The sequence below is a fragment of the Beta vulgaris genome, chromosome 8 (genome assembly GCF_026745355.1).
Source record: "Beta vulgaris subsp. vulgaris cultivar EL10 chromosome 8, EL10.2, whole genome shotgun sequence".
Taxonomy (NCBI): Eukaryota; Viridiplantae; Streptophyta; class Magnoliopsida; order Caryophyllales; family Amaranthaceae; genus Beta; species Beta vulgaris.
In genome coordinates, this window is record NC_079209.1 from 61,553,396 (window position 1) to 61,625,338 (window position 71,943).

The 71,943-nt window shown below is 36.2% G+C and overlaps 6 protein-coding genes across 8 annotated transcripts; 1 reads left to right on the forward strand and 5 right to left on the reverse strand.

Annotated features, from left to right (window-relative positions):
* Positions 1-4,991: 4,991 nt before the first annotated feature.
* LOC104902412 (NADPH--cytochrome P450 reductase) lies at positions 4,992-12,899 on the reverse strand. The gene is made up of 18 exons (XM_010690187.4): positions 12,258-12,899; positions 12,010-12,069; positions 11,768-11,844; positions 11,621-11,678; positions 11,197-11,280; positions 11,069-11,105; positions 9,848-9,917; positions 9,572-9,763; positions 9,391-9,483; positions 8,851-9,073; positions 8,681-8,764; positions 8,440-8,591; positions 7,688-7,784; positions 7,227-7,376; positions 7,061-7,138; positions 6,850-6,972; positions 6,619-6,732; positions 4,992-5,443 (listed from the first exon to the last, which is right to left on the reverse strand). The coding sequence occupies exons 1-18, from the start codon at positions 12,600-12,602 to the stop codon at positions 5,363-5,365; spliced, it is 2,118 nt and encodes a 705-aa protein (XP_010688489.1). The 5' UTR covers positions 12,603-12,899; the 3' UTR covers positions 4,992-5,362.
* Positions 12,900-16,883: 3,984 nt separating this feature from the next.
* Positions 16,884-23,451, forward strand: LOC104902413 (uncharacterized). 3 transcript variants are annotated; one of them, XM_048634930.1, is made up of 13 exons: positions 16,884-17,039; positions 17,674-17,769; positions 18,024-18,089; positions 18,243-18,368; positions 18,621-18,915; positions 19,042-19,160; positions 19,358-19,490; positions 19,741-19,817; positions 20,918-21,115; positions 21,766-21,955; positions 22,103-22,281; positions 22,831-22,931; positions 23,014-23,451. In XM_048634930.1, the coding sequence occupies exons 1-13, from the start codon at positions 17,013-17,015 to the stop codon at positions 23,162-23,164; spliced, it is 1,758 nt and encodes a 585-aa protein (XP_048490887.1). In that variant the 5' UTR covers positions 16,884-17,012; the 3' UTR covers positions 23,165-23,451. The 3 variants fall into 3 exon arrangements, with proteins under 3 accessions (XP_048490887.1, XP_010688490.1, XP_048490888.1); XM_010690188.3 differs by lacking the exon at positions 18,024-18,089; XM_048634931.2 differs by lacking the exons at positions 17,674-17,769; positions 18,024-18,089 and having other exon boundaries at positions 16,893-17,039.
* An 11,775-nt stretch (positions 23,452-35,226) lies between these two features.
* LOC104902414 (hypothetical protein) lies at positions 35,227-37,841 on the reverse strand. The gene has a single exon (XM_010690189.4). It carries the CDS (start codon positions 37,278-37,280, stop codon positions 35,718-35,720), a length of 1,563 nt encoding a protein of 520 aa, XP_010688491.1. The 5' UTR covers positions 37,281-37,841; the 3' UTR covers positions 35,227-35,717.
* Positions 37,842-48,338: 10,497 nt separating this feature from the next.
* On the reverse strand, positions 48,339-56,709 carry LOC104902416 (mitochondrial outer membrane protein porin 4). The gene is made up of 7 exons (XM_010690190.4): positions 56,531-56,709; positions 56,164-56,242; positions 55,095-55,162; positions 53,685-53,795; positions 53,392-53,478; positions 50,320-50,528; positions 48,339-48,993 (listed from the first exon to the last, which is right to left on the reverse strand). The coding sequence occupies exons 2-7, from the start codon at positions 56,204-56,206 to the stop codon at positions 48,693-48,695; spliced, it is 819 nt and encodes a 272-aa protein (XP_010688492.1). The 5' UTR covers positions 56,207-56,242; positions 56,531-56,709; the 3' UTR covers positions 48,339-48,692.
* A 1,281-nt stretch (positions 56,710-57,990) lies between these two features.
* Positions 57,991-61,677, reverse strand: LOC104902417 (probable cysteine protease RD19D). Its single transcript, XM_010690191.4, has 4 exons — positions 61,039-61,677; positions 59,118-59,237; positions 58,770-59,013; positions 57,991-58,643 (listed from the first exon to the last, which is right to left on the reverse strand). The coding sequence occupies exons 1-4, from the start codon at positions 61,534-61,536 to the stop codon at positions 58,372-58,374; spliced, it is 1,134 nt and encodes a 377-aa protein (XP_010688493.1). The 5' UTR covers positions 61,537-61,677; the 3' UTR covers positions 57,991-58,371.
* A 1,576-nt stretch (positions 61,678-63,253) lies between these two features.
* Positions 63,254-64,683, reverse strand: LOC104902418 (uncharacterized). Its single transcript, XM_010690192.4, has one exon. The coding sequence runs from the start codon at positions 64,428-64,430 to the stop codon at positions 63,399-63,401; it is 1,032 nt and encodes a 343-aa protein (XP_010688494.1). The 5' UTR covers positions 64,431-64,683; the 3' UTR covers positions 63,254-63,398.
* Between the last annotated feature and the right edge of the window lie 7,260 nt (positions 64,684-71,943).

The window sequence follows — 71,943 nt, forward strand, 5'->3', positions numbered from 1 at the left end:
AATCTTAGAGTTCAATTTCTAGATGGAAAAAATATTATCAAAGGTTTGAAAATCATTATTTTGGATTCCAGTATATCCGAAGATTAGCTATATATTTGAAAGGAAATAGATTGTTCAGTGACACAGTGCCACAGTGAAGAAAGTCTTATGATGTTTATTTGCGAAAGTTGAAAATATGAAAAAGGGTTTAAGCACTTGTTGAGCCAATTGCCATTTCAAATCTTTAAGCTTGTATTACCTATCTCCATCTTACATTCTTAGCTATTAACAATGATCCTTCATTATTGTTTCTTGCTTCATAAATTCGGATTGTGAGTTGGATTATATTTTTGCTTAATGACTTCGGATTGTGAGTTGGATTATGACATAGCACCAGCATCCTTAGTATTTATTGCTTGAGCTACTTGAATTATTTTACTGACTATATCTCACTTTGACTTGCTAAACATGTTGATGATCTCCTTTTTGATAATGTCAAAAGGGGGAAGATGGGTATAATACTTAGACTATTGAATGAAATGATCTTGGTTACCAAGTTACTTGTATGTGAATGATATTATGTTACTTTCCCTAATGTGATTAATGATGCATACTTTGAGGGGGACAGTGATTATGATGCATACTTGAGGAACAAGTATTATCTAACAATATTATATTATGGTTTGTCATCATCAAAAAGGGGGAATTTGTTGTGCATGTAACATGTTATGTTTTGATGATGAAAATTAATATAATATGTTATAGTATGAAAGTTTGAAACAGATGCATGAAGAAAGGAATTAATAAATGAAGACTTTGAAGAAAAGAAGAATCAAGATTGAAGTCAAGTTTATATGTTCCTTAGAATAGTTACTTTGTGTAAAAATGTAATAGGCTTGAATTAGGTGATATACTATGTGCTAAATATAGAAATATAAAATTAGTATAATTATTATTTCTTAGAGTTAAGAAATAAATAATTATATTAATATTATATGTCTATATAAAAAGGAAATTAGTTTATAAAATGAGATAAAAGATTTTCATAAAAAATGTTTTAGAAAAAGAATTTTATAAAAAAGTGGTTTTAGAAAAATATTTTTACAAACGTGTTTTATGAAAATAATTTTATGAAAACGAGTTTTAGAAAAGAATTTAGTAAACAACGTAATTTGGTTTTCAAAAAGGATTTGGAAAATATTTTTGATAAAAACAGAATTTTAGTTGAAAAGAAAATCTAATAGAAAAAAACTTATCTTTTTGAGATTAAAAGATAAGGATAGAAAAAGATAAAGTTTGTTTTTCTAAAAAGAGAGTTTATCCCTTAAATTAAGGATTAAAAGATAAAGATATTTTTGAAGGATTTTCGTCCAAACCAAGTCTTATAAAAGGGATTTATAATTCACTTTTAGATCTCACGTTTCAGAGAGAAAAATCGGAGATATTAAGAGCTGAAAAACTATTTCCTTTCGCACAGAGTATAGCACTGTTTGAGTCAGATTCAAGTAACGAATATACGAGTGTATTGTCCTCTAATTGCTTGACTAAGAAGCACACGTTTGAGGATTCTTTCTTTCTGTAATTTCACTATTATAGAGAGTGTAATTCTTAGAGTTAAGAGTTGGTTAGCACTACTAGGGTTAGTAGTGAGGGAGTCTTATTGTATCAGAGGTTGGTATCTTAAGATTCAAAGAAATAAAGAGTTTGTTTTCGTGTGGACGTAGATCTCAGAGGTGAGATTGAACCACGTTATATTCTGTGTTTGTGCATCAAATTCTACGTAATTTAAGTTTTAGTTTTCGCAAAAACTCAAATCAGACATTTACGATTATTTCGCACAGTGGCTGGCACTATGCAATAACGAAGGTTTTGCGAAAATCGATCAAATTTCGTCACTCAATTCAACCCCCCCTTCTTGAGTGTCACCTTGGGTTCTAACAATTATCGTGTTGGGTCAACTTTTGCCAGCCCTATATAACGCAACCCTGCCCAACCTCGCTCAAGACAAGTTTTATTTGGACTAGACAAGTAATAGTTTGTTTTTTCTTCGTAGTGTAGGTAAGAGCTAATGGAACTCACTTTAGTTTCTATGTGCTCTATGTTTTATGTTTGGTTGTATTAGCATTAGGATGTACTTCCGCTTTTATTTCATTAATGCAAGCTCCAAATAAAGTAAATATAAAAATAATGTTAAAGTTACTGTGAAACAACTACTTTAGTTTCTGTGTGCTCTATGTCGACCACTGGGGAGGCAACAGCAGGTTGGGCCTCCGGGGTTTTTGTTTGTGGATTTGGGCCAAGATACTGAGGGATATCCTCATACTATCATCCGAATTGATGGGTCTTGGGATCAGCATACTAGCCTTGGCGCGAGTGCCTGGGTGACGACGACCACAGATCAGAGGATGGGGTTTCTCACCGCCAAGGCCGGCGGGGGTTTGCTCACTCAGCCCTACAGACCGAAATCACAGCCTGTCATTTAGCCTTGTCATGGGCTAGTACCTGTGGATTAACCCATATTCTGATTATGACTGATTCAGCTCTATTGGTTCAGCTCCTCCGTTCGGGCTCTGATCGAGATATTTCGGTGGTACATCTTCTCCGCGAGATTGGGGTAATGGGTGTTAATTTTCAATGGTGCCGCATTCTAAAGGTTAGTCGGCAAGCGGTTTCTCAGGCTCACGATCTTGCTCAAACCGTTAGGACCTCTCATCATTCGATTGCTTTCATGTAATTGTTTCGCAGGTTAACTTGATGTCAAAAAAAAAAAAAAAAAAAAAAGTTTATTGAGAAACACCACCTTTATATAGATAGATATCATAGATATTAGCTCATGATAGATTATTGACATATATGGAAACACCTTATATATTTCACTTGTGTTTTGTTGCATGCATTTCCAGCTCACTTTCGTGGACTTCTAATAACTTATAATGATTTCATCTGAATTATAGTTCTAGTACTAATTTATAACTCTATAGAGTGTAAGAATGGGTATTGGATTTAAGATTCAAATTATAGCATGAAGAGTACTAGTCGTGATAGTCTAGATTTGTCACCTAAAAATGTTTAAATCATTATTTGCTTGTACGCAACTACTAGTATTTAGCCATTTGAAGGCATAAATCAATAGTCTTTTAGTTCTATAGGTAGTCTAGAGCCTGAATCATCACCGTTTAAAACGACTATTAATTTGCTATTTAACCTAATTATGTTGTTCCTTCAAGGAAATCTTTTGAGGTAAAGTATTTAGAAAGCGTAATTTTTTTTGTCATTATATGAAGAAAAAAAAGATAGTTATGAGTTTTCTTTCGCAAAATGTCTAATATAGAACTTATATATATATCTATTAAAAAAATTTAAATACATTATTCACTGTTTGGGCCCATTTCTTGGACCAGCCCACCTAGGGCAAGGTTACTAAAATTCCCCTATATATAGGGAAGCAAATCCTCCACCAGCTGGAGCTTACTAAAATACCCTCATTTATTGGGGCTCCTCTCCTCTATAAATAGGGGTTGTCTCATCAGACAAAGGTACGCGATTCTAAGCTACAAAAACCAGAGCATCTCTCTCTACATTGATCCCTTTCTCTCTCTACCTCAATCATTGCAGGTTTCCAGCGTACGGACAATGAAGCTCAGACATACCTTCTTGGGGCCTACATCAAGTCTCTCAGCATACATCAACACTTGTGATCACCCTCAATTTCTTAGCAGAAACATTCACAAACTAAAATTACAAAAAAAAGATACTACCCCGTTTCATAATCTTCGATATAGGCCTTCAATCATTTCTTACAATCACAAAAAAAAAATATTTCAACAATAAACATTAATGTAAAGCTCATGAAATATTTTGATGGAGTATAACCTTAAAAAAAAAGGAGATGCAAGTAATAACTTTCAAACAATATTAATTGAAAGACAAGATGTAGCTAAAATGTAAAAGTCAAATGGAGTATCATTCCAATACCAAAAGGCAAGTTTTCATCAATCACCCTTTGAATTTGTCATAACGAACTCTTAGTGGTAATACTCTTCAATATAGTCCGATCAAAGAGCAAAAGCATAATATGGTCATAGTGGCAACTGTCAATTGCTCTTCATTTTAGTCCGACCAAATGAAAAAGCATGATCATAGTGGCAAATACTCTTCTATATCAACTATACGTCTATATTTCAATCAACATGATGGAATATTCTACCAAACAAATGCACAACTAGTGCTTCTTTTCCTTAAGACTTCAAAATAAGAGTAGAGTCATAAGGGTGGTTACTAGCTATGGTACTCAGACACGGATTGAGTGTCTACTCGGATGTGGGTGTCCAAGTGTCCGACTCGGCTATTTTGTAGAAAAAGTCAAGTTTTTAGCTTAAAATGAAGTATCCAAGTAAAGTGTCGTGTCAGACACGACACGACAGGATACCCCATTTTTGAGGTAAATGAAGGTGTCGGAGTAACACTGGTTACTAGTTTTTGGTAGGGGAAATGAAAGGAAGTGAATAAAGATGAAACACATTAGCACCAAGCGCGCACATCATGCTCAGTTTGGCTAAATCAGGCCGAGTCTGGTCTGACCAAGCACGAAGCTCGTTCAACCGGGCTCGAGCATGGCCTGTTGTCATCCTTATACGAGATCTCGAGATTGTGAAGCTAGGTTTATACTTTTCCCTAGTAATAATACTCCCTACTTACACGCAAGTTCTTCTTGAGTCTTGTAACTCCATATTACCAAAGCAAGTTGGAAAAAGCGTGTAAAAATGAGTCTTTTCCTTGTAATAATCCATCAAAGAAACATGTTATCTACAACAAAAAAAAAACATGAACTAAGCTGGCCTTACTTAAGAGCATTTGGCCCAGTCCAAGCCCTATATACCCATTTAATTTGACGTGCAGCTTAAGGTACCAGTTTTTTCTTGCCAAACTTGAACAAAGATTGTGGTTTTGTGATGGAAGACAACAATTTCGTAAGCTACTTTATAAGATTGTACAAATTGTATTTGTCCAAGTTAACTAATTAAATAAATTTCATAGTATGTATAATAAATGTGTCGATCGCGATACAAAACGCTAATATCTCTGTCACAAAAATACTGCTACATTACATTTACTTGCATTCCTGACTAAAGATATACTTGTAATATCAACTTATTATGGTACAAAATACAAGGAATCCCCACCAACAGTTACCCAGATGAAAAGAAAGCAAAAAATTGTTCATCTTACAGAAAAAGAATTAGTACATAAATAATTAGGCTACTATAACACATCCTTTTCAATTTCAAGGATGCAATTCCAACAAAAGTATGTTTCTTTCATTTTTCTTCTTAGTATTCTTGTCTTTCTGCTGCTGCTTCTTTTGAATTGTTAAATTGAGTCCTTACCAAACATCACGCAAGTATCTACCAGTTGTCTGCAAATTCTTCACCATCCCTTCCGCTTGGGAACTACCCATACCGCCCTATAAACCAACAACTTAATTCGTAAGTAAACATTTTGGTTGACAGTACTAATAAACGACAGAGAAAAACGAGTTTAAGTGTCATTTTGTCAGGGGGAACTCATGCAACATTTTAACGTACTGTATAAATTTACTCTAACAGCTCGATTGGTTGATAATAGTAAATAACAAATTTGGTAATGAGTTTATCTGTATATTTGCTAAGGAAATCATATGATGCAAAACTCCATCGAACTATATAAAATTTCACCTTCATGTATTTTTCTTTTTATAGAAAAACATATTTATAAACAAAGTTGCATTACTGTGGATACAGGTACACATTTAATCATTGCCACCACACAATACCACTTAAAGATGGTTATGTTAGTCCTAGAAACTCTTTGAGCATCATAATTTATAACCACGTCAATTCACTTTCTAAGAGCACAAGTTCAATTCAAAAGCAACTTATGTTCATGAGTGAAAATCCTTCGAGTGTTTCATCAAAACAAGAAAAGAAATCCCTTCTATAATATAACTTCTTTCCATTTCCAACTTTGGCAATTTGAATGACACTGTTTTACCTCATACTCAACCAGTTTTCTAATGTTCTTCTGCATTACAATTCATCCAGTCAAAGTTTGATGTCTAAGAAAAAAACACTGTTATGTCGGATCTTGTATTATTCGTGTCAATGTCTATTATATAACTTATATTACTTATACGTACTAAGATATTAATGGTTAAAAACATGCAATGGGAAACCGTAAAAACCGACATAGGGAAGATCATTATGGAATGGAGGAAGTAAATTCCCTGAAAATTTGCTTCCTCCTAAAGCCCTAACACGTGTAACATGGTCAATTCAAGGAGCCAAAAGTGGTACCAAGGAAAATTATTGTAACAGGTGGTCTGCACAAAAAACGTAAGATCTTCTAGATATGCACTTCTTTGTAGGGGACGGAAGGGGGGACCGGCTAATAAAGTCTTCTTTGACAAATAATCTATAAGGACAAGATAAACCCAAAAAACACAAGGGCCAATAGAAGGCATTGGGTGTGGCATTCAAAACCATAAGATACGTAAGGACAGCATTAGTAGGGCCTAGAGAAAGCAACCTATGCTATTAATGTATCATGTATATACATGTCCAAAAAGATCCAGGCCTCAAGTATTTATGCATGTGGACATACCTGCTCCTGTAAAATTGTGTGAAGGACTCGGTGAACATCTCGTGCCATGCCTTTGGCGTCACCACAAACATAGACATACCCTCCTTGATTAATTACATTCCACACATCTGAAGCCTACATTAGCGGGAAAAGATAGAAACAAAAAAAGAGTAAGTTTAAAACCTGTTATCACATCATGTTGCATTTGCAACCCAAAATTTACGAAGACGAAGCTGTAGGCATTAGACATACTCTTTCCATCATTTTGTGTTGTACATATTCTTTCGTGGGCCCCTCTCGTGAGAAAGCAACTACCAGCTCTGAAAGCACACCGGTTTCAACGAAGTTCTGGAGCTCGTCTTCGTAAATAAAATCCTTTACAAGAATGGTTTCTTCCATCAATAACATTGAAAAAAGATGTAAAAGAACAAAAGGGTGAAAAGAACAAGCATATATATCTCACCACTTTACGGTTTCTACAGCCAAAAAACAATATCGCTTGCCCAAGATCTACTCCGTCTTCTTTCAGAGCGGATCTTTCCTGATATTGAGACAGAGAGAAATATGATTATTATAATATAAGAGGAAGAATGCTTGGAGAGGACAAACAACTGGGTTGTATACTGAACCTGCAAGAATCCCCTGAAAGGTGCTAATCCAGTTCCTGGACCGATCATTATAATTGGAACAGATGAATCTGCTGGGAGTTTGAAGTTGGACTGCCTCACAAAAATAGGTGCCCAACTACAATCATGACTCTCCCCTTGAGCTACGGAATTCTGTAAAGACCAAATACAGTCAAATTAGGTTCTTTTGAAGTAAAAGGCTGATTTGATGCAGATGTCTCATGTGGCATTTGTCCATAAAAATATATACAAGTATATACCAAATAATTAATATTGGTTCATCTAGTAGATATCTATGCAAGAATATGGGGGAATTTTATCATCTCCTCATTGAGTTATGAACTTCATTATCACCAACCAGCAAAACCTAAACTTTCTGGACTTGGCAGTGAAAATGCAACCCATCCCCCTCCCTTTGTGTATCAAGAAATGTACGACAAATCTACAATAATATATTAATATACCTTCATCCAAGTTGAACAAACTCCTTTATGAATCCTTCCAGTGGGCATTTTATCAAGAACCAATGCACATGTAACATGAATTCTTGATGGGGCCACTCTGCACACACATACAAAACACCCAAATGTGAAATGATTATTACCATATCATCAGCCAATAGCTTAAAAACAGGAAGGTAATTTGTGATTATGCTTCAGAAGAGAATTAGGAACAATGTATCTGCACAAAATCCGCAGCATACATGTCCAATGTACAATATGAGTTGCTAACATCTGTAGTACATTTTATTCTTTTATTTCCTTAGATCAATTAAGATAACCTAATTTTCAAGTACCTTAATTTAATTAATTTTTAAAAAATATTAGCAGTAAGTGAATCATCTTCAGTTGGCACTGAAGTTATTCCCAACTCATTCACTTTGGAATATCGCAGTAATGCTAATGAAGAAGAAAGTTCACAGGTGAGAATCAAATGGATGCTATAATTTGTGGCATCTGGCATACTCATGAATCATAAGTAATTCTTCTCCAACTTAAAATGATCTTTGGAACCAAAGAAGTAGAAGGTTGAAGTTACTAAAAAAACCTACTTTCATTATTCAGCACTTGAGATATTGCAATCAATATCATTAGCCAATTCAGAAGAAAAGGGAATAAATATAAACATGGAAACCAATTACTCTATGCCTCCTCAATGAGCTGGTTAATGTAGAAAAGAATCATGTTCACCAAAAAAACAAGCGAGACTATACTACCTTGGGGAGGATGAGATGGAGTAGTATCGAGGCTGTAAACGTGGTGCCACTGCAGCAAAGAAAACTCCAAGTGGTGGTTTAGCTGAGGGGAACTCGGCCATGACCTCAAGAAGACTCCTCTGACTTGCAACTACCCACTGAGAATATTCATCCTGCAATATTGAGATTCCTACTATTTAACAACAGCCTTGGAAAAGCTATGGGCATAAGACTATTCAAATAAAATGAAAAGCTTCATCACCTTTCCGGCAGGAGATGCGAGATATTTCAACCGTTTGGCTTCATTTGGATCAGAAGCATGAGCTGCTAAAGCGAGCAAAGCAGACTGAAACCATGCAAATCAGATAATTAGAACAAAGGTGACGCAACCATAAGGAATAAGATAATGGAAATTGATAGAAAATAACAAACCTTTTTGGGGGAGCTTAAAAGATCAGCATATCGAGTGAGAGCCGATCTTAAAGTACAAGGGGGGAAAGGTGGTGGTAGTGAGGTTCCAGCAACAGGAGTGCCGTCTTCGTTATCAGTATGGATAGAAAAGTAAGTATCTTTCAGGCCTAATAATCTTTCAGCTTCTTCCACAGTCTCAACAAGATTTTCACAGTAGACACCAACATGATCCCCTGTCTCATATCTGGATAGGACATAAACACACATTATAACTCAAACAAGGATAATTAGGGTGTAATCTCTTCACCTGAACTTATTTGAGCAGAACTTATTAGACCCAATCAGCCTGATTTCAACTTATGTTCAGACCTGATTGGACCACATCAGCTCTGAGTAGACCTGAGCAGCCGTAGTCTTATTTTTTATAAGATGAAGAGAACACACCCTCAGTGCACCAAGACTTCCCAAACAAAAAATAAGCACAATACATACAAAAGAAGATAGGAAAAATCTCAATCATGTATGAACCACTCATACAGTCATATAAGATGTAAAACTTACTTAAGCCCTGTGCCAGAAACGTCAAATTCCAAATGGGTGCAAGAACGATCTGAAGCAGGAGTATGTAGCTCCCTTCTCACAGCAACATTTGATCTTCACACAGATAACAAGCAACTTAGATGGAAGAGAATAATAAAAAGAAACTATAGCCTTCAGCCATGCAAACAATCTCTATACTAACCTGCATGGATGTTGGGCATCAAACACTGCATGACCATTAGCATTAGCCCAGCTCTTGTCTTGCTGAGCTACTTCAGCAGCCTCGTGAAACACAACCCGGTATTCTGGTATGGTAGCAGTATAAGGAGTAGACACAGCTACATCATCCTCGTCCCGAAGCAGCCGGTCTAATTCTGGCCAGACTAAGTCCTTCCTGAAATTGACCGTATTCTAAGTATATTTTACAGCAAATTACAACTTCATTTATAACAAACAGAAGGGATATTTTGAACAGTACCAAGCTGTAAAATCATCTTCGATGCACTGGTCATCATCACCAAGACCAACTGGAACAAGGCGTTTTGCACCTGCAATTGGCATGAAAGATAAGTTTTAGCAAGCCAACGACCTCTCAAAATGTCACAAGATCAGCAAACTCGAAACAGGTTGCACCAGCACAGGACTGTTCTTGGCTCCCTACACTTTATACAGCTAGTTAATCATCATCCAAAATTAATCATACTATATGGTTCTCATACTTGTTTTAGCATTATTTATGATATTCACAAGTTGCCATCCTCATTCCAAAACAAAGGACACACAAATAAAATACATACAACATGACACACCAAGCAGTTCGCTTGAAAAAAAAAAAGATCTCAAAACAGCTCACCCAATTTATGGACCTATGATAATTTTTCATCCAAAAATACAAGCAACAAAAAAGAAGAATACTGACTGGCAATGTGGATTAAATCAAGTAGGCTAGTACTAAGATTGTTCTACATTAAACAAGAAGAATCTACACCTGTACATTAAAACAAAAAGGTTCAGTGACAAATTCCAAGACTTTTCCACCATCATATTACAAAGTCTTCACTCTTCACCAAGCAGGAAGCACCACAAGTACGAGATTGATACATTTACCCAAAAGATGATTCATCCACTAGAAGTAGACAATAAAAGGCAATAATTTCAAAGTTGAATTCCACTTAGCGTCATTGATGTGTCTTTCTAGTATCTAAATTACCCACTGGGTAGACAGTTTTTCCCACATGATTATGCAAATTTTGGTAACACTCAACTTTTTTTTACCATTACTGTTATCACAATATTAAGTCATTAGCCACCCAAATCCTCACTCAGTCTGGTTTTAAATTTCCAATCAAAACTACTTTCCAAAATTCCTCTTAAAAGTACGTTCAAGAAACAATTTAAGTGATTGAGGTGTTCCTGAAGTCGGAAAAAAACCAAAATGGGACACTCAATTTCAGAAAAAGGGAGGTGTGGAGACATCAATTGCTTAACGGCAAAGAATTGAAACCACTGCAAGAATTCCAATGGACATTCTAACAGGTTTCCATCCAACAAGAAACTTCTTTTCATAGTATGTTTTTTAAGCCTAACATATGCAAAACTCTCAATCATTAGCAATCACATGGAAACCTCTCACTGACAGCTCAACAATCTTAATGATGCAATCACCAGATTAGCAACAGCTAACAGAAGTAAATGCTACCTTGCTCAGCGAGGAGCTCGTCGATCTCCTTGCCAACCTGTTAATCATTCAGATAACAATGATATCATTTACCAAATTATAACATTTTTCCGAGGAAAGCGAAAATATTAGATGAAGGAAAAGAGTACCTTGTTGAAATGTTCATACTGTCTATTTCCAAGCCCAAAGACTCCATACTCAAGGTTTTGAAGCCACTCACCCCTGTCCTTCCCCTACAACACCACAACATAAAACAAGTATTATATTGACTCTTCCTTCCATTGACTAATTTTTAAAATAAAAAAAAATCCTTACATGACATCAACACAACTAATATGAAATCATGTGAGATTTCCATCAGCTATTGGCCTAAGATTCTCAACTTAAATTTGATTCATTCATCATGCAATCAACTCAAAAGATTATTAATTCAAGTCAATAATCAAAGTCACTAAAGAAAGAAGATGATGCTAAAATCAAATTCATAAACTCAGAGTTATGTTCATAACATGACCTACTATAGTATTATGCATAATAATATAATATATAACTTTGCATTCTTAAAGTATATACCTCAAGGAACCATTTATAAAATCTTGCTGCATTGTCTGTTGGCTCCCCATCTCCATACCTAAATCAAGCATTACATTCATTTTTTACTTCAAACATTAAATCAAATTAGGCAAAAACAGAAAGAAAAAAGAGCAATAAGATACATACGTAGCTAAGAAGAAGAAAGCCAAATTTTCCTTCTTCAATTTTCTCTCATATTCATCATCATCTCCAGCATAATCATCCTAATCAAGATTCATAGAATAATAAGAACAAAATCCAACAAAACTCAAATTTCTTAAATTTTTTACAAAAAGGGAAATTCAAGTTATAAACTTTCTTCTACCACAAATTAAGCAAAAATAAACTTTAAACATAACAAAAGCAGAAAAAAAGAGGGTCAAACTTACCAAATCAACAATTTTAAAAGTCGCTTTCTCATATCTTGCTTTAGCCTCCTCTACTAACGCCTACCAACCACCAAAATTATTAATCAATCAAACAATCAAAATCACACATTTCCAAACAAATTTCACTTACAAAAAAAAAACAGAACATGAAAATCTAATATTTAGATACAAAAATTAATAAATTCTTAATTTACTAATTCAGGGAATATTTATTTTCAAAAATAAAAAAAGAGGGAAAAAAATAAAACCTTTGCAAATCCTTCAGCAGTACCAGTTTGAGTACCAAAAAAGACAGTAACTTTCTTTTTTCCATCATCAACTTCAACATCATCATCTTTAAGAATCAACGGTTTAGGAAGTTCAGAAACAACTTTAGATGATTTTCCACCGTTGGATTTCTTCCAAATGAACAAGAAAGCACAACCAATAAGTACAGCAATGGAAGTTGTAACAAACATAAGAACTTCACGATTCTCAACGATGAGTGCAGCAGCAGAAGAGTCTTCAAACGACGCGTTTAGTTGCTCGAAGTTTCCTTTTAGTAGAGCACTCATTAGATCTAAAGGTGATACTTTGATTGAATTGGAATCCATTATTGAATTTGAGCTGAATCCCAGATCAAATTTGATGAAAAAAAAAATACCCAGATCAAAATTTCTTCAAATTTCGATGGAATTTTAGGGAAAATTAGGAGAAATTATTGGTACCCAGAAAGAAAAATGAAGAAATTATAAAAGGAAATAATGGAGTCTCTCACTTTCTCTCTCTATAGTTGTGTGGTTGGATGTGAGGTGAGGGTAGGAGAGACTCCTGAAGAAGAGAGAAGAGAAGAGGGAGGTTGGAGAAGTATTAATAATGTAAGAAATTTCCTGCCTTTTTTTCTTTTTTTTGGTTGATTAATTACTACTTCTACCCAAATAAATATGGAGGAAATTTGACTTTTATATTACTTCTTCGTCATTTATTAGTTTATCCGTTTTGACTTTTGATATTTAATAATGTAAAAGTTTAAGTAATAATATCTCAAATTATTGAAAATTTAATATTCATAAACTAAATATTGAAATTAAACAAACAATATATGACATGATTATATTGTTTCTTATATATAAACCACAAATGATCATCAAAGTAATATAGATGAATAGTATTATAAGTCAAAGTAGGTTAAAATAATAAAGGATGTAGAGAATATTTTCAAATATTTTTTTATCAACATAAGGAAAATATAGGATTTTCTTTATTTTATTTCGATATAAACTTTCAAAATGACAACTTATTATTTCATGTACTTCATCCGTCTTCAAATAAATGAAATATTTCTTTCAAAAAGCTCTCACATAAAAAAAAGCATTAGTATCAAACTTATGTATTGATAAGATTACTAATAAAGCGCGTCAACTATTTAGTGACAAATAAAGTACTTTCTCTAATTTTTAACTGAAATGCTTCTCTCTTATTTATAAAAGTTTTTAAGAAATGTTCCATATATTTTAAAATAGAGGAAGTAATAAAAAATAATACATTCTCCATTTCGTTTTAAATGCAATAAATAAATATTTTATATTTCACACATAATACTCATTTGTTGCATTTAAAACAAAAGGGATGAATTATTAGAGATTAATTTGTGGGGTAGATTATTTTTTAGAGGAAATTTGTGGGGTAGATTTGGTGATGTGAAGAAGGTGAAGAGAAAGAGGGAGGAAATAGAACATTAAAAAAAAAAAAAAAAAAAAGAGGAGAGAGAAAGAAAGAAATAGGCCAACGCCCACCAACCCCCTCACAAAGAAATGCACTTCATAAGTCTTAAGAGAAAGACATGACCAGTCAACCTACCTAACACGATTTTATTAACCATGGTTAAGGAGGGTCCTAGTGGACATATTTGGTCCACGTGGGTTGATTATTTAAAGTTTGAATAAAATAAATTTTCAAGAAAGAAAAAATTATAGTGCTTAGTTCATTTTCATGTCATCATTTTGGGTAGTGACAGAAAAGGTTGTTGTTATGCCTTGGCCTTATTTTTCATTGTGTACATAATGAGGGAGACTATAGGTTAGTTGAGGAGATGGTAAGAAATATATGGTTCAATTAAATTAGCATAAGAAAGTAAGGGAATTGTCTATTCATCTGAATTTTACTAAACTAATTTGAATGATTGTACTTATTGAAATCTATTGTACAAAGATATAGTAATATAATTTATAACAACCTTCTTATTAAAGTTTATAAATAACCTAGTTTTACTACATTATCATGCACTTAATAAGAAATTTATAACCTTGTGAATTTTTTTTTTTTAATGTTAGATTAAGAACTTCTAGTAATGAAAAGCTTAGTCTACCGCACATAGTGTAAAGGGACAGAATACAAGTACCGATTTTGGTTTTATCGCAATTGATATATGAAATTTAGTTGGTAAAATACTGAAAGGTGGTACTTTTTGGAACTTGGATCAATCATGTTTACTTGATTTTTGTTCTCTATACATCAATAACTTTTGTTCTGTAGGTGTAATTTGTTGAAGATGATGCATAATCATCTATGATTTAGTGTTGTAGACTATATATGGTACATTAGAATTAGGTGTTCCTTTTGTGAGGAAGGACTACTAATATGTAATTTTCTTTCCTTTTTAAAAAATATTGTATTCGGCCTATATCCAAAAGACCAAAACTGATTTTTTTAAGCTAAGTTTGGTGTAGAATTAGAGTAATTGTATATGGAATTTGTCTTATAAGAGACCGCCTATTTTTAAAATAAATTTAGGCAATGGTAAGTCCAATATTAAAAAGAGAATTAACCCAATAGTGACTAGGTTAATTTTTTTTGATGACTAGTTTAATCCATTTAGTGACTAGTGGGGATGTTCTTTTCGACATAAAACAACTGAATTGAATTGAACGGAACCGAATTGATCTGGAATAAATTATAACTAATTAATAGTAATGATTATTATTTAGCAACTGAACTGAATAATATATAGAAAACTGAAAATAAATCGGGAAGAACAAACCCTAATTCTACTTTTATATTAAAATTAAACTGTCTCTTTCAATAAATGTTGTTGTGTGTAAGTTGATAGTTTGATACAACTGCCGGTACAAAGGTTGGCATTTCCCACTTTCTTATTAAATCCTTTGATGTGCAAGGCTTTGTTTGTTTGTTAGTACTTTGTTTCATTAATGAATTTTTTTAAAAAAAAAATGGAACTTTGTTTCATTATTTGCAAGGCCTCACATGAATCTTTGTTTCACATCCCAATTTTTTTTGGAATTTTCGGTGATCACAACTTCACAAGTACCATATATATTTTTTTTCACTAATCAGATAAAAAAAAAAAAAAAAAAAAATTGATGCTCTCCGACCACGTGGAGCTCGTGCGAAATGGACCGCGTTTTGCCGCCTTGGAAGTTGGCCATGCGTGCGTTCATGGCTCATGCCAAAAGACTGAGATGGTCTTTTAGTAATTTGCTGGTTTTTATTTTGAATTTTATTTTATTTTTCCATCTTTTGTTGGTGTCATGGTGTAATTTCACATTCTCTCACAAGTTATTATGTATTCTAGCACCAAACTAAAAGAAGTTGTTATGTATCTATTCTAGAGTCTAAACTAAAATTGGGTTTAGGGATAAACATACTTGAATGGATGACTTCCACCATGTCATGTATATTGATACGAGAGTATTTATCGTACATTCGGGTGTGTCATGTGCTGACATGCATGATATACCTAGGTTTTTTTTTTTCTCACTTGTTCTTTTTATGTTCTTCTTATTATGCGAAATTTGATCATTGGAAGGTTGCAAATAAGTAGTAAGTAAAAAATGTGTATCGTATTCACAATACACCCGAGTGTATGATAAAAGTTGTATATTTATACTTACAACTTTAATCATATACCCAAATATACCGTGAGCATGGTATACCCAAAGTTATTGTGTTGCTCATTTGAAAAATTATAAATGCTCAACAATTGTAGAATGGTAAAAGTTCCAAATGAGCAAATAAACTAACAATATATAGTATTGGATGTATTACACAAATGGTACACCCAGTATGAGATCATTTCTATCATGTATACTCCTACCTAGACCCCATCTATTATCAACCATTGAAATCTGACCTTATTATCAAAACACCGTTTTGAATATTGGGATATTGATTACATTTAATGCGAAGGAAAATAAAGTGTATATGATAACTAATATAGGATATTTTGTATATTCTTCTATGTCAATCAACATTTTGTAATAGCTTACAACTCTTTTTGCTTCACATAATAATCAGGTATTATCCTTGATCAAGTTAGCCTCTTAATTGTATAGTATATAATATTTATAAATTATAAAAGCAATATTACTTGTTTATATATATATATATATTTGTATTATACATGGTCAATACCTTATATAAAATCAAAATAGATATCATTACAATATTTCCCACAAATTTTATGTATATAGGAATGTATGAGAATTATTTAAATATTCTCTATCAAAACTTTTTTTTAACCTCCTTTCGAAAACCTTTTGGCAAATTTTTCTTGGGTTGTCTTCGCATAGTTTTTTTTAAGGGTAATGCTATATGCAGCCCTTAGGGTTGCATATAAGATATAAATATATTGCTTAAACTGGAAATTAGTTGTAAATTTATAACAAAAGTTTACATTAATCTATGTAATAAATGATCAGTTAATGCTTTTTTTTTTTTTTTTTAGCTTTTTATATGCAGTCTTTAGGATTGCATTTAGCTTTTTCTTTTTTTAATAATTTTTCCTTTTAAAAACATGTCTTTTTAGTTGAAAAAAAGAAATTGTTTAAAAAGGTGTTATGGGTTAATTCCCCTCAAAAAAAAAAAAAAAAGTTGTTATGGGTTATTTATAATTGGAGTTGTTCTAAAGACCCACAAAAAAGTTACGAACAAAAGAAGGTTGACACTGAACTTGTAGCTCAGACCTCAGTAGTCAAGAATCGTAAGTCGTAACAAATCAAATAACAATGGAGGTTTCTACCAAAGATAACCAGGTAAACTTCATATTTATTTCTTGCACTTTTTTTTTTTCCAGTTTAGTGCATTTTTCTTTTTTCCCCAAATCTTGAATATTTCCTTATTCTTAACAATTGTTTGATGATTTCCATATGATTTTCAGTCCCTTTTACTAATTAACTTGCAATAGGCATATAAATTAATGACCCATATGATTTTCATGTGAGAGAGTTTATAAAGATTGAAGAAAATTTCATGTACTCTGCTTTATAATACTTTTAATTGCTAAAGTGTTCATCATTTGGGAAGTTAATGAAGAATATGGTAAGTTAATTATTAACATTATATACCCTTTTTCTCATTTCAGTAGAGTTCTCATTGTAGTTGTTGCTTTAAGAATGCATGTACTTTCATCAAACAGGTGGTGCGTTGTATGAGTTACAGTTGAATGTGGGTTCTTGCTCCTTTTTTTCTACAATTTTTTTAGGTTTTAGGGTTTTGAAGTTTGAAATATTTCTGGGATTTGCGTGTTGAATGTGGGTTCTTGTTCCTTTTTTTTTTTTTTTTTCTATATGTATCTTTTTTGGGTTTTTGGATGTTGGAAGTTTGAAATATTTCTGGGATTTGCGTAATATGAATCTTTATTCTTGTATGTTTTTTGCTTACTTGCAGCCTTCTACATCGAGTAATGTAGGTGGTGGAACGGATGATGATTGTTTCTTGGTTCTGGAATTGTCTAAAGATGATCCTTTGTATGAAAAGAAGATAGTGAGTACTGTTATAGCTTTATTTTTTTCATTAGGGTTTATGGATTAGTGGATTACTTGCTGACTTGCTGTAGTTAATTTAATCATCCAGCTGTTCAATTTTTTGGTAAGACTGACATGTATGAAGTTATGAACTGTGATGTCTTTTGACGTGCTCGAATAGTTTCATCCATAACCGTTCAATTAATTGTCGATGATTTTAAATCCAATATTTGACGAATGGATTTTTGACATGACATGGAATGGTGTGTTCAGATGAATGCTGAACTTTTCAAGCCAGTGATATGGCTGTTTATGTATCCATCCATTCAAGTAATTATGGTTAGCTCTTATAGTATTTTAGGGTCTTCAAATGAGTGAGATTTGTGATTTTGCAGAAGCAATGAATTCAAAGCACTTGGCTTTATGTATTCCACTAATGTTTGCATTAGCGTAGTTTTCTGCTAAGATTTTTTTTTCTCTCTTTTATTACAGAAATTGCTTACAGACAAGGGCTTTGGTCCAAATGACCGTGTATACTTCCATAACACTTTAGTTTCTGAATCTGCAAATGTTGTGGATGCCTTACTCCAGAGAGCTCGAATAATTAACTTGAACGATGTAAGTGGTTTTGAAGATATGGTACATTTTACATCTATTTTATGCAGTAGGCTGATTTGTAGTTTAGATTAGCTTGGAAAATGGTTGCCTGCATGTTATATCTAGTCTGCATTATGTACCAACATAATTGTCCGGTTGTCCCTTTAATCTATAGTATATTTGCTACTATACAAGATGATTAACTTATCAGAGCACTTGAAATCCGGAACTATCGTACCAACAATTATGATAAGTTGCCTCTTCCTGTTGCAGATTGAGCTTTATTTTGGTCCAATGAATGTGGTTTCCGAAGAAGAATTGTACAGTTTTCGGAATGAGTTAGAGGCTCTCAATTTTACTCTCTCTCTTGTTGATCTCTACAGTGAAAAAAGTAACGGAAATAATGCTTCACTGAAAGTATTACGAGATGCAATTATCAGAAGACTTTACGGTGTTGGTGAAATAGATAAATTTGAAACAAGGATTGTAAAGAAAGCATGTGACAGTGAGAAGCATCTTATGGAGTGGGCTGAAAGCTGTGGTCTAAAATCTAAGCTGCAGATAGCTTGTATGTCAGAAATCGTAATAAAATCTGTTTCTTTTAACTTGTTTGAATCACCACTATGGTTGTCCTTGCAAAAATCTGCTTAAGATGCTTTCTAGTATTGATGTTTACAATTTGTGCAAAATCTAGATGTTGAAGGAGCTGGGAGAGGAGCTCTGGCAGCAGAAGGTCTTGGGGTTGGAGACATTGCACTGGAGATTCCGATTTCTGTTATTATTTCAGAAGATCTTGTATATGACTCAGACATGGTATGCTTCATCTGGTGAAAGGTTATTATATGCACAAATTAAATTTATTAATCTGACCTCAGTGCATCAGCATCTTATGAGTTTTGTTAGGTGTAGAACTGGACACATCTTTCTTCCATATAGCAGGATACATAATGGATTATTGTTGTGTAGACGAGGGGAAGTATTGAATTTCTCTGTACTATTTATTAATTTAGGTTGATGCTCTGGAGAAGATAGATGGCATTTCCGCTGAAACTATGTTGTTGTTGTGGAGCATGAGGGAGAGGCACACTGTGGATTCAAAGTACAAATCCTACTTTGATACGCTGCCTGAAGAATTTAACACGGGTTTGTCCTGCTGACTAATGTCTTTTTAATATTGCAGCTTTCAATAGTTCGGTCCATATATAACTCGTATTGATCATCTAGCAACTCTATATACCTGTATTGTGATTATTATTTAGGGAAATCACCTTTTAACAGCTGGCTTTCTGTGCTCTGGCTATTTTATCTTAATTTATCACCAGACCCTCAATAAACAAGCTTCTGACAATGTTGAACAGGTTCTTGCTAAAATTCTGTAATTTGTTTGAAATAGGATTGAGTTTTGGTCTGGACGCAATAGTGGCTTTGGATGGGAGCTTGGCCCTTGAAGAATTATCCCAAGCTAAGGAGGTAATATAAATGTTTATTCTGTTTATCATATATTAGCAATCATATATTTGATGGTTGTGGTTAAAGAAATTCTTCGTAATGGGATGTATATGGAGTAAAATCCAAGCTCGTATCGCAGTTATGATATATAGCTAGGGCTGTTTAGAGTATGGTCTGGGCCGCTCCAAACCGCAAACGAAATCAATCTATCGCGGTTTGGTTTGGTTTGCAATTTTAAAAATATGGGTTACTTTGGGATTTTGACCAAACTACACTTTGCGGTTTGGGTTTTGTTTGGATTTCTAAGAAATCAAACCAAATCGTACCATAAACTGTTTAATGTGCTGCAGATTATTAAACCCTTGTGGCAAATTGTAAAAATTTGGTTTGGTGTGCATATTTCTGAAAGCAATGGACGTGGCAGGGAGGGAAGTTAAACACAATTTGACAATTTATCAATAAAGTTTGTGACGATCTTACCATATAAAAAAGATAATTTATCACATATTATAAACACTTGTCGCAAGGATAATAATGGTTAAACTACAAACCACAGTACACCAAACCGTTTTACACGGTGCGGTTTAATGCTGTTTGGGCCAAAGTACGCTGCGGTTTCGTACGGAAAAATGCCAAAGCGTTATTTGCGGTTTGGTTTGGGTAATGTCCCAAGTGACGCCGAACCAACCCGCTAACACCCTAGAAAGCTGATAGCAGCATTTATGCTTCATCATACTTGGGATACAAAAGTAACTGGTCGTACAGTTGAATGGTCCTAGAATTCTATTGAAAAATGACCTACATCAATAAAAGCAAAGGATATTCTTAACCTGTCTTTTTCAGACAATAAACCTACCTTAATTAATATAATCCCTTTGTTCCAAAGATAATTGTCGTAGGAAACTTATCACAAATATTACGAGTACATAATGAGTATGAATGTATGACGGAACCAATTGTGTACTAGGATAGTTGGAACGGGGAAAGTTAATTTGGTAATGTCATCTATTAAAATGAGATAAATTAATTTATGAGGATATTGTCTTTGACACTGAAGGGGTTTTTATTAAAATTACATACTTTTACTGGTTACTTATATAGCTGATATATGCATGTTGCAGCACTTACGGTCTGAATATGATGAGTTGTTTCCTGCACTCTCCATCAGTTCTCCTGATATATTCGCACCTGAGTTCTACACATGGGAGCAGTATCGATGGGCATGTGAGTTATGGTACTCAAATTCGATGAAAATAATGTTTCCTGATGGAAAGCTTAGGACATGTTTGATCCCTGTTGCAGGTTTTCTGAACCATTCGGTATGTTCTCTTGTCTTCTTTCACTGGCTTTTCTGTTTTGTTGTAATTTAAGAGGATCACAGAATATTCGCTTGCCAAATTTTACTGCTGAAACTCGAGTCTTAACGCTTAATCTTACATGCGGACGATTGCCAATGCAAGTAGTGCATGGGTCTGTTCTGGGAGCACCTGCCTGCCATCGATCCAGAGGAGCTGGCTGGTAGGCTCGGAACCACCTGTGCGATGCAGGCCTCTCATATTGTAGAAAAAGTCAATTATTCATACATTCTTGCTAAAATATGCATTATTGTTTTGCGCAAGCTCACCCATATTGATTCTTTTTATTTACGGTCAACTTCCCACTTACCTAAGCTGCTAGAGTGTACAACCTGATTGCAATATTCATGTCAACACATTCAATATTCTACCATTTATCTTACAGATTTAGAATGTCAAAATATAAATGCAATAATTTCTCTTTCTTCTAAATGGATAAAAAATATAATTAGTGTATTACTCCCCTTTATAGCCAAAAAAATTGTTAATCTAATGCCTCTTTATCTCTTCCATCATGACGGTGAGAAACAAGCTCACCCGCTATCTCCTTTTAAATATTTGTTGAATACTATTTTTGATATGGTGTTGTCTCTCTACATTTCTACATTCTACAGATTTGCCCACATATTTTGCATTATGGCAGAGTGGATGCTACGACAAACACTCTCAAATTCCCTTTGTCAAGACCTTGCAAGAGGGGTCAGCAATGCTACCTGAGCTATGGAAATCTGTCTAGTTCTCATCTGCTCACCTTCTATGGTTTCATACCAGAACAAACAAACCCTTTTGATGTCATCCCTTTAGGTGGGTTTCATTTACTTTCTTCCATTTGCTACAATGGGGGTCGTCAGAGTTGTTTCTCGATTTTTTTTTAAACATATTGTTCTTTCCCTTTTCGGGGTGATCTCACTTTTTTATGGAAATCATTGATTGATTGTGGTTGTGTTGTAGATATTGAAGCAGCCCCAGACTGCTCTTCTGAGGATGTTCGTTTTGCATCTGACGTTACACACATGGTTCGGGGTGCATGGCTTTCACCCAACCAAGGCATCTTCTACTATGGATTGCCGTCACCACTATTGGAGCATTTACGGAGTGCTCGGAGTCCCGGCTTGCAGACAATGACACTGGTACATCTCGCTCCTGTATGGTTTTGATTATCAATAGCACACCTGATATGGAAACTTCAGACAGATTTTATGGTAGAAGCCTATTGTTTGGATTTGGGTGCAACTCATGCGATATACTCCCTCCGCCTTTTAACTTGCTACATAGTGGAGTAGTATACATAAATGAATGTGTCAAATACTGGTTATATGTACCGTAAGTTCAAATTACTACTTGTTACATTTTTTTGACATGTGGTCCCCATATCATATCTACCATCTATTTATCCTTCTTTTTGCCACTTAACCTTTTATTTCTACCTATTTTGCCCTTCCTTTTTGCCATCTACTAATGAAATAGTGGTCCATACCCTCACTGCGTTACTGCGTACATCTCCTGAAGATTTGTCTAGAAGTGAATAATAGCAAGTAATTGTAGTATGTTATATTGCGAATTGTGCAGATCAGTAAATTGAACTAGTTGAAATCATTATTGGTTTGTATTTTGTGCTGTTCAAATGCTGTTAGGATCACAATTGGACACTGACTTTTGGCTTGTTTATTATATATCAGCTGCAAGAAAACTTGGAAAATGAGATGGAAGTTCTGAAGGACCTTAGAGCGATTTTTGATAACATGATGGAAAACCTTGGTGACGCGGATATGGATGACCGGTAAGTTTTCAGTGAGACTCTTTAATGCACATATTTAAACATTAACACGTGAACCTAAATCTGATATCTTGCCATTTGTAAGGAAAAATGAGAAGTGGGATGTACAATTAGCAATCAAGTACAAGGATCTGCAAAGATATATCGTGTCTTCTGTAACGACTGCCTGTGTTCGTGGCCAAGATATGGTGGAACATGAATTGAGTGCTTGCATGGCTGAGAATGCTGTTGGGTAGCTGTAACTTCATAAAGAACGAGCGCCCTTTCCTGCTGATTTTCGTTAATCATGACTCATGTGTATGAATGCTTTGTTGGAGCTTTATACTTTCTCTGTATGTCTCTTTTGTTTGTAATACTAGCATAAATAGCAAGGTGTAACTTGTAGTTGAAAAGTCATATTAACATGTGGCGTAGATTAGCCGATGCAGCAATTTTGTTCTGGAACTTACTCATTTGAGGTAGAGGAGATTGATGTTACTGATAGCAGATTAGTTCTGAATATCAAGCACTTCCCTTGAAGATATCTATGGAGTATACTAGTCTAAATTTCTAAACTCGAGTGTATTAAAGAAAAAGCCAAATGAAGGAGGAGTAAACAAGGACCCTTTACATTTTTTAGAGTACCCAAAGAGTTCAAATGGTGCAAGGAGTCTGCTAGTTAAATGATTGAATATATACTTCCTATGTTTTGAAATAAATGAAATGCTGCTGTCAAAAAGTCTTACATAAAATAGAAGCGTTTCTTAGAACGAAGGAAGTAAAATGTTTGATAATGCTTAAGTGGTGATGCTACAAATTGCCTAGAAAACGAGAGAATTCATAGGAATAATTGTAATGTCTTTAAGTGAGAATTTTGTTTTAGGTACAAATTAGATGTATGTTCAATATTATTTGCTATATAAATAAGTTATAGATAAGCAATTCTATTTTTCTTGTGATCCTTCTAACCCACTTGATGGAAATGTTTTGTTTTTAAGGGTCCTTTTAATAGGGTGTAAAGCACTTTCAACCGAAGATGTTTTTCAAGAAAAATAGTTTACATGTGGAAAAATCATTAATAAATGGGTCGTTTGCTGGCATTATGGGGCAATTCAGATGACGCGAATTACTTGAGATGCATTATAAGTCGTGTCGCACCCATAGACAGGTTTTGGGTGAAAAATATGACCGAGCTCGGAGAAGCCCTAAAATGGTCAAAATTCAAGGTTATAAGTCACGCTTTAGACGTTTACGGGATTTGTGCACTGAATATCGTGGGATGTCTTGAGGGGGCATGGGATGGTATATTAGGACTCCCATAGCTTTGAACGTGCATAAGAAAAGCTTTTACGACCGTTTCGGGATAATTCTATGGCCGCACGACAAAATAATAAATGGGTTGTTTGGTGGTATTCTGGGCAATTAAGATGGTGCGAAGCACTCGGGATGCATTATAAGTCGTGCCGCATCCCATATGAAGGTTTTGGGTGAAAAATATGACAGTGCCCGTATGAACCCTAAAACGGTCAAAATTGAAGGCTATAAGTCATGCTTTTAGACGTCCACGGGACTCGTGCACCGCATGTCGTGGGATGGCTCGAAGGGACATGAAATGGTATATTAAGGACTCCCACAACTTTGAACTGACATAAGAACAACTTTTACGATCGTTTCGAGGCCATTCCGTGCCTGCACCACAAAATCATAAATGGGTGGTTTGCTGGCATTCAGGGATAATTCAGATGGTGCGAATTACCCGTGATGCATTATAGGTCGGGCTGCACCCCATAGGAAGGTTTTCGACAAAAAATATGACCGGGAGCGGAAGAGCCCTAAAACGGTCAAAATTGAAGGCTATAAGTCACGCTTTTAGATGTCCACGGGACCCGTGCATCGAATGTCGTGGGATGCCTCGATGGGACATGAGATGGTATATTATGGACTCCCACAGATTTGAACATGCATAAGAACAACGTTTACGACCATTTCGAGTCCATTCCGTGGCTGCACCACAAAATCATAACTGCGTGGTTTGATGGCATTCTCGGGCAATTCAGATGGTGCATAGCACCCGAGATGCATTATAAATCGTCCCGCACCACATAGGAAGGTTTCGGCGAAAAATATGATCGGGCTCGGAGGAGTCCTAAAACGGTCAGAATTGAAAGCTATAAGTCACGCTTTTAGACGTCCACGATACCCGTGCACCGATTGTTATAGGATGCCTCCAGGGGACATGGGATTGTATATCAAAGACTCCCACGGCTTTGAACGGGCATAAGAACAACAATTTTTAAGACCGTTTCACGGCTATTCCGTGGCTACACCACAACATCATAAATGAGTGGTTTGATGGCATTATGGGGCAATTCAGATGGTGCGAATCACTCGGGATGCATTATAAGTCATGCCGCACCCCATAGGAAGGTTTTCGGCGAAAAATATGACCGAGCCCATAGGAGCCTTAAAACGGTCAAAATTGAAGGCTATAAGTCACGTTTTTTTGATGTCCACGGGACCCGTGCACCGAATTTCGTGGGATGCCTCAAGGGGACATGGGATGGTATATTAAAGATTTCCACGGTTTTGAATGTGCATAAGAAAAGATTTTACGGCCGTTTCGGGTCTTTTCGTGCTTGCATGACAAAATAATAAATGGGTCGTTTGGCGGCATTCTGGGCAATTCATATGGTGCGAAGCACCCATGATGAATTTTAAGTCGTGCCACACCCCATAGGAAAGTTTTCGGCAAAAAAATAAGACCGGGCCCGGGGATCCCTAAAACAGTTAAAATTGAAGGCTATAATTCACAATTTTAGACGTCCATGAGACCCGTGCACTGAATTTCGTGGGATGCCTCGAGGGGTCATGGGATTGTTTATTAAGGACTTCCACGACTTTGAACGTGCATAAGAACAACTTTTACGGTTGTTTTGGGGTCTTTTCGTGGCTGTACGACAAAATAATAAATGGGTCGTTTGGTGGCATTTTGGGGCAATTCAAATGGTGCGAAGCACCCGGGATGCATTCTAAGCCATGTCGCACTGCATAGGGTTGTTTTCGGCAAAAAGTATCTTCGGGCCCTTAGGAGCCTTAAAACGGTCGAAATTGAAGGATATAAGTCACACTTTTAGACATCCACGGGACCCGTGTGCCGAATGTCGTGGGATGGCTCGATGAGATCGACATGTGATGTTATATTAAGGAATCCTACGATTTTGAACGTGCATAAGAACAACTTTTACGACCGTTTCGGGTCTTTCCGTGGCTACACGACAAATAATAAATGGGTCGTTTGGTGGTATTCTGGGGCAATACCTATAATGCGACGCACTAGGGATGCATTATAAGGCGTGCTGCACCCCATAGGAAGGTTTTCGGCGAAAAATAAGACCGGACTTAGAGGAGCCCTAAAACGGTCAAAATTGAATAAGTCACGCTTTTAAACGTCAACGGGACCCGTGCACGAATTTCGTGGGGTGCCTTGAGGGGATACGGGATGGTATAATTAAAATTTCCACGACTTTGAACGTGCATAAGAACAGCTTTTACGGTCGTTTCGGGGTCTTTTCGTGGCTGCACGATAAAATAAAGGGTCGTTTGGTGGCATTCTAGGTAATTCATATGGTGCGACTCACCCGAGATGAATTATAAGTCGTGCTGCACCCCATAGGAAGGTTTTCGGCGAAAAATAAGACCGGGCCTAGAGGAGCCCTAAAATGGTCAAAATTGAAGGCTATAAGTCACGCTTTTCCACGTCCACCAGACACGTGCACCGAATTTCATGGGATACCTCAAGGGGATATGGGATGGTATATTAAGGATTTCGACGGCTTTGAATGTGCATAAGAACAACTCTTACGACCGTTCCGGGTCCTTTTGTGGCTGCACGGCAAGATAATAAATAGGTCGTTTGGTGGCTTTCTGGGGCAATTCATATGGGGCGAAGCACCCATGAGGAATTTTCAATCGTGCGACACCCCATAGGAAGGTTTTCGACGAAAAATAAGACCGGGCCCGGAGGAGCCCTAAAACAGTCAAAATTAAAGGTTATAAGTCACGATTTTAGACTTCCACAGTACCCGTGCACTGAATTTCGTGGAATGCCTTAAGGGAACAAGGGATGGTTTATTAAGGACTTCCACGACTCTAAACGTGCATAAGAACAACTTTTACGGCCGTTTCGAGGTCTTTTCGTGGCTGCACGACAAAATAATAAATGGGTCGTTTGGTGTCATTCTGGGGTAATTCATATGGTGCGAAGCATCCAGGATGAATTTTAAGTCGTACCGCACCCCATAGGAAGGTTTTCGGTGAAAAATAAGACCGACCCGGAGGAGTTCTAAAACGGTCAAAACTGAAGGCTATAAGTCACGCTTTTAGACGTACATGGACCCGTGCACAGATTGTCGTGAGATGTCTTGATGAGACATGGGATGTTATATTAAAGAATTCCACGGCTTTGAACGTGCATAAGAACAACTTTTACGACCGTTTCGGGGACTTTCCGTGGCTCCACGACAAAATAATAAATGGATCGTTTGGTGGTATTATGGGGAAATACCTATGGTGCGACGCACCATGGATGCATTATAAGTCGTGCTGCACCCATAAGAAGGGTTTTTGGCGAAAAATATTACTGGGTCCGGAGGATCCCTAAAATGGTCAAAATTATAAGTCACGCTTTAAGACGTCCACGTGACCCGTGCACCGAATTTAGTGGGATGTCTCGAGGGGACATGTGATGGTATATTAAGAACTTCCACGGTTTAACGTGCATAAGAATAACTTTTACGGCCGTTACAGGGTCTTTTTGTGGCTGCACGACAAAATAATAAATGGGTCGTTTGGTGGTATTCAGGGGCAATACATATTGTGCGAAGCACCCGGGATGCATTATAAGTCGTGCCACACCCCATAGGAAGGTGTTCGGCGAAAAATGTCACCGGGCCCTAAGGAGCCCTAAAACAGTCAAAATTGAAGGTTATAAGTGACGTTTTTAGACATCCACAAGACCCGTGGACTGAATTTCGTGGGATTCGTCGAGGGACATAGGATGGTATATTAAGGACTTCCACGACTTTGAACATGCATATGAACAACTCTTATGGCCGTTTCGGGGTCTTTTCGTGGGTGCACGACAAAATAATAAGTTTGTCGTTTGGTGGTATTATGGGGCAATTCATATGGTGCGAAGCACCCGAGATGCATTTTAAGTCGTGCCGCACCCCAGAGGAAGATTTTCGGCGAAAAATATCATCAGGCCCTCAGGAGCCCTAAAATGGTCAAAATTGAAGGCTATAAGACACGCTTTTAGACGTCCACGAGACCCATGCACTGAATGTCGTACGATGGCTTCATGTGATGTTATATTAAGGAATTCCACGGCTTTGAACGTGCATAAGAACAACTTTTACGACCGTTTCGGGGTCTTTTCGTGGCTGCACGACAAAATAATAAATGGGTCGTTTGGTGGTATTCTGGGGCAATACCTATGGTGTGACGCACCAGGGATGCATTATAAGTCGTGCTGCACCCTTAGGAAGGTTTTCGGCGAAAAATATGACCGGGCCCAGAGGAGCCCTAAAACGCTTTTAGACGTACACGGGACCCGTGCACCGAATATCGTGGGATGGCTCCATGAGACATGGGATGTTATATTAAGGGATCCCACGGCTTTGAACGTGCATAAGAACAACTTTTACGACTGTTTTGGGGTCTTTTCGTGGCTACACGATAATATAATAAATTGGTCGTTTGGTAGTATTCTGGGCCAATACCTATTGTGCGACGCACCAGGGATGCATTATAAGTCGTGATGCGCCCCATAGGAAGGTTTTCGGCGAAAAATATGTCTGGGGCCGGAGGAGCCCTAAAACGGTTAAAATTGAAAGCTATAAGTCACGCTTTTAGACGCCAACGGGACCCGTGCACCGAATGCCGTGAAATGGCTCGATGGGGCATGTGATGGTATATTAAGGACTCCCACGGCTTTGAACGGACATAAAAACAACTTTTAATGCCGTTTCATGGTTGTTCCAAAAAATCATAAATCGGTGTTTTGATGCCATTCTACGGCAATTCAGATGGTGCGAAGCTCCCGGAATGCAATACAAGTCATGCCGCATCACAAAGGAAGGTTTTCGGTGAAAAATATGATCGGGACCGGAGGAGCCCTAGAACGGTCAAAATATAAGGCTATAAGTCACACTTTTAGACGCCAACGGGACCCGTGCACCAAATGTCGTGGAATGTCTTGAGGGAAAATGGAATGGTATATTAAAGACTCTCACGGCTTTGAAAGGGCATAAGAACAACTTTTATGACCGTTTCAAGGCCATTTCGTGGCTGCACCACAAAATCATAAATGGGTGGTTTGATGGCATTCTGGGGCAATTCAGATGGTGCGAAGCACCCGAGATGTATTATAAGTCGTGCCGCACACCATAGAAAGGTTTTCGGCGAAAATATGACCAAGACGGAGGAACCCCAAAACGGTCAAAGTTGAAGGCTATAAGTCACCCTTTTCGACGCCAACAGGACCCGTGCACCGAATGTCGTGGAATGCGTCGAGGGGACATGGATGATATATATATTAAGGACTACCACGGCTTTGAACAAACATAAGAACAACTTTTACGACCGTTTCACGGCCATTTCGTGGCGGCACCACAAAATCATAAATGGGTGGTTTGATGGCATTATGGGCATTTCAGATGGTGCGAAGCACTCGAAATGCATTATAAGTCGTGCCGCACCCAATATGATGGTTTTCAGCAAAAAATATAAGGTCCATAGGAGCCTTAAAACGGTCAAAATTGAAGGCTATAAGTCACACTTATAGACGTTAACGGGACCCGTGCACCGAATGTCATGAAATGCCTCGAGTGGACATGTGATCGTATATTAAGGACTCCCACGGCTTTGAACGGATATAAGAACAACTTTTAAGACTGTTTCACGGTCATTCCGTGGCTGCACTACAAAATCATAAATGGGTGGTTTGATGGCATTCTGGAGCAATTCAGATGGTGCGAAGCACCCGAGATGCATTATATGTTGTGTCAAACCCCTTAGGAAGGTTTTTGGCGAAAAATATGAACGGACCTGGAGGAGCGCTAAAACGGTCAAAATTGAAGTCTATAAGTCACACTTTTAGACGCCAACGGGACTCTTACATCGAATGTCGTGGGATGTCTCGAGGGGACATAAGATGGTATATTGACGACTCCAACGGATTTAAACGTCATAAGAACGACTTTATAAGTTGTGAAAGCCAGTTGAACAAAGCTCTACTTAAGTTTCTATCTACTTCGAGTATGACAATTGTTATAGTTATATGATATATCTTACTAAAATGGAGTAATAAAATTTGTTGAAATAATCACTTTAATCAAAGTATAATACTGTTGCGTTAAGTCTCATCTTTATTGATTGAGATCCTTATTTAATAACTAAAACTATCCTTTTTATTCTAATTGGAGGTGCAAAAGTCTAGTAGTTAGAATGCAACTTGTTTTAGTTATTGGAGAATATTCCTAACTATTAGAACTAGATCTTAGTTTGATTTTTCTTTGATAATCTACTAATTTGTATCAGTGTAAATTGGTTTCAGTGAATTTTCATCAATATATTCACTAAGCTACATAACTTTAATTTTTTTAATCAGTAAATTATCAGTTTCAATTATTTAAAATAAATTATAATCTTTAAAAGTTATTATGATTCAATGAAAATCAAACAAAGAAACACATGACTTAATTGTTAAAGATTCTTATTGGAGAAAAATGCAAAAACAAAACTTCTTTACCCTCTTAGGATTAAAACTTTTAACCACTAGAGCTACCTCCACACGGCCACAGCTCAATTAAACAGTAATACATTATAGATGTGCAAAGGTAAGATTGCATAATATTGTATTACAGTACCAAACCCACTAGGATGTGGCAAATGGTAAATGATAGCAAATAAAGATGTCCTACATGAACACACTGTATAATGTATAGTTTATGTCAGCCAAATAGGTCTATTTTGGACTAAGGCACCACATGCAAACTAGATAGCTAACTTTATAGTTTATCCAATATCCATCCAGCTCAATTTGAGATAAAATCTTAGGCTAATATATTCTCATTTGGCTTTATTAGGTTTAATTTATACGACAATGGACATATACTATAGTCCATTCATTCCTCATTTAAACAATTAATTATGCTTAGCTCACAATTAAAGAAAAAAAACAAATACACATATACACAGTTTACTAGTATTTTACTTAGTTAAACTGATAAAATAAGTGAGTAATCTATGGTGTATATATCAAGAAATTTTTTAACAATGGCAGAGCATCATACTTCCAACATCAATGGTGGCATGACACATATTATTCCATTGGAATAAAGGTTGTTATTGTTAATTATGTGATGTCAGATTATGCCTCTAGAAACATGTTACCTTTTCTTTTTAATGAAAAAATTGAGGTCTCGAATAAGAAGGGACATACACTAGAAATTGTTGGGTATATGGCATGATATGAAGCTCATGGAGGTGTATGGGTGTGGAGATGAGGTTGCGTAAAGGGAAAACATCATATTGGGCATAAGGCGAACTTTGAATGGACATATCTTTCAATCTATAAATGATTTTGAGGTGATTCAAAGTGGAGGTGATAGCTTGTTCCGAGAGCTTTCCAACGATAGGTCATATGTCCAATTCCGGTGAGAAACGAGGAAGTTATGACTGTTTTACGAAGAACTGACGAATCTGACGGCAGAAACTTAGGTGCGCCCGCACCAAGGGCTGGTGCGCCCGCACCTATCGGGGATGCGATTTTTCCGGTTTTTCGTTTAATGAGGGTATAAATAGGTGCCCTAATTACGATTATTGTATTATTCATCATTATTCACAGATTAGAGAGAGAAAAAGCTATAGAGGGAGTCTTGAGTGCTTTTTTGTAATCTTTCTTGAATATTCATCGATTCCTAGTGCAGATTCGTGGTTTTTCTCCCAGTTCTTGGGTTTCCACGTAAAAGTTCTGGTGTGTTCTTTCCTGCTTTATTATTTGATATTCTATTATTGTTTGCTATTATTTCTAGATTGATAGTCAATAGAACTTACAAGTGGTATCAAGCAGGTTTGATTATTGTCTAGATCTAGAATAATTAACAATGGAGGATTCAAAGATTAGAATTGAGAAGTTTGATGGGACAGATTTTGGATATTGGAAGATGCAAATAGAAGACATCTTATATCAGAAAAATCTGTATCAACCTTTGTCTGAAAAGCCTGCTGAGATGGAGGAGGCTAAACGGAAAGTACTGGACAGACAGGCACTGCGGTGGTGCGTTTGACATTGGCTCGGACTGTGGCGTTCAATGTCAAGGATATCAAAACAACGGCTGGATTGATCAAAGCACTGTCAGATATGTATGAAAAGCCCTCTGCAATGAATAAGGTATATCTGATGCGTCGTTTGTTTGATTTAGAGATGAATAATGGTAGTTCTGCTGCTGAACATATTAATGAATTTAATTCATTAATAAGTCAGTTATCTTCGGTTAATATTGCCTTTGAGGATGAAGTGAAAGCCCTAATTTTGTTGTCCTCTTTACCTACTGCTTGGGAAACTGTTGTAACTGCTGTTAGTAATTCCTCTGGTAAAGAGAAATTGGTTTATGATGTTGTCCGTGATCTGATTTTGAGTGAGAGCATTCGAAGGAAGGAAGTGGAGAATCATCTGGAGCATACAGTGCAGAAGGTAGAGGGAGGGGAAAAGGGAGGAACTTTCAGGGAAAATCGGAGTCAAAGGGGGACGGAGTAAGTCAAAAGGCAGGGCTAGTGTTACTTGCTGGGGTGTGGTAATGAAGGACATTTAAAGAGAGATTGTCCTAAGAAAGTGAATGGGAAAGGGAAGAAGAAGGTTCAAGAAAGTGATGATGAAGAAGATGCATCAACTAACTTGATTTCGGAGTACGATTCTGATGCTTTGATGGTAAGCATGGATGATCAGGAAGAGTTGGTTGGGTGCTCGGGATCATGGGTCTTGGATTCGGGTTCTTCTCATCATTCCTCACCATGCAGGGTGTTGTTTCGGAATTTCAAACCGGAAAACTTGAAAAGGTCTACCTTGCGGATGGCAAGGCAGTGGAAGTCATGGGGAAAGGTGATGTGAGTGTGAAACTCACTCATGGTGGCTCGTTGGAGTTGAAGAATGTCAAGTTTATCCCAAGGTTGAAGAAAAGCTTGATATCGGTAGCCCAACTTGCTACATCGGGTTACAAGGTTGTGTTTGATGGTGGTTCTTGGAAATTGTCAAGGGAGCAATGATCATAGCTCGTGGGACAAGGACTGGAACACTTTACACCATGGGGAGCACAGTGAAGGGGCCCGGGATTGGGATGAGAACTTCATGTAAGGTGTCGTTTGGTCGGAAAACTATCGATAGTGGGCCAAGGGATGAGAACCGTGGTGAAGCGGTATCCCGGTGGCAAATTGACGGTAAGGCACAAGGTGAAGGACGGCACACAAGCATGTTGTGCCGGAAATCCTAAGTGGAACAAAGGGTGTATTGTTCGAGTGGGAGCAATGTGAGTTTTGCTTTTAGAACAATGAGAAGCTTTCTTTGGCTTAGGTGGTAATTAGTTTTATTGAAGTTTGATGAGACTTCAATGTGCTTCTTTGGTTGGAGAGGAAGTGGTTATCTTCCTTAGTTGTTGAGGAAGGGATCTTCATTTGGTTGTGCTTGTCTCTAAGGTGATCCGACCTCCGGGGTAGGAGGGTGTGTAGGTTCATGGAGTGATGGTGCAATGATTTGGAGGTTAGTGATTCAGAATCAAAATCGGTGTAGACTTTGATGTCTTTTGTATTGGAGTTGGTGCAAACTTCAATGTTATTTTCCTTGGTGTAGAGGAGATGTGATGTCATGGAATGCTTGAGGTATGTCATGGTTTGGACACGACTAGAGATTGCTTTTGCAGTGGGAGTTGTGTGTAGGAGTTGAGATGAATGAGAGGATGATGAAGGTATGAAGTTTTCTTCACTTACACCTATCTCCAAGTGGGAGATTGTGTGGTATATGGCATGATATGAAGCTCATGGAGGTGTATGGGTGTGGAGATGAGGTTGCGTAAAGGGAAAACATCATATTGGGCATAAGGCGAACTTTGAATGGACATATCTTTCAATCTATAAATGATTTTGAGATGATTCAAAGTGGAGGTGATAGCTTGTTCCGAGAGCTTTCCAACGATAGGTCATATGTCCAATTCCGGTGAGAAACGAGGAAGTTATGACTGTTTTACGAAGAACTGACGAATCTGACGGCAGAAACTTAGGTGCGCCCGCACCAAGGGCTGGTGCGCCCGCACCAAATGATGGTGCGCCCGCACCTATCGGGGATGCGATTTTTCCTGTTTTTCATTTAATGAGGGTATAAATAGGTGCCCTAATTACGATTATTGTATTATTCATCATTATTCACAGATTAGAGAGAGAAAAAGCTATAGAGGGAGTTCTTGAGTGCTTTTTTGTAATCTTTCTTGAATATTCATCGATTCCTAGTGCAGATTCGTGGTTTTTCTCCCAGTTCTTGGGTTTCCACGTAAAAAGTTTTGGTGTGTTCTTTCCTGCTTTATTATTTGATATTCTATTATTGTTTGCTATTATTTCTAGATTGATAGTCAATAGAACTTACAGAAATTTGTATGATATATAGTGGATTTTAAATCTAATTTCAAGGACATTCTAATTTCTAAAAGAGTAGTTTTTAGCATATGCACAAGCGATATTAATATGTGCTTTTCAAAAAAATATTATATAATTTCTATGATCCGTCAATATAATATTATCCATTATCTCTAAGATTATCGACTTTGAACCCAGTATCTTCCAAATAGCCTATCTTATACTCTTTATTTAATCTTTAGGAGAAAAGCATATACACAAAGAATCTTGAGATGAAAGGAGTACTATTTTTGAAGGGTAGAAAAAAGTGGGAAAGTCTCTAATCCTTTATTAGAGATTGAAAAATCCTTCATTCTCGACCTATGTAAAAGCTGAAATAATCAATGAAGTATTAAGTTTCGCAATTAAATGGTTACATACTACAAAATATATGATCATATTTGAAAACATCCTTACAAGTACCTTTACCTTTCTTAAGTCAAACATGACGACAACATTCTCTAGTAGCTAGTTAGTTGTTTGATGTTATATGTGTGTGCTATCTTAATAGATTAAATGGTTATGTACTGAAGCACTACAATCTTTATATATAATTTGAGTACGACCATAACAATATATTATTCCATATTCAATAAAGTAAAGAAGGATCAACACAATCCACTAATCTATTGACGATATAACAAGGATTTGAGAAAAAAGAAAATTGAAGATAGATGATGCACAAAATATATATGGATCAACATCACTTTATGTATGGGGGGTAAAAATGCATCTCTTGTCATGTCCAATCCCTATATGCATCTAATGAGCTGACTAATTTCCACGACATAAAATGTACTACTACTATAACTTAAACTTAGTACCACTAATATTAATCAAACAACAGTAAACCAAGCAAAGATATGATCAACTTCATCTTTAACTTAACTTCAATGCAAAGGAGATCAACTATACCTACACTTTACTTTTTTGTTCCCAAAACCCTTAGAATTCACTCATCTCATCATTAACATTGCCAAAACATTGTCCCCTCTTTCCTATCTCTCAAATCTTCTTTTCTTTGAAAAACACAAAAATAGAAGTAACCAAGAAACATTACACTATTGTACTTGATGTCTTCTTTTTTGTCTAATTGAACTTCTTATCAACTTGTGTCTCCTTGGGAAAAAATTGATCATGCACCACAACATTACCTTCCTTTTCTTCTTGATCATTACTACTATTACCTCCATTGTTGTTATGCATCATCTCTAATAACTCCCTCTTCTCCTCCTCTTCTTGATCCTCGAAAATCGAATTCGGGCCTATTCTTCCATTTTTGTTACCATTCGCCCTCCTTTTGAACTCCTCTAGCAACTCCTTCACCACCCTCTTCCTTTCTCTCCTATGCCTAATCAACACCTCGCTCACATCAGCCGGTGTCATCTCCGCCTTCTCCACCACTGCCTCGAACTCAGCCATCGTCTGAGAATCCAATTCTCCATCCTCTAACCCCACGTAATTCTTCAGCAATATCTTCAATGCTTCAAAGGAACAATAACTCAAGTGTATGTGCATATCCATCCTCCCACACCTTAGCAATGCAGGATCAAGTTTCTCTACATGGTTCGTCGTAAACACGAATATCCTCTCACTCCCACAACACGACCACAGCCCGTCCGTGAAGTTCAACAAGCCCGACAAAGTCACCGACCCAGGCCCGGACAGCCCATCATCCGGGCCCGGGTGGTGGAAACCTCTGTGGTGGTGATTAGGGGTGTTAATCTTCCTATCCGAAAGGTCGACAGAACAGTCGATGTCCTCGATAACAATAATCGACTTCGAAGTCGTCTTCATAAGAAGCTTCCTCAGCTCAGAGTTAGACCCAACCTCAGTCACCTCGAGGTCGTAGATATCATAGTTGAGGTGGTTAGCCATAGCAGCAATCATACTCGACTTACCCGTACCGGGCGGGCCGTAAAGCAAGTACCCTCTCTTCCAGGCCCGACCCGTGGCCCGGTAGAAGGATTCGCCCGCGGCGAACTCCCTGAGGTCGGCCATGATATCGGCCTTCCTCTTCGGGTCGATCGCAAGCGTGTCGAACGTCGAAGGGTGCTTAAACGGCACCGCCTCCCACGGGTGACCGGGCCGGGCCGAGTCCAACGACCCGCCACGGGAATTGGTGTACAAGTACCTGTCTTGATTCTGCCTGCGAATATCCACGGCCCGGCCCATGATATGATCCAAGTACGGGCCCAAGACTATATCCTTGCAGGACTTGTTGACCCGGATAGTGAACCCGCGTTTTTCGTCGGGTACGGGTCGCCATGAGAAGGACTGTGAGGGACGTTGAGTGACAATGTGCTCCCATTGGATGGTGACGCCTTTAAAAGTGTCGAAAAGAGTGTCATTGTGAGCTAGTCCGAAAGTTACGGCGGAGGAGTTGAGAGAGCGAGTAAGACTTAGGCGGCCTGCGGCGGAGGCGGTGGTGGAGCTAAGGTAGAGTTGGGCGGCGTTGTAGAGTTCATTGGTGTTGACACCATCAATTTCTGTTATGTCGAAGTAACAATAATTGGAGAAGTAGTTGGATATACGGTTGAAGAGTTTAAGAAAGGTGTAACGAAATGAAGGTGGGAAAATTGTTGTTAAGAGACTTTGACAAAAAGCTACAACACCCATTAATGAAGCTAATGAGGTCCAAAATTCTCTCATTTTGTTGTTTTTGGGAGGAAGAAGAAGAAAGTGAGTGTTTTTTTTGGGTTGTTTGCGGATTTGTGGGTGTTTGGGGGACTTATATATATAGGGTTTTTTTTGTGGATGGATAAAGATTTGGGTTTTTTGAGAAATAAAAAGTGAAGAGAAATAATGATTAGAATAATGAATGGAGAAAAAGAGGAGAGTTTTTTTGGGGTGGCTAATGGCTATGTTGATGTTGGTGTTTAGTGTAGTGTGTAGGGAGTGAGTAGAAGGGAGAAGAAGATGAAAACAACAAAAATGAAAAGAGGGGATTTTGGATTGGTTTTATATGTAGTCAAGTGAGAAGGACATGGGATATCATCATAAGGGACAGAAAGAGAAGCATCTTTCTAGGCTGTATTTTTGTGTAGGATAGTAGCTTAGTAGGTGATCATTTGTTTTTTTGATCTTTTTTTCCAACTTTTTTCTTTGTCTTGTTTTTTTTTCTTCTAAATTTTTGTTATAATTAGAGAATAGAGGGGATTGATTGGTTGCAATATTGTCTTTGGTATTGTGTGTTCATTATATAAACTATAAAGTAATAGGTTGTATTGCAACACTGATCAATGTGATCTATTTACTCAAATCTATTTCAAGCATTTGCTTGAAATTTAATGGAAGGGGATTGGAGGTGTGGCTTATAATGGGCTTTTGGGTGGGAGTTCTGTACGAGGCAGTCCAAATAATTTCTTCTTACCCATTTTTTAAATAAAAAAAATTAAAAAATTTACTCAAATCCATCAACCAATAATGTAACACTAAATTTGGTTTGATGGCGATGCTGTTAATTGGTAGTTTATTTAACTTAATAGACATTGTAAAGATAGTGTAAAAACTAATATTATTCATGTTCAATTCATCATTTTGCCATGTTTAATTATTTATCCATCATATAATTATGATTCTTAACATCATCTTATATGGAGCTAATCAACACCTTATTATGTTTGTTAACAAATTTTTCCATTTTGTATCCATTCAATGGGTAAGTTTTCACCAAACTAAAAGATATTGCTTCTTAAATCTTCGAGATAATCAATAAGTAGAAATAAATTGGGATCAAGGATCAAAAGAAGGAAATATATCATTATGATTCTATTCCTCTTGAACATCTCTAGTTTCTTTAATTGTACGTGTAAAATCATCTACATTGTAAGACCACATCGTAGTCATAGTGTCATACTTCTTATTTATGACTTTTAAAAACAAAATGTTAACTATATAAAATATTTTTTAACTATGTAAATTTAGTTTATTTTGTAAAGGTATTACATTTATCTTAAAGATTTTTTTTGGGTTTCCAACCGAGTATAGTCATAAAATGAGGACTTTAAATTTACTTATCATTTTGTTTATATCCTTTTAGTTAGGTAATTATAAAACCGGCAAAAATGCCAAATAAATTCACCGAAAAACCACAAAAGGTCACAATAGTAAATGAAACTTGCACTTTGGATCTTAACATATATACAACTTTTATTCGAAATAATTGTAAATGACAAAGTTACTTTGATAAATATGGTAAGTGACATATTTTTCATCTTTTATTTACATTCCAACTTTTGACCAATAAAAATTACACTAACCTACTGTTTACTTTTACATGTATACATAGAAAATCCTTGGATGATTTAAAATAAAAAATAAATGTGAATTGATAATTATTCTAAACTATGTGATTTAATTTATGTGATCATATTGATTATAACCATCTAAAAATCATCCAATTTGTGTAACATGTGTAGAGTTTGGTAGCTACATGGAAACAACATACTTATCTCATTGAGTCATTGCTCCTTTCCTTTGGACTTTGGAGTACAGTCTGTTATTTTTCCCCAGCCCGGGAGTCCCCACTAAATAACTTTCCACTTGGGTGGCTCACTGAGCTGGAAGGCAGTGACAAGTTAGTACTAGTAGTATCCTTGAATAATGAAGAAATTGAAGTACATGCAACATGCAAGTTTATGCATGCATTGTCCAAAAAAGTCGCGCAGGTAAGATTTGGACACAACACTTGATGAAAAGTTGGAAGGAAATTTTGAAGATCTCAGTTCAGTTGTAAACTTGTAACATGTGAAGCACCTTGACCCACACTCCCCGTACCATATGTAATGTCCGTATATACTATATAGTATACACAGTTACACACACTTGACATATGTTTTTTTTGTTGGTGATAAAAAACAATTCACTCCCTTATTTTAGAAAGAAGGAATTACACTAGTTCTTACTAATTATAAACAGTGATCAAGAAGGAATTATATTCCTGTTACACTTGTTTGCTCAAAACTTTTAAAAGTGTATTAAGCAATATCATAATTAGTATTAGTTAAAAATGAGAATATGCATATTCTTCATTTGGAACCTTATACTCGCCCCTAAGAATATTGATTCATTATCAGTCTCGACACATGATGTCATCAAAATGCCATAATATGTATATTATTTAGACATTTCATTATCATAAAATTGATGCTTGTATATATCGAAGTATCGGTGCATTAGGATGCACTTGACACTTGGTACATTAAAGTAACATGTGACAACCATTTTTTTGCACCTTCGCCTCTTACAGTGATATAAGCATACATGTTTTATGGTGCACCGTCAAATTGTTAAATAGAAAGCTAAAAAGTAAAAATATTAGTCATTTAATATCACTAAACATGGGTAACCTTGTCATAATTTCTTAAATTGAAATACTGCAAACATACTATATACTTATTCATACACATATGATTAGCAAAACCTTATAGGTTTATGTTTATCCATTCAAAGATAGTGGAATTATATAGTTTTGTACTCTCTCCCATTTTTGTTCACACCCGAGCAATGTTACTAGTGATGTCGGCACTCCTAGTAACATTTCGGGAGAAAATAATGACCAGGAGAAGTCCAAAAATGTCCAAAAACACTCAAAATTGAAGGTGATACACGCTTCGGACTTTTCCGGCCCGGAGCCCGAGCTCCGAACGCCACGGGCTGCCTCCTAGGGAAATGGGAGGTCATTGGAAAGTAATCAAGTGGCTTGGAATATATGGATGCTTTTACGTTCATTTTGAGGCAATTTTGGGTTTCACGAGAAATGAACAAATGCGGTGTTCATACGCTTTTTGAGGCAATGCAAATGGTGACAAGTACCCGCGTAACGTGACAAGTCACGTCGGCTTTCCTAGGAACGTTTCAGGAGAAAATATAACCAGGCCAGGAAAGTCCAAAAATGTCCTAAAAACAGCCAAAATTGAAGTTATAATCCACGCTTTGAAACTTTCCCGGGGACCAAGGTCCAAACGCCACAAGATGCCTCCTAGAGACATGGGAGGTCATTGAAAAGGAGTCATGTGGCTTAAACAAATATGTGGATGCCTTTATGTTCATTTCATGACAATTTTGGATTTCACGAAAAATGAACATATGGGGTGTTTAGAGGCTTTTCCAGGAAACAAAAATGGTGCCAAGCACCCTCGCAATGCTATAATTCACGTCGGCTTTCCTAGGAACGTTTCAGGAGAAAATGTGACCAGGCCCGTAGAAGTCCAAAAATGTCCCAAAACGACCAAAAATTGAAGGTTATAATACACGCTTTCGGACTTTTCGGGCCCCGAGCTACGGACGCCACAGAATGCCTCCTATCGACATGCGAGGTCATTTGAAAGGAGTCATGTGGCTTGGAACGAATTTATGGATGCCTTTACATTCATTTCGACGCAATTTTAGATTTCACAAGAAATGAACAAATGGGATGTTTAAAGGCTTTTCGAGGCACTGCAAATGGTTTCAAGCACTCGCGCAACGTTACAGGTCATTTCGGCACTTCTAGAAATGATTTGGGAGAAAATATGACCAGACCCGAAAAAGTCCAAAATATGTCCACAAAACAGCCAAAATTGAATGTTATAATACACGCTTTCGGACTTTTTCGGGGTCCGAGCTCCTAACGCCACGGGATGCCTCCAAGGGCCATGCGAGGTCATTGTAAAGGAGTCATGTGGCTTGGAACGAATATATGGATGCATTTACGTTCATTTCGTGACAATTTTAGGTTTCACGAGAAATGAACAAATGGGGTGTTAAAAGGCTTTTCGAGGCAACACAAATGATGCCAAGCACCCGCGCAATGTTACAAGTCACGTCGGCCATCCTAGTAACGTTTCGGGAAAAAATATGACTAAGCCTGGAAAAGTCCAAAAATGTCGCAAAAACAGCCAAAATTGAAGGTTATAATACACGCTTTTGGATTTTCCCGGGTCCGAGCTCCGAACGCTACGGGATGCCTCTTAGGGACATGGTAGGTCATTGAAAATGAGTCATGTGGCTTGGAACGAATTTATGGATTCCTTTACGTTCATTTAGATGTAATTTAGGTTTCTCGAGAAATGAACAAATGGGTTGTATGAAAGAATTTCGAGGCAACAGAAATGGTGCCAAGCACCTGCGCAACGTTACAACTCACGTCGGCCATCCTAATAACGTTTCAGAGAAGAATATGACTAAGCCTCGAAAAGTCCAAAAACAGACAAAATTGAAGGTTATAATACACACTTTTGGACTTTCCCGGGGTCCGAGCTCCGAATGCCACGAGATGCCTCCTAGGGACATGGTAGGTCATTGGAAATAAGTCATGTGGCTTGGAACGAATTTATGGACGCCTTTACGTTCATTTAGAGGTAATTTCGGTTTTTCGAGAAATGAACAAATGGGGTGTTTAAAAGCTTTTCGAGCCAACACTAATGATGCCAATCACCCGCACAACGTTAAAAGTCACGTCGACACTCCTAGCAATATTTCGGGAGAAGTTATGACCAGATCCGGAAAGTCCAAAAATGTCCCCAAAACAGCAAAAAGTGAAGGTTATAATACACGTTTTCGGAGATTCTCGGGGCCCGAGCTCCGAACACCACGGGATGGCTCCTAGGAACATGGGAGCTCATTAGAAAGGAGTCGTGTGGCTTGGAACAAATTTATGGATGCCTTTACATTTGAGATGGCCAACAGTGCAGGCCAATCCAGCCCATCCAACCCAGCCCACCTCGTGGGCCGTGTGGGTCGGGCTCGCAAAAAGCCCGGTCCAGCCCAGCTCGAACCGTGAAATTGGTGGGTGGGCCGTGGGCTAGATTTCTTGAGCCCAGCCCACTAAAGCCCGCTACTAAAACCGCCCAGCCCGGACCATGAAACCGGTCCAGCCCAACCCATGAACCAGACCAGCCCAGTCCAAGTTATTATTGAACCAAATTGTGTATATTTTAATCAAATTGTATATATTTTAATCAAATTGCATATATTATAATTCAGTCAAATTTTAAACTAATGAAATTATTCATTAATTTTAATAATTGTATATATTTTTATTCATTTTAAAAATGTTATATAACAATAATGAATAATTTCAATGATTAAATAATTTTGAAAAAAAAAATCTCATGTCAGCCCGCCAGCCCGGTCCATCCCACTAGACCCACAAACCGCCAAAACCGCTTCTCGAACCGTGAAAACCGGTAACAGACCGGTGTGGGCCAAGACTTTTCAGCCCGTGGACCAGCCCACCCAACCCACGAATTTCACGGTCCGGTCTTGGGCCGTGAAATCTCAGCCCAGCCCACTCTGGCCCACGGTCCGGCCCGCCCAGCCCGCACCAGTGGCCATCACTACTTTACATTCATTTCGACGCAATTTTGGATTTCGCGAGAAATGAACAAATAGGGTGTTCAAAGACCAGAGACTTTTCGAGGCACTGCAAATGGTTTCAAGCACACGCGCAACATTACAAGTCACGTCAGCACTCCTAGGAATGTTTTGGGAGAAAATATGACCAGGCCCGGAGAAATAAAAAATGTCCCAAAACAACCAAAATTGAAGGTTAGAATACACTTTTCGGACTTTCTCGGGTCCCGAGCTCTGAACACCACGAGATGCCTCCTAGGGCCATGGGAGATCATTTCAAAGGAGTCATGTGACTTGGAACGAATATATGGATGCATTTACGTTCATTTCGAGGCAATTTTATGTTTCACGAGAAATGAACAAATGGGGTGCTTAAAGGCTTTTCGAGGCAACACAAATGGTGCCAAGCACCCGCATAACGTTACAAGTCACGCCGGCCTTCCTAGGAACGTTTCGGGAAAAAAATATGACTAGATCTGGAAAAGTCCAAAAATGTCCCAAAAACAGCCAAAATTCAAGGTTATACTACACGCTTTTGGACTTTCCCGGGGTCGGAGCTCTGAACGCCACGGGATGCCTCCTAGGGACATGGTAGGTCATTGGAAACGAGTCATGTGGCTTGGAACGAATTTATGGATGCCTTTACGTTCATTTCGAGGCAATTTAGGTTTCACGAGAAATGAACAAATGGGGTGTTTAAAAGCTTTTCAAGGCAACACTAATGGTGCCAATCACCCGCGCAACGTTAAAAGTCACGTCGACACTCCTAGGAATATTTCGGGAGAAAATATGACCAGGCCCGGAAAGTCCAAAAATATCTCGGAAACAGCAAAAATTGAAAGTTATAATACACGTTTTCGGACTTTCTCGGGGCTCGAGCTCCGAACACCACGGGAGGGCTCTTAGGGCCATGGGAGGTCATCGGAAAGGAGTCATGTGGCTTGGAACGAATTTATGGATGCCTTTACATTCATTTCGACGCAATTTTAGACTTCACGAGAAATGAACAAATGGGATGTTTAAAGGCTTTTCGAGGCACTGCAAATGGTTTCAAGCACACGCGCAACATTACAAGTCACGTCTGCCTTCCTAGGAATGTTTCGGGAGAAAATATGACTAGGCCTGGAAAAGTGGAAAAATGTCCCAAAAAAAGCCAAAATTGAAGGTTATAATACACGTTTTCGGACTTTGTCGGGGACCGATCTCCGAACACCACGAGATGCCTCCTAGGGACATGGGAGGTCATTAGAAAGGAGTCATATGGCTTGGAACGAATATATGGATGCCTTTACGTTCATTTCCAGACAATTTTGGATTTCACGAGAAATGAACAAATGGGGTGTTCAGAGGCTTTTCGAGGCAATGCAAATGGTGTCAAACACACACACAACGTTACAAGTCACGTCAGCACTCGTAGGAATGTTTCGGAAGAAAATATAACCGGGAGCCGGAGAAGTCCAAAAATGTCGCAAAAACAGCCAAAATTGAAGGTTATAATACACGCTTTCGGACTTTGCTGGAAACTGAGCTCCGAACACCACAAGATGCCTCCTAGGGACATGTTTAATGGGAGGTCACTGAAAAGGAGTCATGTAGCTTGGAACAAATATATGGATGTCTTTACGTTCATTGCGAGGTATTTTTGGCATTCATGAGAAATGAACAAATGGGTTGTTCAGAGGTTTTTTCAAGGCAACACAAATGGTGCCAAGCACCCGCACAACGTCACAAGTCAAGTCGACTTTCCGAGGAATATAATGTTTCGGGAGAAAATATGACCAGGCTCGGAGAAATCCAAAAATGTCCCAAAGGTGACCCAATCCGATTAAAATTTACCCGAACTAATTCTATCTTCGTTCTTTCTCTATTACAACAATATGTTTGGACACAATTTTTACGATTTGGAACAAATAAGTAGTTTGGCATAAAAGTAACTCTTAAATTAACTAGAGTAGGAGAGAAATCATCTTTAGAAAATAAAAATAATTTTATAAGACAAAGTGAGTAATTAATGATGGTTTTAATAAGATAAAGTAAGGGCAATATTCTCAATTAAAGTTGCTTTTTATACCAAAATTGGAATTGTTGCAATAGATGTGAAACTACCCAAAATAGTAATTATTGTAACAAAGGAAAGAACAGAATATATTGTAACCTCGTCTTATGTACGAATCTATAATATGTAAACTTTTGTGTATTATAGAAGCTTTATTGCTTTACCATTATCTATTCTAAAATAAGTAAGATGTTGATGGAGACTGTGGAATTTAAGAAAGCAAAGAGATAGAAACAAACAAAATTGTGACCTATGTGCTGAAAGAGTCGGTCTTATAAAAGGCCGTCTAATTTTAGTTTAAAATTAAGCATTTTTTTGGTAAGATGAAGGGGACTCACTTGAGGGAGGATATGAAAAATTACTCAAATGAGTCCTATGAGGTTTGATCCTTATACCTCAGGGATAACATATGGGAAGCGATACCACTACTCCACCACCTCAACCTCAATTAGGCAACTATTCAAGTTCAATATTAAGAAGAGAACATACCACTTTTGAAGACAATGAATAGTTTAAGCAATGTCGATTAACAAAAGTAAAATTAGCTTGCAACAAGATGTGAACTCGTGACCTCTTGCTATTATAACATGACACAATTACCATCTCAACCAACTTTTAATCATTCTTTAAGTGCCCGCATTATTATATTTGTATCTTTTAAATGTTGAGCTTTTCTTAATATATTTTAGTGGGAATGGAAAAATATGCATATCAAGTTCAGAAACACAATATCGACCCGAGGAAACCATCGGGTCCAAATACATTCATACATAACTTATGAATATCTCTTCGGGATATCGTTACAAGATAGTTACATACTAAATGCCTATAAGAGGCTTCTATTTTACTCTCACATTTACTATATTAGGTCTAGGGGTGTAAATGATGCGAGTCGAGTTCGAGTTTCGACTCGACTACTCAGCATTTCGAGTCGGGCTCCTTGGACATAGTCGAGTTTTAACCAAGCAGATCTTAAGTAGATTGATTGCAAGTGTCTAGCGTTAAAAGCAACGCTAATGTAGAAAATATGTTGAATTTAGGTATTTTGCTATAGATAACTCAGTATTCGAGCTTCTCACTATTAGTTTTCGAGTCAAGTATTGAGTTGCTCAACTCGCCAACCCCTCCATTAGGCTCGAGTTCAATTCGGGCTCACCCAAATCGAGCTTTGATCGAGTCAATCTCAGTAGCTCGCGAGTTATCTCGTATCATTTATACCCCCTAATTAAGTCTCATTAATTCTATTTATTACTTATCAACTCCTCCATCCATCAAAAAATTAAAAGTAACTTAGCCTCGATGGAGCAAAACAAAGCATAAATACAAAGAGAATAGTAAAGATGACACTAGGTAGTGTTGGAGGTTTAGCAAAGAATGACTAAGCATGGCAAGTTAAATGGGTCATGGTCAGGAGGGCAATGACATGATGGTAGGCGAATCTATGGAGAGCGGGACCCTAAATGATGAAAGTCTAGTAGCCGAACTAGGTTACTCATACGCGTAGGTTGTGATAGGTCAAGTTGACTAACCAAAAACTAAGGCCCAAACATGTGCCTTTGCGCCTAACCTCCAAAATCTTGTTGTTTGTGCTGAAATATATGCCCCCCGTTGTATTTTTGATCGAAGAAAGCAACTTATAAAAATTTTTATGTCATGTGCACATACTTTTTCCATGTTGGGTTGTGGCATGTTTGAGACCTAGATGCTATTGGTTTTTCAGGTTCAAATTCGGATCAATTTCTTCAAAAATTACTTTTTGCGTCTTCTTTTGCTTGCTATATTATAAAAAAAAAAAAAACCTTTTTTTTTTGGACAATCACATAAATCAACTTGATTTATCACATAATTTTGCAAAACACAATGTAACAAGTTCCTAGAGATGAAGGGAATAGATAAACATGAGCTTCTTCTTTAATTATTTTTTCTTGTTTTTAAAAATGGAATGAGAAAATTATAAGACTGCTAACAGAATCCTTTTCGATTTTTCGAGTACATGGAACATGGTAGCATAGTTGTCTGACAACCTAATCATATCATATCTTGACTTGAATGTAAAAAGTTAAAATGGATTTTTGATGGTTGAAATTAATTTCCCCATATGACACCTTTTTATACTTGCAAATAATCACTATACTATACTGTGTCAGGAAATCCCTCAGTAAAACTCAGATTAAAAAATAAAAACAGCAAACTGACAAACACAGTGTCACGTTTCATGTAAATTAAATTTATCAACCAATGAATAAACCATCGTTAGTAACAAAATGTAATTACAGAATCTTCTGTTGGAGACTGGAGTAATATTCTGAATTCTGACTTATGCTGCCTTGGAAGGATTCCATTTTTATTTCTTGCTTCCTCAAGATGTTGGTTCTTTCACAAATAATATTGTAATCTTGGAATAATTATCTTAATTGCATTAAACTTATTCATAATCTGGAGTGATGATAATACTGATATTATTAAACTAATAATACGCATTATGTGAAAAAGACCGTCGAAAAAATTATAGAAGTAATAAGAGTACAAAACATGAACTCAAATACTTCTTCAAGAACATAGGCATTTTCCCTCACCTAAAAACCTCATTTGATGCAAGTCATTGTCTAATATCTTGTTATCTTGTCTGCAAGAGAAAGCCATATGATTAGTTTTCTAAGATTACCTTAGAACAAGGGATGTAGACTAATATAATGCATTATGCGAAATATCTTAAGAATATTTATAGAAGCAATAACACGCAAACTAAGATACGAAATATAAACTTCTTTCTTATCACTCAAAGACTCCATTAATTTGAATCCTTATCAATTTCTTTTTGTTTTTCCGTCTAAATTCATCGTTCCTTTATCTGAACTGTTTATGAGTTGATTAAACTTTGAACAATCTTTATGTAAAATTTATTGTCTAGACATATTCAATGTTATTTTATAGATTTTTTTTAAAAGTTATTACTTTCCAAGGTGAAGAGAAAATTCTTAGTAAACCTAGGAGAAGAGTCGATAGCCCATTTATTAATTAATATGTAAAGAAACTAATTCCAATGTGCCTAGTAAATCCATCTTCTTCACAAATTCTTATTTACTATTCATTATCATTTTAGATATAATCTAGAGTGATAATGAAAAATTGTGGAAAAACACATGTTTAAAAATCAAGTTCCAGTGCCATAAACATTCACATGAATTTCTTTACAAAGTTAAAAGACACACAACGTATTTATCTGTCATTACTCACCATATCATACCAGATTACCAGCAATCAAACAGGCCATGAAAGACTCGTGCTTTACGCATGATCGGTAACACTATTAATAGTGAGATTCAGAAATAGATAATATTATAATTTCCGAAAGTGTTATACAAGATATGCTTATAACATGATATGTTATCAGATCAAAGAACAGAGACAATCTCTGAAAACGAGATTCATTATCAGCACAAATTTATCTGTAGTAAAGAAATCGTTGTGATGCTGATTTTTGTATCATTCAACTATCCAAAACTGGGTCTAAATCCCATCAATGCTTTAGAATGGTCTACTCATAGATACATTTCAGTCTCTAGTTTTCAACATTTGGGTAAAACACCACCCGTTTTTGGGTCTTAAAATTTTGTATGGTCTGAAACAAATCTATCAATGCCAGATTTAAGGGCGGTAGCAGCTCGAGCTCAAGGTTTAAGAGCGAGGGCAATGCCAAATTTAGAGGCTGTGTTAGTGGCCTTGGTGTCATACTCCGCTGAAAAAGTTACCAGCGACTTCGGCCTCCATTCACGCTGACACAACATTCCGACCTTCCCGTTGTCGGAGAGACGAGTTTTCACTGATGTTGTAGGATCAACTACATGTGAGCTACCAATCGTAAATCTGTTCTCATAACTGGAAAATCTGTGAATCATTTCAGCTGCAACAGCTGTTGATGGATTCACAATGTGAAAGTAAGAAATATTGAGAGTCTGTCCTTTATCCATCCTGCATTTATAGAGCATGTCACACTCCAATATGCACCAATTTTTGACATCAAAAGAAATACATGCAAGGCCAGAGAAGAAAACAACAAAGACCATTAAGGATTCATGAAATCACCAATTTGCAGCCAAAAATTTGCAAAAGGCAGATGTTTTGTTCATTTGACAAGGACTTAAAATTAATGGGTCATTAGTATGCATAAGCTCAGATTGACGCTTCAAATCTAATTTGAGAGTAGATAGTGTGTCAAAATCCATAAAAATATTAGCATATAAAAGGGAAGTGTGATAGATGAATGAGGTGAATAGCCCTCCAGGGCAATGATAAAATATGCACAAAACATTGAACAGTTTTCTGTCTGGCTCCCATCTTTTAATTTGTTTTTGACATGCAGCGTAGGGCATAGGGCGTAGGGTAGGTTACTCCTGTCCAATATGTCATCTATTATAGCTTCTCTATATTGTCTTCCACTCAAAGGTTTTCAACCTTTCTACAATATTTGGGGAAATAATATAGGAGTGATCCTGTACTAAAAAACAATCATCTAAAAAAGACCTTCACTTGAACATTTTCTAAAATAACCCTACACTACGAAGAACACACTAGAAAACTATCCATGGTAACTGTGGAGAGATCTCCTCATTGTAATTTGTAAGATAAGGTTACTATGAAACAATGTTTCAAGTAAATGGATACCATGGATAATTTCCAAAATAATTTAATACCAACTGACTCGGCATTGCAGAGTTTTCAACTCATACAACAATCTAAGCGAACCGACATAATTTGCAACACCTGCCAACATAACCCAACCTTTTTTTCCAACTTAAGAGGCAATTCCATCTTTTACGCTTGAAATTGAAAGGAAACATGGAGATTAGTAATTGTGGTGATATAAGATGATTAGAGATTGTGGTGATATAAGATGATTACAGATTAATTCATGAATATGACTGGAGACACAAAACTGCAAAAGCTTTCTATTCACAACCAAACTAAAAGACTAGCAGTCATGAACAACAAGATCACTCACGGGTCGAGCAGGGGGGTACTGCAACAAGTAGTTATATTAATTTAGGATGATGGCAGTTTCCTGTCATTTCTAATTACAAATCACCAATTATGCAGCTCCAAAGAAAATAACAGGAAAAGCAACAGATATAGAGCAAGTGAAATGAAGTTAATGCTCGTAACAAACAGGAATCTATGAAGCATACAAAACATGGAATTGAAGCATTTGCAATAAAGGCAAATCAGTTATCAATCAAGGGAATAATTGACAAGTAACACTCCACACACAAAGGAAACTAGCAATTGCATTATACATACAGTATTAAAGCTGCAGAAAAATCTGGCTTGTTGATGGTAACCCCAGCATTGTATTTGGTAAGTGAGGCAGATGCAGTATCAAACGCCATCTCTCCACCCAAACTTATGTTTTCATTGCCGATGGCAGCATTGAAGTCTAAAGCAGGAGTAGGATTCAAGCCAATACTAGAGTTCACTGCAGCATGATAATTCCGGTAGTGCACATCTAGCTGATTCAATACAAAACAATGTCAGGCACTCATCAAATGATACATATTTACCTAAAGTATTTAACATAAGAGTATTAAGACATACATGCATCTATTCAATAAGTTGAATAATTAGACCTAGATCTTGAATGTTGGCAAAGGTGTCAAACAGGTATAGAAAAGATGGGTTCTTGTAACCAAATTAGAAAAGAACAACAGAAAACTGAGTGTATAGCTCTTTCTCTCTGATATGCTCATTTTACATAGTATTTTAAGCCCCTGTCCTTTGGCATTATTGTTGGAATATATATCTACCTTCCGAGCCGAATTCGAGAGTTGTTGATGGACATCGTTTGCTTGCGAGCCGGCCTTTGGAGGCATTGATTATCTGAAAGAAAAGCCGGAAGCTGTGCGGTTTAAGTGAAGAAGTTTTGGAGCGAAATGGGCTAAGGAAGACTGGATTTGAAGTTCACGCTGTCCACCGGGTAATATTGCCAATATTGCCCTATCTCGGGCAGTTTTAACTTTCCAAGAAGAAATTCACCTCACTGACCGCCAGATGCACCTTAGTCTGCAAACGTGATTTTCAAATTTTGCTTCCTACATGCCCTACTGGGAAAACTCGCCTGGGAAACCAGACGAAAGGTTTTTCTGTATTTCCCGTACAGTAGCAACTGAGCATGGGCCAGAGCAGGCAGAATCACCAGAGTAACCGAGTGGGAGGCGAACATGCGAATTTTCACACATTTTCATTTATTTTCAAGGATAGGCTTCGTGGCCTAAAAAATATGTTGTTAGAAGAAGGCATACAAAGAGACTTATTTTCTGTCATTAGTTTCCTAAGTACCTATTTTTCTTGTTAAACCTAATTTCCAGCACATCAGTTTCTCACTTTCTTGTGCACAATTTACGTTAAAGATTCAATGGAAGTAGCAACTATTTTCCAGATTTGTTTTTCAAGTTGGTACTTTCTCTATTTCTAGTATTTTCTCTTTTTTGTTCATCATAAATGCTTACTTAGGTCTCAATGATTCTTTCAATTATGAGTGATTAGTTTAGGGTTGTGGAAAAATTAATGTATGTTTATGAAGGATTGATAATAATGATTTTATTGTTTTTAAGTTCTATCTATCTCTTATTGTTGTATCTTTGTGCTAGTATGGAAGTTAGATCAAACTTGTCTATTAGCCTTTCAAATACGAAGTTATGCATTGAGAGATTAAATTTCATATAGACTTAGCAATAGGCAAAATGGCTAGGAGAGTTTTGAGGGGGCTTATTATCGAGAAAAGTCACATGGCCCCTAGATAGATTAACTTATTAGGTTTTTGTTATATTTCTTTGCAATCTCAAATTGAATACATAGTTAACCATGGATCCTAATCGAGAAAAGTCACATGACCCCTAGATAGATTAACTTATTAGGTTTTTGATATATTTCTTTGCAATCTCAAATTGAATACATAGTTAGCCATGATCCTAAGCCTTAAATTATTGATGCATGTCATTGTTTAATTAGCTTATACTCTAGTTTACTTTATCAATATTATCTCGATAATTCTTGTTAGTATAGTATTTTATCGCGTACCTGTCCCATATGAGAGTCAATCAAGGTACACGACAAAAAGAATATATCTGATTCTGATTTCGAGCACTTGCAAATATTGGCTGGGTTACGAGTACTCACTGTTGACTCTGTTAGCCCACTACGCACTTCTATCCAGTTTATAAAAAAAGTATGCCTGAGGTGCAAGGAAATAGGGGCCAAGCCCCTTTTTTTGTGCTAGGCGAGGCAATTTCAAAGAGGCGCACAAAAGCGAACCTAAGTGCACCACGCACCAAAGGCACAATTTTTTATTACATCAGATTTTTTTCAAGTTCCCATAGTTGCGCTCACTTCAATGAGGCGCACTAGGATCCCTATCGCCTCAATGTGCCTTGATTTAATGTTTATATGTTGCTTCTCCCAATTCTCAGTGATTTTATATTTGATAGTTCAAAGTTCTAACACGAACAAGATAATATAATAAACCCTGGATAAAAGCTATATGAGATATCACTATGGCTAATAAGGATTTTTTTATAAAAAATCAATCTAGAATATCGATTCAGACATGTTACAGAAATAGGAGCTAAGAGGCAGTAAACCCGTGATACAAAGCACTCATCAGCACTAGAGCTGAGAATACATGTCAGGATGTAGCAGTCACACGATCCACTTCTAGAATTCCAACGAATTGACGTGATAAAGGAGGACCGGGTACTTTGATCTGGATGTAAAAACCCTTGACCAAAGCTAAAAGTAGGGTGGTGCATATGCTTCCTCACAAAAGCAAATTGATCGGTGTTTATGCATGAGAGAGTGACAGAGAGAATAGAGGTTTTAAAGCAAGAGTCAGCAAGCAAGCATAGGCCACCAAATGGAAGGAGAGGAGAACGAGATCCAAAACCCCAAATAGAAGAGCTTTTAAAGGTACGCACGTGATGAGGAAATGGTACAGGAGGAACACCGTCACAAGGATGGTAAGAATGCACGCTATTGTAATGGTTCTTTGTTCTTTACTCCAGAACTTATGGTCTAGGCCTCTAAGGGGAACACCATAACTTGGATCGCAGAAAAAGAAACTTTTGCGATGATTTTTTGTTCTTTAATCAAGAACTTGTGGTCTCTTCTTCTTTCTTTGTGTCACAAACGAAAGCTAAAGCTAAAGCTTTGGGAGAACAATACATCAAACGACCAAAGGTTGCTGGCAAAAATAGTAACGAAATGTCCTACCACTTCTACAGTGCAATAACCATATTTCAAGTGCAAACTACTCAAAGCCAATATCCACGTAAACAAGGATACGAATACAAGAAGCTTCAAGGAAAAAAATGTACAGACCTTGCCAGATTTCTGATCAGGAATGTTAAAGGTAAGAGCTGTTTTGACGCCGGGTAATGTTTCATCAAATGTCACCTTTGTGGCAACCTATACAATAGAAGACCAAAATCTGTTAGCACAACCTTGGGTTGTAGATCACAACATCCTAGCCTCTAGGTCTCCTTAGTTTTGACTGACAAACATACCAGATGAAGGTGAGCTTCACATGTAAATAAACAAATACCGATATGGGGCAAATGATAGATGATAAATTAGGAGGAAAAAAATAAGGATACATAAAAAAAATTACTTACATTAGAGTAAGAATCAACTTTCACATCAACAGTTGTGTTCCCTCTCCTATATTGAGTACTTATATCACCAATAAAAACTTGGTCCTTCTTGACACCAGTGGCTGTCAATCCCTGCTTGCAAAGAATGACAATCTCAGACTTCTAGTACTAAACAAATCAGCAAGCATTATACATACACAAATAAGACCAATTCGAGTAAAGAAACACCGTTTAATATGAAATATATCAAAATTATCATGAAAGACATTGCCCACAATCCATCATTTCACTCACAACCTGGTGTGAATGATATATTCTTACAGAAAAATAAATGATTTGCATAGTAAGCTCTAAGTGTACAGCATAATACCAAAAGACTATTACTGATAAAACTCGTGCAGAAAAGTCGCGGTTCCATTTTTAAGCAAAAGTAAAACTCTAACCAGATAAGAAAACAACATCAAAACTAGGAGATCCAAAATGATCAAAAGTAGCATATCCTCGAATGTCTTTTCCGGTAGGGAGGAAAGATATATTCACTACCCTCTGCGCTGAGGCGTAGCAAAATATATATTTTTTATTTACTTATGTCTATGTCCTACAAGTGAAGAAGGATAGTGGTCTCCATCTTACTTTTTCTACTTGCAAGGATAGTTCAGCAAGAAAAATGGTCCGTCTCAGTAAGAAAAAAAATTACTTCAGCAAAAGCTTCTTCAGGATGGATGTAGTCTCCGTCTTAGTTCATTTGATTCCCATGTAAGACTTTCTGACTCATCTTAGTAGGAATTGAACGATAAAGCATCTTCTAACAAAATATTATGAGTCTACTCCAGAACTACTTCAGCATCAACAGACACAAGAATGAGATAATACAAGTACTGGCTACCTAACAAGAAAGCTGAAAGGCACCAGAAAAAACGCTTAGTTCCCTGTAGTTTACAAGAGAGCACATTATGCACCAAAATCAGGTGAACATTACGAACACAGCCACACGATTTTATCTAACTTCCGTGCAGGCTATAATAGCACTTTTCTGTGTAGGGGGGGGGGGGGGACGACACACGAAAGGCAAGTGTACTTCTAAAGAGGAATCTTGAAAATGGTCCTTCATTGCAACTTACAAATAATGAAGAGAAGGAGATCCAAAACTAAGCAGTCTAGTGCCATGACTCGTGACTAAGATATAATCAAGTTGGAGGCTTGGAGCATTACTAGTCATTAGAAACCCCAGCTAAATGAATGACAACCTCACAAATTTGATTTTAGTACAGTATACAGAATTTTCTCATGGAGAAAAAAAAAAGGTCATCTAAATTATAATAGCCAATCGTCAGCATTTCGTCATATCAGCTACACCGAAGCAAACTAGGAAGTCATGCAGACCTACAATTGTATGAGAAGCGACCACTTTAAGATGGAAACAAAGCATACCATTCCAGTGGCACTCGGCACCAACAAAGTCAATTTGTGATCAAAGTTGTAATCTTTCATTAAGATATCTGCAAGTTAAAGAAAACACCATATCAATAAATTAAGGAACTTCAAGATACATATAGTAATATAGGTCACAAAGATTTAATTTTCACTCAGCAGATCACTGAAAGCCAGCAACAAATAACGAATCGACCTGGGTGAAGATGCATGATTGTTGACTAAAGAATAGAGATATATAGCCTTGTGATTAGTACATGCATCATCAAGCAATTTAGAAATAGAAATGTAATAGTCATCTAATTAACAGTGGTTACAGAACAGATCAACCTCGTGTCCATCAAAGAGCGAAAAAAGGCTTCAAGCCTCCACTTTTCTTCAGAATGCAAGACTCAGGCCTCTTTTTCAAAAAACAAAATGTAAGGAGAAAAAAAACTCCCCTATCAAAACAATAATTCCCTTTACCTTAATTTTTTTTTATAGAAAAACCCGATCTTGGTGTTCTGCATATCACATTACTCACCTTTCTGTTCAACTTGCCTATTTTTTCCCGTTTCTTATGTAGAATGGGAGTTTGGGGATCAAAGGGTAGGATGGGGATAGGGAGTTGATTGGGAATTCATGAAAATATTGCAAATTTCGTATTGGTTTACTAATGGCAATGAGTTACGAAAAACCAGAAAAATTCCACTAGCCCCTCAACTATCTTCCTTTATTACCTCCTCCTGCTAAGTATATCAAATATCAGATTATCAAATTACTGAGAAAGGTAAAAAAAGTAAAAAACACATCTTCCCTCGAACGAGCGAACAAGCTTTTTCCTACATTACCCTAAACCCTAATAAACAAGGCCTTTCAATTAACATGAATCAACAAGTAAAAACCTCACACTCCAATTCTCCAAATTCAAAATTGAAATTGTCTACAAAAATTAACTACTCTACTAAACTAAATCCAAACCAATTACGATTACATCAGTATAATATACACATATTATTAAAAACAATCTACTAAAATGCTATGAAACAATTGCAAATAAAGAAAAAACAAAACAACATTTCCGCATTACCTCTGGTTTTCTTGCCAATATCAGGAAATGAAGTAGGACCCATCTCTTTCAACTATAACAAAGATTTATCAGCTAAACCCTACAAAAAATAATAACATTAAAAGATTAGCTTAACAAAAAAAACATTCAGCAAAAACAATAGTTCGAGATTAATTAAAAAAAAATGCTTATGATATTTAAGAAATGAAGTTGATTTGATCCATGACTCATCAAATCTTCGGATTGTAATGAAATAATTAGACAATCACATAATAAAAAAACACCTAAAAAGAATTAAAATTCCTTCAAGTTAAAAATGGTGTAGACGCCATTAAAAAAGCAAGTGAAAGGAGGAGAGAGAAAGTAAGAAGTATAAAAATGGTGATACCGGAAAAGTGAGGAAATCGCCGTCGACGGTGACGGCGGAAAATGAAGTGCGGCGGAAATGTTTCGTGTGTTGTGTTCGGACCCTTTTTTGTTTTTCCTAGTGCTTTGAATTGGGCTTCTTTTTCTTTCTTACCACCCCCAACTTACCCACAACATATGTTCGATTCCTAAATCTCGCACATTGGGAATAGGGATGGGTATAACTATGGTTTAGGTCAAGGTCGGATTTACTAGGAATCGAACTCATATTCAATATTTTAATTTTATAAAAACTCAATGTTTCATACTTCTTTCGATTTTTTTAAATGATCCATTTTGACTTTATATAATATTTACCTGTGAAACTTTGACGATGTGGTTTGTATTTAAAGAAAAATATAGTCATATGGAATCTTGTTAGATTCGCCTTAACGTAAATTTCGATAATATCAACTTTTTGTAATTTTTGCTTATTGATAATAGAGATATAAATGTTTAAAATAGTGCATTGACGTGTGTGTTCAAGGGAAAAGGGTTAACTAAAAAAACAGAAGTCCAGAGCTAAGCAGAGAAGGAGGAACGGAGAAAGGCTGATAAAGGGCGGGTCGAGCTGAATGAAATTCAAGTTATGTTTTATAAAGTTCATCCTATCTTTTATTTAAGTTTGCCATAAAATTCTTCATGCTTTTTTGATGTAAATGAGTGACTAAGTACAGTGATGTAGACGAGATTCAATCTCATATCTTAAATATCAACCCCACAATAATTTACCAACTAAGATAGATAACATCCACATAAAAGCAAAAATAGATCATCCTAAATCCATTTTTTTTATTTACACACGAGCCAAAAAAATTCACCCGATCTTACCCAACCCATGAGTTAAAAGCATATTAAACTACAAACTTTGTATCAGATCACGAAATGTTACAACAATAAACTGTGTTATTACCTAGTTATATTCGGTCTGCTTTACCCAAAATAAAATCAATTAGCATTTGAAAAATGAACATCTCAGGCAGACTACATACCTATATGGCTATGTTTTCTTTATGTAGCATTTAATTTTTACGATCCACTTATTAAAAAGACAAATGTCACATCTAAAACAACAAGATAGTAGTTTTCATTTGCCGCTCCTCTTCAGTACAAGCTAAGATAATTCTAAATTATGTTTGAGATAGTATATCTCTATGTTACTCAAGACTCAGAATATGGTATACGATTCAATCTATTTCGTAGAAAAATGCCAAAAAATTTGGTTGACATGAAATTTCCAAGTGTCATATCGTGTCAAACATAAGCCAACACGCACACTCAAGTAAAATAAAGGTGTCGAGGAAACACACCTAATTGCTTTATACGCTAACACTAGGTGTACTCAAAAGTACTTTGTGCGCATTTGCTCCTTTCATCTAGACAAATATCACTTCACTTCAGGAATCATTAGCCAACAGTGAGAATTACACAAGGCAAAATATATTTGAGCTAAACAACAGCCGGATCTATATCCTATGTGTGAAGTTGATAGTGGAAACTAGAAAATATAGTTTTACACTATTACATTCTTTAGGTATACCCGAAGATATGACAGACTTGAAGCAAAAACTAGCGCATGTCTAACAAAACATAAACATCCTTCACTTTTATCAAACACCTTGTCAAGATGCTAAAAACAGAAGAAAAAAAAACAATACACTAATGTAGAAACTTGATGTCCTACAACTAGAACCATTCTGTGAAAAAAAGGAAACAAAACCTAATGGGCCTAATTAAAACCTGATTGACCATGCTTGCTATAGTTGTTACTGCATTTTTGTCCATTCAAACTAAATGAGAGCAACAAATGGTTATATAATTAACTTATGAGGGCTGAGTAACCACCGCGGAGACCATTGTATTGATGCCGCACATACCATGGCCTCTGCACAGTTTATAGTATCCATTTTCTCCCCATTTCGTGCCCCATGAGTTTTTGATGATCCAATACGGCTTGTAACCAAACCTCAGAATCGAGTAGCCCTTCGCGCCATACCCAACGAGCAAAACACCGTGATTTATCCATCGCTTTCCGCATATTAAGGGACACGATACTCCGCCAATGTAAGTTTGCATGAACACAGCATTCAACCCAACTACATGATAGCCAACAAAAGCCACATCAGTATTGCACATTGTCAAAACAGGCATAAGAGTTTTATAAATCGAATCAAGTTCAAAAGTACATCAGATGTTTGTCATAAGAGGTATGATCTATTCACCTGCAAGAGGACCCTGATGAACTAGATAGGCAGCAATTTGTTCTTCGTCGATTGGAATAGTGGTGAAGTTTGCAACTTTCACAGCCACCTTGTCGGGGTCAAATTGGCATTTGCCTTGTTTGCCACTGTAAGGGTAAGAATCCTCTTCTTCTAGGCCTCCTGCCTCCATTAAGTAGTTGTAGGCATTGGTCATAAGACCGCCATGACACCCGTTATCACACTCGTGTTTCTTGTTCACATCACACTTTACACATACATAAGTTCGAAAATTAATCCCTCTATTCTTTGCAAATTAATATTTGCAATATCACTCGATATATGGAACTACTTAATTGATGACTAGCTCACCTTGTGATCACAATCCACGAGCTGTTGTTCACTAAGATTTAATAGCTTTCCTGTCGCAATAAAATTAGCTCCTTCAAGAGCTCCGGTGGTGCTAAAAGCCCAACACGATCCACATGTTCCCTGATTATTCAAAATTAGGATTCTCTCACGCATACTAATGTATATAGATTACCTTATATGTTTAAATGAAAGCAATAAAGCAATTAAAAACAACAAACAATAGACAAACGAATTTAATGTTGTTCACTAACAATGTATTAGCACCACAATAGAAACCGTATCTAAAATCTTTGAGAAGAGGGAGAGAGTAGGAATAATACAGAACGGGGGCAAAATCAATTAGAAGGTTCCCATACTACCTTTCTAATTAAGGTCAACAAAATAAGGCCTAAAACAGGATATAAAACCATAAACCCCATGTACCAAAACTCCAAAAGGTAACGGCCAGAATAGCGAGACTAGCACAAAACGCTAGACTACAAATTCAAGGCATTCAGACAGTATATACTACCTCTGTTTTTTTGGATGAAATATTATTTTAATATACTAAAAAAAAAGCGAATGTTGCATCTAAAGTGACGTAGGCAGATTGGCGGAAAAGTTTGAAAAGGATTTGCGACAAAAAGCCTAAACTGTTTTGCGGAAATTGGGCCGACGGAGTCCGATTGACTATTCTGATACCTTTTCGAAAGCGGAACAGCCCAACGAGTCAAACTCACCGCTATGTTGTGATGTATAGGCTTTTTAGGCCATCCGGGTCCGTTTAAGGCCCGAAATAAGCTTTTTAATTATTTTCGAATTTAATTATTTCTTTAATTCTGTTTTAGGGTTTTGTTTAACGTATTTAAACATTATTAGGTCAATGTTTGAAGGCAGTTTTTGACTTTTAATAATATCACAGAGTTTATACTCTTTCTGGTGAATTCCGGAGTTTCTACAGATTCATCGCTTGTGAAACTGCTTGTTCTTTATTCGAGATTAGTGCTTGCTAATCTTCATAGTTTCCGACTGCGTCATAAAGAAACATAGGAAGTATATGTTATAGGTATCTACATGTTGTTCGATTCTCATTCGCGGGATGGGGGTATATTATAGTTATATTTGCCATCATATTTTATTGATTGTCCTTATTACTTAGAGGTGATCATTGGCCGGGACGAACTTTGCCAAAAAAAGGGTCCGTTTAGGACCAAAACTTCGGGCAAGGCCAAGCCTCGGGTTGAAATTCCAGCGGCAAAACATGGTAATTCGTACTGGATCAAGCGGACTTTTTTTGGACCGGTCTAAAATTTAGCCTTTTTTTCGTATTCGCGTTGCCCGGTTTTTCCCCCAAAACTCGAGTCGCGTCGGGCCGAGCCTGAAACACGGGCTAAAATTTTGTATCCAAAACCAGCCCATTTTCGAGCAGGGTTGGACCAAAATGATCACTTCTATCTCTATTATACTTCTTCTGTTTAGAAATAGTTAGACTGTTTCTATTTTGTACACTATGCACATCTTACAGATTGTCTCTGATGATTCATATTTTAGGAAAAACATAATCATGTGGGGTCTTATTAGACTCGTTTCGATCTAAAAATTTTTAAAATAAACTTTTTATAATTTTTACTTATTAATAATTAAAGATCTTAATGATTGAAATTATAAATCGACATGCATGAAAATTAGAAATGATTCAACTATTTGTAAACGGAAAAAGTACAAGACAACACGTATACATGGGGACACAAAAAAATGAAAAAAAAACAGAAATGAACTACCTGATTCAATTAAGAAAAATAACTAAAATAACTGTATTTCTATCTCCATTATATATAAAAAAAATAATATAACGTGCATATAAGACTAATTAAAAATATAACGTACATATAAGACTAGTTACTAGTATGACAACTAACACAAAACGAAAATAGTGATATACCTGCATTTTGACATCAGTAACAGCCCCTTTCTCCCTCCAATCAAAACTCTTGGGTAAGCCACGAACATCCAACCGAGGTGCCTCCGGCCTAAGCCCCTCACTATTCATGAATCCATCACCGGCGCCGCGACCGCTTCTACTAGGCCTCAGGCCTGTGAACCTGGTCTCGAACTCTTCCGGAGACAAGTCCATAAACGGCGTAACACCGTGGACCGCCGTGGGATCCAATGCCTGATGCTCAGCGGCCCTGACCAAATTCCGCGCAAAAATTGCCAACCTGCGTACATATTCTTCCTTTGTATTATACTCTTTCCCATATTCCTTTATAAAACTCACAAACTTTCTCTCTGCACCCACCAACTTCCTATTTTCTGTCACTTGGTATATGTTATTGTGTGAAAAACTGGTATAGTTTTCAGCACTAACTAATGTAACAAACATAAACGATGTAGTTGCTATCCATAAGATTAGGACGCCAAATAGTGAACTGTTTATCATGGTAATAGTTTGTTTATATTTTTTTGGGGTGTTTTAAGGGTGTGGTGGAGTGCTCGGAATATGCATGTAGGTAGGTTAGGTTTTTGATTGCTTCGTATCCCCGAAATGTTGTGGCATGCGGCAGTTTCAAAGCGGCAAATGGCCTGGTGCACTATGTGGCGGTAGCTAGTGTACGTGTAAGAGTGTTGTTTTTTTTGGTGCTAACGTGTAAGAATGTTGTTTATGGTGATATGCAATAATTTGCAACGTGGAGGTCTTAAAATGGCTGCCTTTACTTGGGAGAATCATGTACTGGTGATGTTAGTGTGATATGGTGATATACTTTGGAATCTTAATTTTTTTTTCCTTACTGTGAATCCTATGGTAAGAACCTATGGTAAGATTTTTTTTTAGGGGAGCCTATGGTAAGATAAAAGGAGTCTTATTAGACCATAATTTTTTGAAGGTTAACCTACTTGAGTTTGTGGGTAGATATTTTGAGAGTAGGAGATGGTAAAAGAAAATTCTCTCTCAAAATATTTAGTGGATATCGAATTCGGCTCTCAACTTTGATGTTGGAAGGTTTTTTCGTTATCATTAGTTCAAATTTAGCTTAGTTTGAATATTGGATGGTAGTATTTCATACTAGTAGTTATAACATGTTGAGATAGTATTCCTAAGGTTGGCCATTTTGTTCACTCTACTAGCTAGTAGTTTTAGATCCTTTTCGTGAAGGCAACTCCTAAAAAATTTGATACAAAAATAGATTTGAAAGCTAAAGATACTCATGATATCCTAAAGATACTCATGATATCGTAAATATTAGATGACAATAACTGAAATATTTGACTAAGATATGTACTATACGTATATCTTATAGTATATCTTCTATATATACTATAAGATATACGTATAGTACATATCTTCTATATTATCAAATAACTTGAGACATCGCCCGGATCCAACAACTAGTTATCCCATTACTCTCCCATTTATTGTTACATTATTTGTATCTCTAATCATCATTCTTTTTATCTCACTTCTTATTGACGTGATTAACACCCCTGCTTTACACGCTATTCATAACACTTGTTTTCCCCTCTCCTTTTAAATTATCTTTTGTGTTGCCTTCAGTTTCACCCCGCCTAGCGAAACACTTTAGGACTTAGGTCCTCACAACTTCACAAGAGTTCGATGATTTAACCCCACAAAACCCGAATAATGAGCAAATTCTTAAAGTTTCTAATATTTTCTAGACATTTCTTAGGAAGCTTAGTTTCTTAATTAATATATACGTTAGTAAACAAAATTTTAATCTGTATGAAACAGAAGATTGCTTTATGACGCAAGTAAAATTAAAGGGTTAACAAACTTAAGCATTACAATTGACAAATCATGTGAAGTCGGCATTATAATCCGCGACTTGTCACGTTTTAGACCTGCATTTAGCCTCGCTATTTGGTTTGGCACCTTAACACCTTCACATAATTAGGCGCCTTGGCACCTACACAAAAATCCACCCAACTTAAAAGCAAGTCAAGTCTATCATACTTATTTTTATTTTATTTTATATATTGAGTAAAATTATGTCAAATAATAATTCTTTTGTATGAAATTCATAAAGCTAATTAGAATGTGTGAAAAAACGGCAAAGTTTCTAAATAATATTTCAAACATACACCACTTGAAAGGGGATCAAAAAATAATATATGAGACCATACAAGCTAAGTATAATTAACATTCATCGTGAGCGGCCAAAATAATGAGCTTTTGTTTATTAGTAAGTATAATAATATACTCAAAAGATTACTACATCAACAAATGGGCAATAATAAAAAGAATGACCAAAACCATATACTACTACTATTATAAAAAAATTGACCTTAAGATATATGATACAATTTTGATGGCTTAAGATTCTTGGTAACATTGAAATATTCCAATGTCTTGACCCACTTCTCTTGTGTTTTCAAAAGATGAACAGCAATTGTATCCGGCCACAATTCATGGGTACATCCTGTAGGTGGATCCGGATAATTGTACATGGACCATTTAGCATTAAACCGGTTCTTACCACGGTGCCCATTTCGGATCCAATCTCCAAATACTTTATCCTCTGGACCCTCCAAATGAGACTTAGGAATATCTGATTCCGCAATCCATTCTACCAAATCCCATGAAACTAAGTATCCCATACCGGACATATAATGTTTAAAAGGGTCCATACTAGGGCACGGTATAACGTAACCATAGTACAAGTCTTCCCTAGGTAACGGCCTTAATGACTTAACTAGATTTTCCAACCTAAAATAAGTGTCATCATCGGCTTTTAAGACATAATGATAAGGAGGATTAGGTCCATCATTGTTGTTAAATAGTTTAGGTAAGCTAGAAAAATAAGTATACGTCTTACCCTTATTCATATTTTCCTTACAATCAAGGATAATAATATCATCATGACGCATAATCTCTAGGGCAACTAGTACTTTTTGATCTTCTTTTGTAAGGTTGCAAAACACAAACTTCAAATCTATCTTTGCTCCCTCCGGAGATTGTGTACCGTAGATCATCCTTAGGAAGTGGCGCTTGTGGTATTGATCCGGCAACGTTAATATCCCGACGAGAATCCGAATGTCATCATCATTCGATGAAGGAGAAGGAGAAGAAGAAGAAGACGATTTGATTGTTCTTAACGTATTAAGGGGTGATGATGAATAATCTAAGGACGAGTTAGCAAGAAGAGAGGGTGTTCTAGAAAAAGCACATTTGCTAAGATTTAATAAGTGATCAAATCTTATTTCATTGATGGAAGCTAAGGTACAAAGAAATAAGATGAAGAATAAAGAAGATATGATGAATCTTTTGCCATTGTTGTTGTGCTTTGTTGTTGTTGTAGTAGTAGAAGGTAATTTCATGTTGATAATTTGAGGTGTTTTGTGTTTTTTTGAGGGTTTTGTAATATGATTAATAGTTGTGGTAATGAAATGGAAAGTGTATTTGAAAGTATTTGAAAAGGTTTGGCAGTTATAAAATGGAATAAGGGTTTGTTCTTCATTGCTATAAACGAGTTTTGGTCATTTCTTGATGTTGAATAAACCACTTAGCTTTTAGAAGTATTTGACTTAGTTTTCTTCCAAAATAATTAAGTTGTCAAGGAAGCGGCCTAATTTAGGGGATTATCCATGTGGCCTGCTCGCAAACTACAGCAATAGGCCAGTAGTGTGTGTAAATCCATGTGAAAAATTAAAGTGCGTTGTGTTAAATAGATATTCCATACGGGGTTCATTTATATGCATGTATGCTACTTTTCTTGGTAAATCTTTGAGATGGTGTTTAAATTTAGAAACTACTTCTGATCACGGGTAGAGATGGCAGTGGGTAATGGACCTTATCCGGATTCATGGATTCCGATTCATTTTTTAAAGATCTGGATCTTCAAATTTTGGACCCTATGGATTCGGGCAGGATCTGGATCCTCCTTGAAAAAAATGGATCTGGATCGGGTCCTAAATTATTACCTAGATCCAAATTCGTTTACCCGACTTTATATTATTATTTTATAATATTAGTTATTACATGTAATGACGGATTTTTGCTTGAATTTCGAATTATTGTTCTAATTAATATGCAAATTTACTGGATTATTGAGTTAGAAAAACCGATTGATAATTATTAATCTTTTAGAAATAGTTGATTAATCTACATTTTGATAATTAAATACCTGTAAATGATTGCAATAATGGTTATTTTTCAGAAATTAAATGAAATTTTTGGTCAATATTAGATGACTTTATTGTTTAAAATCTTTAATTATTGTGAAAATTAGGGTAGTTCGAAGAAAACAAGCAAGAATCAGTTTTGGATCCGTTTAGGACTCGGATACATAGGATCCATATGGATCTGGATCCTCATTCTTATTACCCAATGGATCCGGGTAGGATCTAGATCCTTGCCTGAAAAACGGATCTGGATCCTAGAGGACCCTGTTCAGATCCTACCCATTGTCATCTCTAGTCACAGGCCGGTCATACGCCTCGTATTATTTAATGGCGTGTATTCGAATTGAAATATTCAAAAATAGAAATATATGTCTTTAAATTATTCCCCCCCCCCAAGATTAACATGAGAATTGTAGTGTAGTTGTTTAGTGCATTAGCATATCAAATGAGAAGTCATGCGTTTAAATCCTGAAACACACATTTTTATGGTTTGATGTCTCATTTATTGATTCAATACACTGTGTTTGTTTTTCATCTATATAAGACTCTTTGCAAAATTATATAATACGGCATAATATTATTTATTATTGCTTACTAAATGAGTTAGTAATTTAATAATTAATATTTGAAAGGTAAAAGTAGATAATTTATTATTCATTCATTAAAGTTGGAAAGAAATTATGATTTGTACTTCTATTAATGTAGACACGATTTCTTTAACGTGCATTTCCTCAAGGCCTTTTCTTTGGCCGTGATCTTCCAAGCATAGTATAATACAATTAAAGTAAGAGTCGGAGAGACTATGAAATAAAGTGGCACAAAACCTAATTATATTAGATAAGTTTTGAAGTCTTCAACTTTTTAATCTTTAAGCTCAATTATTAGGCAAGTCAAACTCTTCTTCTTTTTGTGCGTATTTATTAATCTATATTTGGGCGATTCTTTTTGGAACAACGCATGAAAAAGGTCAACTTCTTTTGATTTGGTACTTTTGCACATGAACATGGTTTTCTGCCTTGGCTAACTTTGCGTGCTACATACCATACTTAGATTAGACTACTCTTTTTTGGTGCAATGCAAAGTATGGAACCGTGCAAATACTTAGAGTGGACACTAGTGAACTATATATATGTGTGATGAGTCCCAATCTTTTCGTTTGTTCGTCCTAAACACTATATATACTTCATCTTATGTGATAAACTTTTCCCTTGTTTTATTATACCTCTCAACTTCAAGCCTACATCGTCTATCTTCGTATCTTCGTATCTGTCTTACTAACTATTCTTTGAGCCTTCCAAATTGGGTGCAATATGTAGACATCGAGCGAGTATCACACTACCACTAGTCCACTACAACATCATACGGTGCATTTTTTTTTCTATTAGCCTAAAGTTGGGAGATGCATCATGCCATCATCCATGCATCTTGATCATATAGCAACACATAAAAGTTTGTAGTTTTGTGTATCATGATTCCACCATTATTGCATGCATTATAATTTATACATGAGGATATAACTTAATTTGACCATATTAAAATACATGTTTCAAAAATAGCCGTTAACTTATTTAATTTGGCCATGATAAATCGATTTCAAAAATAGCCGTTAACTTATTTAATAAATCACTATTTTGATTAGCGATGAATAGGCGAAAGTGAGAAACCGCTCCTTTGACTAATCGCACAAAAAAGAAACAATTGCTGGAGATGGTTTACTTTGGGCCTTTGGCTAATAAGGCTCAGGGCCGGTGATGGGGCTGTGCAAACAGCCCCACCGCACAGGGCCTCCACTACATTAGGGCCTCCAAATTTGTTATCTTAATATATATCGTTTCCATCAAATATAGAGCAAGAGAATTACTTTGGCTCACTGGTAATGCACTAATGCTCTGCATCACCATTTGTTGGTTGTGTCATGGGTTCAAATCCCATTTTGTGCAAAATTTAGTAAGTTCATTTTCCCCCCTTTTTCCATTATTGTTTTTTAAAATTCATTTGGGTTTTGTGGGTGTAAAGTTACCTTCTTTTAGATTAAAAAGAAGTATTCTTCCTTTCACTATACTAATTTCATATAAGTCATATCTCTTCCTTAAAATCATAAAAAAAAATTCCATACTTTTATGTAACATCACATGTATAAACCATAATTCTAGATATTTCTTTATTTATTTTCAAAGAATTGTTTAAGTATTTGAGTTATCGTGATAATAAGTTCTTGTTTGGCTATGACCCTTGTTAAGTAAAAGGTGAGAAAAAAAGAAGTTCTTGATTGTTAAAAGTAGATAGCATTATTCTCTCTCTGTTTTTTTTTGTAAAAGAAAAAAAACTTCTCTTCTCTTTATCTTTTTTTATTGGCTCAATCATAAATTGTGAATTTTGTTCTTTTGTAATTACCAATTTATTCTATATGTATTTTTTCACAATATTTATAATTCTAAAGAAAATTAGGCTTAACTTTAAAGTTAGCACAGGGCCCCCAAATTGTTTAGGACGGCCCTGATAAGGCTATAACCACCTATTGAGAATTGTGCTAGGTGAATCGCAGCCAGTAAACGACACGAGCACATAATGGCCCAGCACTACGCAGCTTTGCTTGAAAGCTGAGGTTCAGCCCACAGATCACAAGGCCCAAATTAGTTCTTAGGAAATTGGGTATATAAGCAATAATCGTTATTCATGGGCTGGACAAATTTAAAAAACATCAACTTAAGTAGCAATGTTTCACCTTCTAGAAAATCCCTTTATGAAAAAAACAAACTTTGATTTAACTATATAAAAAGCGACACGAACTCTGTACATCAACTAATATAGCTCAAACTTAACAACTAATATAGCTCAAACTTAACAACTCTAAACATTTTTTTTAGCATAATACACTTAATTTGCATTTTTTCCTTATATTCAAACATGTTTAATTTACAAAATTAATAAACAATATACAAAACTAAAACCATAGCTCAAACTTTTAAGTTTTTTCAAAATGTGTATATGTTTTAGACATGAACCCAAAAAAATTAGCGATCTTCTTCCATATTGCTTGAAAAGAAAATAATTCATATTACATATTGAACTCAATACAGAATACCATTCATATAGGTTCTAGTGAAATATTTTTACTTTGGTAGAAATTGCTACCTAAGCAAGCTTATTCACACAGGCTAAAAAGCAGTACTTCATGTAGCAATTTGCCTCCGAACAAAATAGAAATCGCACAAGCTTACTTGCCATCTTAAGTGGATTATTTATGCATGCGTTAGTAAAGCGAGATTGCATTTAGTAATCCCAAAATAAAATCTCCATCTACCTTAATCATAAGCGGTAAGTTTTTTTTTTTAATGTTTTGTTAGAATTTTCTATAAAGTAAAAGTGACAATTTGAGCTTATATGAAACACTTCTTTTTATCTAACTTTTCCTCCAACTCTAAAACATGCTATTTGAATCTCTAATTCAAGGAAAAGATCATATTAATATATCTATCATAGTGCATAAATAGATTTAGATTGAGGTAAAAGCAAAAGAAATTTATTTAAATCTAATCTTAAAAACCATTCTTAAATACTCTCTCCGATCTTTATTAGTTTACCTGTTTTTTTTGCACAAAGTTTTAGGAGAAACAATATTGTGGAACATAAAAAGAAAGAAAAACTATTATTTTATGTTAAAGTTGAATGTACGTGTGATGAAAGTTTAGCGGTCCAATTCCAAAAATAAAAATAAAAATAATAGATAAATTAATAAGAAACATTCAAAAATAATACAAGTAAACTAATAAAGATCAAAAGTACTACTTTATTTTAGGAAAGAAAAAGAGCATGAATAAACCCACATGAGTTTGATGAGTATTAATATGACAAAATTGACCATGGACCATGGTGATATATATCATCCTCTTTCAACACTTATCAAGTTCTAAATATTTTATTCTTTGGTGGGTTAGTGAACATTAATTGTGTCCACAAAATGTTTGAATGAGTAGTACTCTACTCTTGTTTAATTTATTTTTTTTTTCTTTTGAAGAGAATGAGTAGTAGTCAAATCAACTCCAATTGGAAAAAAAAAGGTCTAACTTAAAGAAAACCACACACTACTCTTTTAGTCTTTTTGATTTTGTTGGTGGAGTGACGCCGAAAGACCGTCATGCGCACACACACCCCACCAAAGCCCTAAAGTAAACCCGGCCCGTAGTGTTTATGGTTGAAGTAGGTAAACATTGTCGTCTACCTCAAGTAGTGAAGCGTTGCTCTTATCTTCCTACCAATCTTAACTTCCTATGACTCAATCTTTTTTTTTTTTGTTGGTTTTTTTGTCCACCTTTCATTCGACTTTTTCTTTTATGGTTTGTTCATCATAATCAACTACAAGTTTTTTTATTATTTTAAAGATATAGTATTGGATAATTTTTTTAAAATGTAAGATGAAGGGGTATTACTTGAATGGAATAAGAAAATTTTCTCGAATGAGTTGCATGTCGTTGTAGTATTAGGTATGCAAGTATTGTTCTATTACAGATGATCTTTTGAACTACCAATATATATATACCAATTATCAAACTCATAGTATAGTTTAGATCAATATGGAAATGAAAAATAAATGGTGTATTCTTATGATTATAATACTACTACCCTCGCGACCTGCACCAACAAAAGATAATTATACTAGTACTATTCGGGTGTTCACTGGTCCACAACCGAACCAGAATCGGCTGAATCTGTGAATCGAAATCTGGAAAATTTTTGGACCTAGACTTTTATATTTTTGTAAAAGAAAAAAACTTTTTTATTTGATTTAAACATATTTATAAATTATATACATTAACATTTAATAATTTTATTAACAATATTTCTAAAGGTAATAGATAATAGGTTTTGAACTTTTTAACTTTCTAACTTTAAAACTTTTTTAATATATAAACTTTTTTTTATTAAAAGATCAAAAATTTCGGTCCAATAATCTGGACCGGAATTTTTCGGATTTGGACTGAACCGAAAACTCGTAATCGATATTCTTTTTGAACTGAAAACCTGATTGGAATTTTCGATCCGATCTAGTTCAAATTCGAATCCGATCCTGATCTTTACATCAACGTTATCTTTTAGATTGACCATTATATTTAATATGACACGTAACTGAAGGTTACCCCCAACCCTTTCTTTCAATGAAAAGTAACTACATGACTCACTTTCATTTGTGAACATAAGATCAGTTGGAGAAAATATAATATGTTAATTATAAGTATGGAGCATTCACTTATGATGAAAAGGATTTTCTTTTTGCCGAATTAGGAAGAAGAGCTTCAAGCATTTCCAGTGCACTATGGCTATCTAATTAATTTTGTAAAAGTTATCGATACAAATATATTAAAAGACGTGTGTGATAATGTATACACGTCACGTGTCACGTGTCACATCTGTTACTCCACTAGAATTGTCGAATGTGTATATAAGTCATGTCGATTAACAAAAGTAAAATTAGCTTGCAAAAGATTTGAACTCATGACGTCTTGCTATTATAACATGACAAAATTACCATCTCAACCAACTTTTAATCATGCTTTAAGTGTCCACAATAAAAATTTAAATTATCATATAGGAAAAGACATAATACAATAAGAAACCACTAGAGAATCAACTCTCTTGGTAAAAACAAACCCGGAGGCCATCACTTTGCATTATGAAAGAAGAAAACCTCACTTACAGAACTAAAGAAGTGGAAGTAAGGATGTGTAAATCAATAAACTTTAAAAAAATCTAAAAATCTATTTAACATGGAAACTCTCATGAAGATCATGTTTCCCATTTTCGAAACTCGAGAGGACAAAATTTCTATGAAAGACCAACGAGTTTCCTACCTCAATGATCATCAGTCACAAAATGACATTTTCCCAACAAAAAATCTCTTAGCTAACTCGATAGTCTATGCCCTATTATATACATATTTTGTCGGTAATAAACAAGACTACAACAGAGTTATATGCAACAATAGTTATTTAATCCTAAATTTGGGTTTCACGAGAAATGAAATAATAGGGTGTTTTAAGGCTTTTCGAGGCAACACAAATGATGTCAAGCACACGCGCAACGTTACAAGTCACGTTGGCACTCCTAGAAACGTTTCGGGAGAAAATATGATCAGGCTCGAAAAAGTCCAAAAATGTCCCAAAAAACAGCCAAAATTGAAGGCTATAATACACGCTTTCGGACATTCCCATGGCCCGAGCTCCGAACGCCACGTTATGCCTCATAGGGACATGGGAGGTCATTGGAAAGGAGTCATGTCGCTTGGAACCAATATGTGGATGGCTTAACGTTCATTTTGAGGTAATTAGGATTTTACAAGAAATGAACTAATGGGATGTTAGAGGCTTTTCGAGGCAATGCAAATTGTGGCAAGGACCCGCACAACGTTACAAGTGACGTCGACACTTCTAGGAATGTTTCAGGAGCATGCTCGGAGAAGTAAAAAAAAATGTCGCAGAAACAACCAAAATTGAAGTTTATAATACACGCTTTCGGACTTTCCCAAGGCCCGAGCTCCGAATGCCACGTAATGCCTCCTAGGGCTATAGTAGGTCATTTTAAAGAAGTCACGTGGCTTTGAACACATATATGATGCGTTTAAGTTCATTTCGAGGCAATTTTAGGTTTCACGAGATATGAACAAATGAGGTGTTCAGCGGCTTTTCGAGGCAATACAAATGGTGCCAAGCAC

Excerpts from the sequence above, each read along its gene's own strand:
- LOC104902412 (XM_010690187.4), bottom strand. The coding sequence starts at position 12,602 with ATGGATTCCAATTCAATCAAAGTATCACCTTTAGATCTAATGAGTGCT. Across the intron at positions 6,973-7,060 it reads GCTGTAGAAACCGTAAAGTG|GATTTTATTTACGAAGACGA; the intron begins GTGAGATATATA and ends ATTCTTGTAAAG. Across the intron at positions 5,444-6,618 it reads ACACAATTTTACAGGAGCAG|GGCGGTATGGGTAGTTCCCA; the intron begins GTATGTCCACAT and ends GTTGGTTTATAG.
- LOC104902413 (XM_048634930.1), top strand. The coding sequence starts at position 17,013 with ATGGAGGTTTCTACCAAAGATAACCAG. Across the intron at positions 18,090-18,242 it reads CATCCATTCAAGTAATTATG|AAATTGCTTACAGACAAGGG; the intron begins GTTAGCTCTTAT and ends CTTTTATTACAG. Across the intron at positions 19,161-19,357 it reads TTGTATATGACTCAGACATG|GTTGATGCTCTGGAGAAGAT; the intron begins GTATGCTTCATC and ends TTATTAATTTAG.
- LOC104902414 (XM_010690189.4), bottom strand. The coding sequence starts at position 37,280 with ATGAGAGAATTTTGGACCTCATTAGCTTCATTAATGGGTGTTGTAGCT.
- LOC104902416 (XM_010690190.4), bottom strand. The coding sequence starts at position 56,206 with ATGGGTCCTACTTCATTTCCTGATATTGGCAAGAAAACCAGAG. Across the intron at positions 53,479-53,684 it reads AAGTTGATTCTTACTCTAAT|GTTGCCACAAAGGTGACATT; the intron begins GTAAGTAATTTT and ends TCTATTGTATAG. Across the intron at positions 48,994-50,319 it reads TTTTCTGCAGCTTTAATACT|GATGGATAAAGGACAGACTC; the intron begins GTATGTATAATG and ends CTATAAATGCAG.
- LOC104902417 (XM_010690191.4), bottom strand. The coding sequence starts at position 61,536 with ATGATAAACAGTTCACTATTTGGCGTCCTAATCTTATGGATAGCAACT. Across the intron at positions 59,014-59,117 it reads TCGTGGATTGTGATCACAAG|TGTGATGTGAACAAGAAACA; the intron begins GTGAGCTAGTCA and ends GTATGTGTAAAG. Across the intron at positions 58,644-58,769 it reads TCATCAGGGTCCTCTTGCAG|TTGGGTTGAATGCTGTGTTC; the intron begins GTGAATAGATCA and ends GCTATCATGTAG.
- LOC104902418 (XM_010690192.4), bottom strand. The coding sequence starts at position 64,430 with ATGAAATTACCTTCTACTACTACAACAACAACAAAGCACAACAACAAT.